Source organism: Ambystoma mexicanum, chromosome 11 (assembly GCF_040938575.1).
Source record: "Ambystoma mexicanum isolate Mex_15411 chromosome 11, UKY_AmexF1_1, whole genome shotgun sequence".
Lineage (NCBI taxonomy): Eukaryota > Metazoa > Chordata > Amphibia > Caudata > Ambystomatidae > Ambystoma > Ambystoma mexicanum.
The window spans coordinates 362,063,610-362,135,698 of record NC_090934.1 but is presented as its reverse complement, the minus strand read 5'-3'; positions in this window follow the sequence as shown (position 1 = coordinate 362,135,698).

Sequence of the window (72,089 nt, the reverse complement as noted above, 5' to 3'; positions counted from 1 at the left end):
AGATCCTCCCCGAACCCAGAACCATCTGACTTGGAGCTGGAGTATCTCTGATCTTTCTGTAATGGATCCCTGCTTCTGTCATTCATCTGTAGGCCTTCTCCTCCTATGAATGCCTGGTCTGCAGGTGCTCTAGCTCTCCTGGCCTCTCACTGAATGCGGCCACCAAATACAGGCCACATGGCCAGGTTGCTCTTTTCATCCTTGAGTGGGCTGACTTCTCCTCATCTCTCCTTGCCTCTACCTCTCAACTTCTCCTCCGAGACCTCAACATCCACCGGGATGCTTCTAATCCCTCCTCTGGGCTCTTCTGCAACCTCTGCGACACTCTCTCTCTTTCCATTCTACCCTCTGGTCTGACACACTCTGCCAGACACACCTTGGATGTTCTCATCTACTCAGACATCCCCCTCACTAACCCTCTCACTACTCCTCTCTCTTGGACTGACCACCTCTGCTGTCCTCTCACCTGAAACTGTCTGACCCTCATGCTAAGACCACCCCAACACTGCCACCCACCTTCTCGGTCATTCAGCCCATGAAGCGTGTGTCAGTGGATGCCTTCACCGCTACTTTCTCTGCTCCTCCCATGCCTGCGGCTGACTTACACTCTGACACAGCCCTCTCTAACCTGCATCTTTCTATCTCCAACACTCTGAACGTCGTTGCCCCAGTCATGAGAATCTGTCTGAAACCTACCTCCAAGTGCAACCCCTGGTATGACTCTGACCTCACCACCCTGAAATGCAAGTGCAGGGTGGCTAAGAGGAAGTGGAAGGCTTTGTGCGCATACTCTGACAAACTGAGCTGTCTCTGCCCCAGAGGCAATACAGACTCTCTGTCCTGTCCAAGAAGAGAGTCCATATCCAAGCCTGCATCTCTGTGTCTCTAACAGCACGGCCAAACTCTTTAAAATCTGCAAGGAGCTGGATAATCCTTCTGCAGCCTCCACCTCTCCTGTAACCTCCCAGGCCCTTTGTACAGCTCTGGCTTCTCACTTCACCACTTAACCTCAGGACATCCTATCCTCTCTCTCCTCTTCCTCTCCCTCTATCTCCCTCCACTTCCCTCTGGCTGCCTCTCCTTCTCCACTTTCCCTACAAGAACACCTTACGATGTTTCGAGACAAGTGCGATCTATGAAAGCGACATCCAAACAGGTGCTCCTCTGCTCCTCCAGAGCCATCAAGGACCACATTGACACCCATGCTCCAGCCTTGGCCGATATCTGCAATCACTCATTTGCCACTTGATCTTTTCCCTCTCTCCTCAAGCACTCCCTTGTGCACCCCCTCCTTAAAAAGCCTTCTGCTGATCCTACATGTCCTGCAAACTATCACCTGATCTCTATCACTTCTTTCATGGGCAAACTCCTGGAAAAGCTGGCCATCTCCCAGCTTACTCTCAATACTAAAGCTGTTGGTTGTCTCCATGAATATCAGTCTGCCCTCAGAGCAGCCAGAGCCATGGAAACTGCTCTCCTGAACACCAGTGAAGATCTGCTCTCTAATCTTGACTCCAGCCTTCCTTCTGTCCTCATTGTTCTTGACCTTTCCTCTGCTTTTGACACAGTCAATCACACCGTGAATGGAGAAGCCAGGTGGGCTGTTGACAGATAATTCTTGTGAGGATATGATGACCCCTATTACATGACAAGGAGAAACCAAGGTACAAAACGATAGAGAGTATTTCAGGGAGAACTTGGAGCCAAAACAGTGGTCTAACTTATCGGCGGTACAGCTGTTTCAGGTGAGATAAAAGAGTGACATGTCCAAGCACCCCTTTCAAGTACAGAAGAGTGCTCAGTCTCAGACACAGTTGATGCAGTTGTGAGTCAAATCATCCTGCTATACTACCCCTAACTCTCTGTTCCTCCACTGCAGCACCAATGTGTTCAATATGTAACTGGAAAGCAGAAAGCAATGAGTAATTGTTGACGTGATCTAAGTAACGTTGTGCTGCATGCCCCATTTGGAGCATAGCTCACCATATGAAAGATGTTGACTTGGTTGCTGATCTGAGTCACATGACCTGGTACTACTAATAAATTTCACAAGAGGCCATGTGTAGATGAGATATATAGTGAATATAAACAGAGTCACAAAGTATGCGTGCAGCACCAAAGGTCTTAAGAAATATACAAAAAGCATGTGCTTGAATTTGTGAAATGCAATGAAGGCAATAGCTAAATAGTTTTTCCACTAAATAAAGCTCACACAAACTTTAACCACACCAGTGTTAGGTAGAGTACCTCCACATCAAGCACCGCTTCCATGCTGCCTATATGTTGGGAACCAGAGTGTGAAATACGTGCAGTGCCAGTGAAGATACCAGTACCAAGGAGAATCCTGGAAGCAAGGTTCCCCTTGAGAAAACCATACCTGCATACACGACAATATGATGGCCATTTGAATGAAATCCCAGAAGAAGTGGGAAAAATTAGCAAAAGGGAAGATTAGTGATGTCACACGAAGCAGGGCTGACGCAGCCAGAAGAGCTGAAGAGGCAAGAGAACATAAACATTCTATAGGTGTTAAGAAAGTGTCGAAGATAAGCAACATTTCGAGACTGAGATGAAGATGTTTATGCTACAGAAACGGTGTAGCTTTCAAGTCCTTTTACACATGTACAGATGCAAGAAACTCAAGTAGACAAAGTATGCTTAAGGCTAGCTATGTAGTGAATAGATTGCGGCATGCACCAAATATATATATATATATTACATGGCCGTGGTAGCGTCCATGTAGTTATGGTTAAGTTGGTGTTTCCATAGGAAGAGCATTTTTTGGGTGGCTTATAACTTCGCTCCATCTGGACGAATCCTCACCAAACTTTGCAAAAAAAAGTATATGGCCCACTCTGAATTTTTCTGCAAAGTCTGGAGAGGTTTGGTCCGTGGGGGGCAAAGTTATAGGGGGGCCCCAAAACTTTTGTTTTTTCACATAGACATAATGGGAAAAAACTTTGCGCACGCCTACAGCCCAAACCGCTGCACGGATTTACAACAAATTTGCTGCAGGAGCAGCGGCTTAGTCCCGAAAGCGTATTTTTGAAAATTGTTGTAAAATCGTCCAGAAGTTTTTTTTTAAATGAACAAAATGTAAGGCAAAAAAATTAGTGATATCTCCGTTTGCTCCGCGGACAGACTTCCCGGTTCGCTCCGCGGACAGTGCCCTGATTGGCCGAGTGGCTTGCGCGATGTCCGCGGACATCTGACGTGTTCGCTGAGTGGATGGCGTGGGGCGTGGAGCGCGTCAGATTTTTGGTGGCGCCCGACATCTTGCATTCACGGACGACCGCGGACAGCGAGGTGAAACTTGGTTTAAAAATTGTATTTAGTGGAGTGTGTTGGTGTGTAAGAGTGTTTGGGGAGGGTGGGGGAGTATGAGATAGGTGCAATGTTGTATTTCTTTTATGTGCTAGACGCTTTTGTTGTGTTCAATTTGTCTGCGGACAACACGGCTGTTCTGAAATGTTCGTAAATAAACAGAATGGATTCGGTGTCAAGTTGAAAGTGTTCTAAGAACAATCGTGGGGTCCTGGAATGTACGCAGGGGGTGTCCTGAAGACGTTGTCTGTATTGTTCGTTGGCAAGCTGAAAGTGATCTAAGAACACTTGCGCTGTCCTGAAATGTTTGTATATAAAGAAAATGGGGGTGTCCTGAGAACGCTGTCCGTATCGTCCTCTGGCAAGTTGAATGTGTTCTAGGAACTTCCTTGTGTCCACTGACATTAAAATGTTTGCAATGCTTGAATCTATGGGTGTGATATGCGGCAGTGGTTGTGGCCAGAGTATAGAATGTTGGGTGCATGGCCATTTGGCCATGCACCCAAGACTCTATGCCCTGGCCACAACCACCCAGCATATCACACTCATATGCCATGCACCCAAGTGTCTATGCCCTGGCCACAAGCACCGCAGCATATCACACTCATAGTGGCTTATAACTTTGGGTCAAAAACAAATTTATAAAGAACAATGTTATAAGCCAGGATGGGTGTGATATGCTGCGATGGTTGTATTTATCATGTTATACTTACTATTTGGTTTAGTAACGGGAGTCCATGTTTTTCTTGTTCATTTCTGTGATAAAAGAAAATAGCATGTTAGTATTAGCATTTTATAAAGACTTATTACATTGTATAATCAACATTTTCTTCTTTTGTCTGACCCTCATATTTAGTAGATGACAAACCAGAGTACTGTGCAATTTGCTCAGTTTCTGTGTTTGTTGCTAAAATCATTGGGTCTGTGGGAGAAAAAAAATCCATGTTGGATTAAAAAAAAAACTTTTTCTGTTATGCTACAGTTTATTTTTTTGTTTGTTTTCAGTGTTTACTTGTTGTTTCTGGCTAATGCTTTATACATTGGATTGTTCCAGGTTTTGGGAGCAGTAAGATATTAGGTATTTGTTTGGATATTGTAAAATTTTGGAGCAGTTAGATACCAGGAGGCGTATTCTAACTATTTATTTTTTGATATAATTTCGTGGTATTGATTTATCTGTTTGGATATTTCTAAATTTTGGGACAGTTAGATACCAATTGGCGTATTCTAACTGTCTATTTTTTTCTCTATTTGAGTGGTATTATTTTATATGATTAGTTGTTGTAGCATCTTTGGGCAGTTAGATAGCTTTTGGAATATTGTGACAGTTTACATTTTTTTACTACAAGTGTACTTAAGGTTTAAGTACAGTTTAGTTATCACATTTTGGTTTTAAGAACATTAAATAAGCGTTTGCAAGATTTGCTGGTAATCTCTGCTTTAGAGTATTGGTACTATCATTACATTCAAACCATCCACATTTCTTTTTTATATATGCAGTGTAGTGCCCTGAATTGGTTGTGGCTCCTGCATGGTAGATTATACCTATTGTTGTGAAGGTTTTCCTACCAAGTGATATTTGACCATGTGTGAATCCAGTCAGCTTGCAGTTGTTTTTGGTACCATCTGCATTGTAACGTAGAAGCATTAGTATTACGTATTTACTATGTGTTTGTATTACTAACGTGGAGCGATTATCTGAATTGCAGGTCGAACATAATCTACCATGGTTTGCATTTTGTACAAGTTGCTGAAATGGAACAGATTCACAATTAGGTATTGATATATACACAAAGCGTTCATTGGGGATTTGTTCTTGTGTCACATTGTTGCAGAGAGTGCATGTATGTTTCCACATGTATGAAATCTGGAAGATTTCATTTATAGGTATGTTTTTGTTTTCCAGTACTAATAGTACGTACATTAGACATTTTTGTGGATCGTCCTGTGAGTTTATAGTGAATTTCATCATTCCAGCACAGTAGTGCAATTGTGGTCTTATTCCATGAACACTATACGGGTTGTCAGGATTGTTTGTTGTGTTTCTGTGAAGTACTAACATTTGCAAACACAATGGGTCTGTACTGTGTAAGTAAATGTTGTCAACAATTGGTGGTAATTGAAATAGAATATTAATTGCTACATTTGCGTAGCAACTTACACCAACTATATTTGAGAGTTTAAATGGACCAGGTAGTTCTGCATCTGACTGCTTTTTTTGGAGTTTGTCTTCCTTCTTTGAAGAAGTACCTGGTTTACTTTCCATAATTGATTCTTTTTTGCTTGTGGTACTTGATGAAATATTACTTTCTTTTACTCTCTTTGGAGGATTTGCAGTGACATCCTGTTGCATTTCTGTTTGATTTATTTTTCTTTTATAACGTTTTACTTTTTGTGGAACAGAATATGTGTTTAGATGGGGGTGTATAGTGAGCGAAGTCTATTGTATTCTAAAATGCAAGGAATATCAGCGTTTATTTTACTTGCATCACAGTTGATTAGAAACAGACCATCAAGTGTACATAAGCGTGATAGTGCTACGTAGCTCATGCCTTCTTTAAAGACTGTGTTACCAATGTCTATCATTGCTTTGTCTAGGGTAAGACCTTGTGATTTATGAATGGTGACTGCGTATGCAAGAGTTAGAGAAAATTGTTCTCTGCGTACATACATGTCTTTGAAGAGAAGGAATCGAGCTGTTGAGCGTCCTATTCTTTTTACTTCTGAAAGTTTGTCAAAGAGAATATTGACAAACTGAATTTTGTTGTCACATGGGTATATTTGAAAGCCAACAACTGTACCCAGTGCTCCATTAACTAGTCCTTGGTCCACGTCAAGGTTACGTTTCAGCATTACTCTGCAATTTAACGATAAATTTAATATCTTTTCCAAGCCTGCTGTGTTTGAGATTGATTTTTCTAAACTATTTAGTCTTGTTGTGGCTTGGTCACACATGGGTAGTGTCATTCCATGTACATCTAGTTTGTCTGTGGCGCTAATTTCCATTATTGGTTGCGTTTCTTTACTTAACATTAATTCATTGAATTTGAAACAGCTAGCAAGAGTTGGCATTAAGGCCATACAATTGATCTTTTTGTGGGCTAATTGTTCCATAACATCTGTAGCACATGGATTATCACCATAAAGTGCATGAATGTGCTGGGTTTTCAGTATTGCTTCTGCTTCTTTAGAAAGTATAGCAACTCTGATACTTTTTAAGATGTTGGCATAAGTGAGATATGCAGATTGGCGCATGTTTTATGTTAATTCTCTGTATTGGAAATGTTGCCAAAGGTTGACATTTCCAATGCTGCCAACAGTTTTACGGCAGAGTTTGTGTCCTAATGTTTTAAAAATAGGCTCACCTTTTACTGGTGTCAATTGAAGAAGATCTCCGAAAACAATAATGTGTATTCCTGCAAAGAGCTCTTCATAGTTTGTTTTGAGTACTTCTTGTAACCTGAGGTGAATCAAATCCAACATTAGGTTGGACACAATGCTCACTTCATCTATGAGTAGCATTTTCATTTGTTTCAATACTCTGCGTAGTTCCATTGCAGCTTCTGCAGAAAGTTTGTAATAATCTATTTGTTTTGGTGTTCTACTGGCAGGAGTAGTAATCAGTGTAAAGTGACACCACCTATGTTGTAGGCAGCTAAACCTGTGGGGGCAGTGACAACAGCTGACAGTTTGTTGTTTGTCAATTGTTGAAGGAACTTACTGATTATTTTGATTAGGAATGTTTTGCCAGAACCAGCTTCACCACTGACATACAATAGTATAGGTTTGTAATTTTGACAGGTGCATTCTTTGTTTTCATGTTGTACACCATGTGCAATTTCTTTTACTACTTCTTGAAAAATGCTACGTTGCTCATTGTTTAGCTTTGATTGTAGTATAGTTAAGTCTTCTTTATCTTCATACTGACACATGCTGTTTTCTACTTCTATCATAGCTAATTCTGCCTCATTTGTTATTAGTGGTTCTCGCAGTGGTTCTTGGCTTCCTATGACAGAAGGTTGACTACTGTCAGGAGTGTCCTTATCTAGTTGGGCCTGGAGTTCTTCTTTGTGTTGCTGTTCATTGTGCAACATTGTTGTGTACTGTGCAAAGTTTACATCAGTTATACTGCTTTCATTTGCTTTGAAAGCGTCTTCATATGAGTCATAGTTATCTAGTGTTTCTTTTTCTTTTCTCCATGGTTTAAAGAGTTGTAGCAGGGACATGTAATATACTTCTTTATGTTGAGGAGTCTTTAATAACAATTTGATATGATTAATTAAAATTGGTTTGGTGAGTTTTACTAAGCTGCCTTCACAGTTTGTCACTTTGTAGTTACGGTTTTGTTCATCAGGTTTTATATTATTTTTGTATGTGTAGTTTTGGGCTATGTGTTATAGACACATGGTTTCCAAAGTGGTACTCCTGTTTGGGTAGTATGTGTCCAATAAATTGTTTTTTAAAATGTCTTGGCTGTTGGGATCATGTTTGGCTATTGTTTCTATATCTTTGTATGATTTTAGAACTCTTTTTCCAGATTTAGCTGGACCAAGACTTAGCCATACTATATTTTCAGATTTACCATACAATGCAGTACCAGTTAATCGATCAGCTGCTTTATAGGATCCACATTCTCTATGGGACAGCATTTTTATCCCCAAGCTGTATAATTTCTGAGACACTGTTTTATCTGATGACAGGTCATTCCAGAGGTCTTGGAGCTCTGTCTTTTCTGATTTGGTTAAGTATGCTGTGACAAATCGTGCAACTGCAGTAGAATTGTCTGAAATGTACTGCACATCTATGTTTGCATTCCATAAGTGGGCAATAATTGCATTGTAATCATTGATATATTTTTCTTCTTCTTTTCTTTTCATGCAATATGTATTTTTAAGTGACTTACCTTTAACACTATGTCTAACTGAAGACATGAGGTTGTTCACTTGACCTGTATTTGTAACTGGTCTAGGCAAACCAAATCAACATTTAGTGTAGTATTCCCCTTTTTTTTTGTATTTGCAACAACAGTATTTGCCACATTTGTGTCTTTGGAATTGTAAAGTTTTTGCATGAAGATCACTATTTGTGGATTCTGATGGAATTTCACAAGTGACATATTTTTCAATAAACTGTAAAACAGTGGCATCACTGTCTTGACCAAATTTAGCAGCATCTTTAATCCATAAAAGCATGTGGACATGTGGTGCTCCTCTGGCTTGGTATTCTTTTCTCCAAAAGAAGTGTTGCACTTCTCCAAGGGGAGGAACAGTTTTATTACAAATAACATGTAGCATAGCAATAAAGCGATGGTGAAAATATCTTGAAACATTAACAGGCTCCTGAGAACAAAGTTCTCCATGTGTTAGTATATCTATGTTTGTTTTGTTTTTGTTTGATATGCGTAGGAAAGCATGTAAATCTTCCCATGCATATTCTGCACAACTTAATGTAACAAACCAAGTGAGTGGGCCAAGGTTTCTGATCATACAACATACATGTCCATGACGTCGAAACCAGTACTCTTTAGTACCACGCATATTTGCTAATAGATTTGTATGATTTGCTTGTAAAACCTCATCTTTTTGTTGAACTTTTTGTAATAATTGTGTAGCTTTTATATTTTGAAAGTGTGATCCTGATTTTAATATGTGTGCAACTCCGTAACATAAAGTTGCTAGTTCACTTTCAAAGAGTAGGTGGAATATGTATTCCACATTTTGTTGAAATCTGGGATCTTCAGAATGCATTCGTAATGAGCAATATTCTGATGCTGATATTTGAATAGGTCTATCATCGTATCTTCCTCCTTTGCCAGTAGGAAAGAGTAGAGGAAAAGCATGTGCTTCTATACTTTTTTCCCATATGCTGATTGGTGATCCTTTTGTTTGACGCATTTGGTACGTTTCCAGTGCATCTTCTATGGTGACATTAGAGTGCAATGGATGAATTGTATAATGGTCTAAAGTGTTTGATATTGTAGCAGGATCTAGGAGCTCAAATTGACCAGCTTCTTGTGTCTCTTGAATTATTTCAGTTGTATCTTTCACGTTTTCTTCAATATTAATTTCTTTGTAATATCCATTATTCCCTTTAAGATATTGCAGGGCTTCTCTAACTTTATGTAAATCTACCAGTTGTTGCCAATTTTTTTTTGTCTTTTGTAGGTACTCCATTTACCAAGATAATTAAAGATAGTTGCATTGGACGTTGCACTCCTAGAGTGTGCACATTTTGTTTTAGATCTAATGGTAAATACACTACTTTTCCACGAATACCTTTCACTAATTCAGAGGGAGGTAATTTTGCAGTTTTTGGTTGAAGGCGTATTATTGCTTGAAATGGGTGCACTGTTTGAATTATGATGCTCTCATATAAATTAAGTTGTTGAAGGGGTTTTGGTAGTGGATATCATTCCAAGTTATTTGTGATAGCACGTGAAGGAGTTTGGTTGTTGTCAGGTTTTGTAGTGCAGTAACTGCAAAGTATTATGGGGTCAGTTATTTTGTATTTGTTTTCTGCTTTAAGGTAGAAAGCTAATTCAAACCATTTAGAATCTTCATTGTCTTCTATTTTGTATGACAGGTCTACAGTTTTTGTGTTACTTTTATAGAAAGTTCTGCGGCAACATACACACATGTGGTTTGGTACTTCAGCTGAAGTACTTTCAAATTTTAGTATTTCTTTTTTGTATGTGTGTAGTGAAAGGGTGCCATGTGCAGAATTGTTATGAAGTTGGTTTACAGCTAATTCCTCTTGTAAGTGGGTTTCACTTCCAAAATATGTTGTCTGGATATAGTCGATTTCTTCTAGTAGGTCTTTTGCTGTACCATGTAGAAGAATGTTATTTAAATTGGCTAGTGCTAAAGCAGGACTTTTAGCATAGTACAGTTTATAAACTAGATGTCTTATACTTGCATGATGTGTTGATATCCTTTTGATATCATGGAAGGTTGTTTTGCAAGTAGGTCCTGTAATGCAGGCCAATGAATGTCCTTGTAGTCCTGTGTACTTGCGTACTGGACAAGTATCCATATTTTGCAGTAGTTTAATTTTGATTTTGTCTTTGCTTTTCACATATTGATTGAGGAATTGTCGTAAACACTTGAACATTTATTTGGGAATGTTACACATTGACGTGCATGGCCATTTGTACACTAGATGTTCTGATTCAGTTGAATGGAGGGGTAAACCTACGTTTTCAGGACATATTTTTGTAAGGAGTACTTCTTGTTCCATTATGGTATTATTAACTTTTTCATAACCTTGACCACTGCTATGTATGGCAATTGTATTTGTTTGCTTTAGTTTGTACGCTTCTTCATTAAAGTATGGTTCTGTGCTTGTAGTGTGACTCCATTCACCTCCACAGATATTTAAGAAGTTATTTCTGTTGACATTTTGTTAATTGAGAAGTCTTTTTTGTAATTTAGTTATTAGTTTTGTTAGTGGTTTCATTCTGTTTAACACTAAAATAAATACATTTCTTTTGAGAAGAATTGCACTGTCTATCAACGCTTCTAAAATTACTTTCCTACGATAGGTTTGAAGTGTTGAACCTGGTTTCTCTCCTGTTTTTATAAGATTTTGAAGGACTTTGTGACGGAACATTTTGTCTAAATACTTTTCTTGGTATGCTTACTTTGTACTATATCAAGATATATAGAAGTTTTATTTGTAGTGATAGTTGATTTTCTGTTAATTGTTTTTTGGGTTGTTTTACTTTTTGATAGAGGAGGCAACATGTTTGTACTAGAAACTTCTTCTGTTTCACTACATGACTGTATTAGCTGTTGTGTTTCAACTTTTTTTACAAATTCTGCTATAGATGGATGTTTATGTTGGAGACTTTTCTTTTCATTTGCTCTACTTCTACGTTCCTTTCTACAGAGTTGCTTTTTGGTAGGCATTCTTTAGGGTCTGTTGAAAAAAATACAGAAGGTATGGGTTGGGGTGTTCTGCAATGCATGTGTGTTGTGTGCATGAGTGTTTGAGTAAGATGATAAAGATGTATGTAATGGTGTGTGATTGTGCATTGGGAAGTACAACTACTACGGATGGGTATTCTTGAATTAATGTGTTACTAAACTGGGGTTCAGATGACAGAAAAAAGTAAACCAGTGGTGTGGAGAAGTATAAATAGTATATCTAAAGCTATGCAATTAAAACAGTTGTTTGTTCTACAACATCTAAATTCTAGCGGCTGAGTTGGGTAATTTGTGTGTCGAAAAATAGGAATTTGTGGGCCATTCTGCCAGTAAATCACTGTTTAAGACGGGGGGATTTTTGGTCAGAATGGTGCAGAATCTCTATTTTTAGGCACAGAAATAGCATGAATTAACCTTACAGTGTTTTTGAGTAATAATTCAAATATTATGGTAACATTCTACTTACTTTTTTTCTAAAATGAGCAGTTTGCTTCTTAGTTGTTCTTTGTACTTCAAATTCGGCTGCTTCTTTTCAGGAGAATGGTCTTCACTGCAATTGTAAAAGAAAGAAATTAGTAATTTGGTTTGTATATAGCACTGTTTTTAATTTAGACATAGATTGTTTTAATTGAAATGCTCAGCACTTTCCTCAAAACCATTAAAACTATCTTATGACTAGCTGTAGGAAAGAAATTATCTTTACTATGGCTTGTGAAATTCATAATGTACCACTGTATACCACTATTCCTGTAACTAAGCTTTTACACGTAATAGTGAGTCAATGTCATAGCCTGCTTTTCCATGTAATAGTGAGTCAATGTCATAGCCTGCTTGTCCTATATAAATGTAAGTAATTATATAAATTAAAAAAATTAAAACAAATTATGTGTTTGTACAAATATTATTGTTTGAGATTTGATCTTAGAGTGTGCATGTAATTTTGTTTGATTATATGTAGTCTATATATTTTATTTCAAAAATGTTAGTTTAACATTATTTGTGTGTGTGTGTGTGTGTATGAAGAAATTAAACGGTATAAAGGTTTGTAAGTCACAGTTCATTTTATGACAATGAAAAAATGATCGTAGCTTCATTTTACAGATTATACAAGGTAAAAGTCGGTTAGAAAATGTGTTCATGTACTGTATAGAAAATATGCATACCTGTAGTTTGTGTTCATGCATATGGATATGGACGAAGCTGCAAGTAGAAATCTTGGAGACTTGCATAGTATTTCTCATAGATCGTGCTTGCCAATGGTATGAGACTTGTACTCTGAGAGATTCACTGTACATTTGCAGTGCTGATCTATGATGATGTAGTTACATGTAGAGGTCTTGGATTTGATTGGTGGATGGTCATGTGATTTCTTAGCTACATCCAATGATGGAATGGCACAGAGAGTGAAGTGGAAATGGTAGAAGGACTGTCCATGTTACGATATGTTTGCGGACATGGCGGTAGTTCTAAGACACCGCGTATTACATCCGGGGAATTGGGGTGGGGAGGCATGCAAATGAGATTGAATGTAGCAAGGGATTGGTCAGTAAAGTTTAGTGAGTGTGTTGTGCTTGGAGAGGTTTTCTCAGATATTCTTTTTGCTGAGAGAAGAACAGATAGCTATGGCTGAGTGTTTCAAATAACAGATAGTGTGGATTTTGGGAGACTCGTGGATACATTGGTTGAAGGTGCATGCAGAAAGCTGTGGAGTATCTATAGATCTTGGATTTGCACATGTGGAAGTGCACTGGTATGGAGTGCGTGGAATGAAGTGGTTGGACTTGCTACCTCTCCGTGCAACTTTGAAGATAGAGGAACATCCAGACATAATTGTAATTCATTGTGGAGGGAACAGTTTAGGACATGTGTCTGGAATTACTTTGCAATTTGCAATGAAAGAAGGACTTCAGAAGATCATGGACATGTTTCCAAACTCCAAAGTAATTTTTTCACGGATTGCGCAGAGACAAATGTGGCTTCGTTCTTTCTCATGTGGTCCACAAATGGAGAAAGCAAGGTGTAATGTTAATAAGGATGTTTGTGCCTTCCTAAGAGATTTTGGCATGTCCTCTTTTCACAATGAAAATATTATGTTTCGTAGTACATACATTTCTCGCAGAGATGGAGTCCATCTAACTTATGCTGGCAATCAGATTTTTCTGAGAAATGTACAAAATGCATTGCAACCTTTTTTAGAAATACAGCATCCATTTTGAAGTAGGTGTTAAGTATTTATAATTTTTGACATACAAACACCTCCCAAAGGCTCTTTTCAGAGCCACCACTTCCTCCAAGAGAAAAATGCAATGGTTACAATAGGGTAGCATCCCAATTTTTTTTATGTTCCCGACTGTCCACGGACTTTCAAGAAATACAAAGGGCCCTGCTTTATTTATCTTCACTTCTATTTTTTAACTGTGAAAGGCGGCTCTGAAAAGTATTTTTTTTGGTTTTTTATACACGACACACTAGGAGAGGAGGGGAAAGGAAGGTAAAGAGGGGGACACACACCACAGGGATAAGAAAGGGCGAGCTGAGAGAGGAAGATGTAGAGTGGATTTTATTTGGGTAGTGAGCAGGTCTTCTCGTGCTGTGAGACGATAGTCTCAAAAGCACTCTGAAGTCGCTCCCCCCTGCAGAGTACTGTGTCACAGTACATGCATACAACTGTGACCCTCGAAAGGTAAGGGTCATCAGAATTCTGTATGGCCTGTGAGGCAGCTTGAGGAAGACGCTGTCCCACAGAGGTGTTCCTTGTGGTGACAGGATCAGAAACGGAGGATGAAGTAGAGGCAATCAACCTACTACGCTCTTCACAAGGTACAACCTGGCGAATGGCCCCAGTGTGGAATGAGTTGAGGTGTCGCTTCATGGTAGTGGTCCCAAAGCTATACGAACCATGCCTCCCGCGACTGAGTACCATTTTGCACTCATTGCAGGTGACACGGTTCGCACAAGCCTTAGGACCATTCCCATGAATGGTAAACAACCGCCACACCCAAGAATCACGCCGAGGGCGGGTAGTAGGGATTTCCTCTACCTCATTCTCGTTATCCTCTTCTTCCTCCTCTGTATCCTCACTCCTGTTCCCCTCTTCAGGCCTTTGGAGAGGTGGTGGTGGTGGCGGGGGTGGTGGCGGTGCTGAGGCAGATATAGCACCAGTTGGCAATAGTGGAGACATGGATGTCATCGGCTTGGAGATGGAAATCTCAAAATCTGCAAAGTGTGCAGCAAAATACAGTGTGCTCTGTGGAATAACCAGAAACACAATAAGAATGAGCTATAGGGAGTGGTCTTTTGTAGGGGTGCTTGTACGCGGTTCACGGACACATGCATCGTCTGCAAGACAGATCGAACACCAAAAAAGGTTCAAAAAGTCACAAAAACTATGTGGAAACTTAGGATTAGTATGTGGGATTTGTGGTATGGTGAGTTTTTAATGAGACATATTGTGGATTACTTGTAAATGTACTTTTATACTGTTCGGGGACACGAACAGTGTCCGCATTCAGAACACGCGATCAGCGTGGGCGCGGTCACATGATTGCTCGTGCGCATGTTCGCCAAGGAAGCAGCCGTCCACAGGACATCCAATGTACGGACATTGTTTTGCGTATGCACGTTGATGTTCTACGGACAGTGTTCGGGTCCTGAACTAATTAAAAGTGCGTCACACGTAAAACGAACAGTTATGGACAGCCGTTTGTTCTTAGCACAGTTTAACTTACTTGCGAACAATACAGACAGACATAGCGTCCCCAGCACACCTCCATTTTCGTTTATTTACGAACAATTCAGGACACCACGAGTGTTCTTAGAACAGTTTCAACTTGCTAGCGAACACTACGAACAGGCATAGTGTTCTTAAGGACACCTCCACTTTCGTTTATTTACGAACATTTCAGGACACTACGAGTGTTCTTAGAACAGTTTCAACTTGCATGAGAACATTACGGACAGATATAGTGTCTTCAGGACACTTACATTTTCGTCTATTTACGAACATTTCCGAACAATCGCGCTGTCCGTGGACACCTAAATTGGTTTTAACAAAAAGAACTGAAACTAATTACAACACAATATAAAAAAGTAACTTTATTTGACATATATTAACAATTTATGACTGAGAAGGTGGGGCAGAAACGGAAACAAAAACAGGAGAATTAGGGATTTCAACATAATTGGGATCAGGTGAAGAAGGGATGGAAATGTCATCAAAACATTTTGGTCCATGGAGAGGATTTGGGGTTAAATGAGTGGGATATGGTGAGGGGGGACAAGTACAGGTGGGACAATGGTATCTTGTTGTTAGTTTGGAGTGATCTTCCATAAAGTTTTTTAAATTGGTAACATTTGCCATAAATTGGTCCATTTTTTCGTTTATGTGTTCCAGAGTGTTATCCACCGCTTCTTTTTCTGTAGTAGTTTCAATTTTTGTATGTTCTGTACAAAATAAAATGTATATGTTAAACCCCTGGATATACATGTAACATTGGTCTTTACGTATGTTGGCATGTAGAAACACCAGGTTCTGCTCGTGATGCTCCTTGCCGTCTTGCTTCCAAGGCGAACACGTTGCCCCTGAGCTATCCTCCGAGGCTGTCTTAACCCTGTAGGGGCAGGTGCATAGATTTAACACGTGTGGCTCTGCCCAAGACCATAATCAAGTTACTGCTTCCTTAAATATTGTGCATCTATGCGCAGGCCCTGCTGCAGAGGCTTTGCTAGGGGGGGCTTACGGGGCTATAGCCCAGGGTCATTTGGTTGTAGCCCCTGATAGAATCTCAGGGTCTACAACCAAAAGGCTAGCTAGCCCCGAGTCCCGACAGTCCCGACATTAGTGTAGCTCTGGATCTTTTCCAGACCTAGCAACACCCCTGCCCTGCTCAATTACAAATTAGAAGATTCTTGTTTCTCGAGAATTTCCGTTGTGGCAAGGTATTTCTTTCAGTCAATTTGGGGGTTTATTTTTCAAGCTATCAAATATTTAAGGATACATGTAACATTGCACCTCTTAGATTCAGTCGCCTCTGGCAATGGCTGGATGAGTGTCAAAGCAATGTACGCCTAAAATTAACACATCTGTACTAGTGCAGACAGAGCGGCAACACATGAGATCAGATGTGTATGCGCTGACAAACTTCCCATATGCCACAGCTGGGATAGACAGCGCACACAGACTCATCTGTGTAACAGTTGACACTCAATATGTGTGGTGGATTCGGGAGAAAAACACTCTGTAAATGTGCAGCTCATATCTGATGTCAAAAAATCACATTGGACAGAGTGGCATGTTACCCTGGCAGTGGCCATGGCGCATTCCTCTTCCAACACAATGGCATGCAATACATGACAGGCCGGCGAATGGTGACATGGATGATGTATATCTGTGGTTACTCCTTTAGTCACTCAACACATTGCTCATCTCCACACAATGTTAACTATGTGCATCCCACACTTTTGATAACACAAATGGCACTGGATATTGACACCTTTTGCACATGCCAGAATGCATCTACTGCAACAGTATAACACGTCAGTGATCTCAAGGATTAAGGTTACAGCAATGAAGCCATGCAACAGGTATTCTGGAAAAAGGGCCCAGGATAAATTGTGTGGAAATGGCCGCACAGTGCTCTCCCTGACCGTTCTGTCGTCTTCCAGATGATCAAACAGAGGAAGGTTTTTTTCATCTTCATAAAGTGCATTCTGGGCTCACTAAGAATTTAAGTAAAAACAAAGAGGGTCCATGCACATACGGCTCACATCCTTTGTCAGGATGCCACATCTTCAATGATGTTGGCGAATCAAACGCAGGCATTTCAGATGCAAGCTTTGAGGCGTAAAAGCATTGTAACATTATTTTACAATGGGTAATTGTGACTGTCATATATGTAGGAATGTCTATATGGACTAATTTTAATTAAGTATTAAAATAAATTATCCAAATGTCTCAGCCGTGTGCACATCAAAGTTTGCATCTCAACTGATTCTTGTTTATGATAAAACGCACAATAGAGTTATTTAAATATAGAACACATTGGGCCTCATTACGACCCAGGCGCTAAGTGGTTAACGGCGCTGTAAAAGGCTGCGGCGCCGTTAAACACTTAGCGCCTTACTACGAGGTGCCTTTGCGGGACTCGATCTGAACGGCTGGTCTAGACCAGCCGTTAAAGTAGGGACCCGCAAAGAGACCTCGCAGGCAATTACGGTACCGCAATTTGCGCTACCGTAATTGCCGCCTTCCCCATTCCCATTGAGCCCTATCGGGCAAAAATGGGAATGGGGAAGGGCCATGGTGAAATGGGGAAATACCGCCCCGCCAACCTTGGAATGGGGTGGTATTTCCCCATTTCACCATGGCGGACTTGTTACAACACCGGCACCAACCATGGTGCTAATAGCGCCATGGTTTAGCGCTGGTTCAAATAAAGGGATAGAATTACTATGACACTAACAATTAAGGCACCTGTAAATGTGTTTACTACAATGAAACAAACAAGGGGAAAAGAGGCACATGAGAAGATTTATAGAAACCTAACTTTCTATGAATTTGTTTAAACCATTCAGAACCATAGTTCTCAAGCAATAAATCCACTGGCCTACACACTGATGAATAGAACGAGTAATTCCCCCACCCCTAAACTGCAGAGTTAATATTATAAAATCAAAACTAAATGCGTGTTATGGACCTGTGTCAAGGAAATCATCAAATTAATAGGTACTGAAAAGGAAAGATCCATATAGTGACCGGTACATTGATTATACATGCATAGCATACGTATAGTTGGGCCAATGTGTCTTATACGACTGGAATATGTCAAAACGACAACAGCATGTGCGGACACACAGTTTATCCTTTACCTTGTGTGATTACTGGATAAATGACTACTTTATCCTACGTTGCAATGTTATATTATTGTTTATTTATTGTTTGATTCAGTGTACAAGCTGTGGCTTAACGTAAGCGCTCTGCCATTGCTGGATTGTTGAAATGGGCGGAGCCTCTAAATTGCGACCCACAGTGAGCTTAATACAGATAAAGTTCCTATTCAGCCGTAGATCTTTATGTATAAAGTTGCCCTATTGGTTACATTATTTCAACTAGCAAGCCCGAAGCGTTGGACACATTTTATAAACTCATAAAAGTGCAACAATTGTGACTTTAAAAACATGTCTCATCTGTGTTTCATTACATGGGTCAGCATAGACAAATCCATAACATTCTCACGGGTCATTGTAAGATATTCAAAGCAGATCCTTACACAGAGTAACCATCCTTTGATTTAATACAGAAAAGTGCCGAAAACTGTGAGTATGGGCTGTCTTTGTTTTTCACCTGACTCATATGCCAGTCACAAAGCTTTCACCTGGCTTACAGAAAGAGCTGATGGTTCCCATAAATGTGCCTATTACTTGGCATTTGGCTATGCTGACCCACAAAAATTATTGTTCAGTATAAACATGCAAAATACAATATTTCTATGTGGTATACATATATACATTTTAGGCAATATGTGGTTATGGTTAATCTTGGCAACCAAATGTGTAGACATTTGGCCTCATTAAGCTACCGGCATTGTTGTTACCAGACTGGCAAACTACGAGGTCTGCGAGCGGGTGCCTTTTTGCCCGCCAGGTCTGACCTGGCGGGCGGAACGGCGCCTGTTCGCAGGCCATGTCGGATGCACTGGCACCATTCACGAATGGTGCCAGTGCACCCGACCTCCCCATTCCCATTGAGACATTGGGACTCAATGGGAATGGGCAGTAATATTTTCCGGCACCCAGGAATGGGCAATTACCGGGTCCGCCAGGGCTGTAATGCCCCAGTAATTGGCCATTCCCAGGCAGCAGAAAAAGATGACTCCGGAGGGAGCTGTGCCGTTTTTACCGGCACAGCTACCGCCGGACTCATAATGAGGCCCATTGACTAGGTCAACAGATGAGAACTACAGAATACAGGTATAGATGCATGTGTTCATTTTTTTCATCATGAAAAATAGGTTTTATTGAGTGAAGTCAAATTCCTTACAATGTCAGATGATTATAAAAACACAATCATCATTTTAAAAACATAATAATAATATCAAATTATACAGCAAATGTTCCTATTTTCAAAAGTGTTTATTGAAAACTCTAGAGTTCTGCACCACTGGCAATGCACCTTCAGGACAAATGACATTTTTAAAGAGAATGTTAAAATCTACACACACATACTCAGTAAATTCATTCCATAAAGAAATTCCCAAAAGTACAGTATAGAAAATAAAACCTTACACATCATTGCAAAACTAAAACTGAACATAATTAATTCTACCATGGTTACTGATATCCAACCTACCTCAAATGAAAACTGTTCCATCCTAAGAAGAACAACTTTAGTGTCCTGCACAAAGTGGCAGCCTCAACAAAATAATCAACATATACTGATCTATGATAAAATGTTTATGTGACCTTGGTTCCTTCCACCAGCAAATGGCTCCTGATGCCACTCTTTTTTTTGTCCTGCCCACTCCCTTCTAAGTTTAACTCTGCACTACTGAAAAGGGAAAATCGAGATCAAACTCCTGCCCCCTAACCACCAGGCACATCAACAGACAGAACAGCAGGAAGAATAAGGAAGAGTAAGGAGAGCACTCATCATTTGCACCAGGATCCAGTACGCCCATGGGTGACAAATATGCTGAAAGACACCCACTTCACCAACACTGCAACCTACATGCTACATTAGCCTCAATGCAGCAATACCAGAATCTACAAAACACAAGAATTCCTATTTAAAGGCTTGCAGATGCTTAAATGAATTAACCTAATCTAATGGCACAGTGTAAAGCCATGTTTTAGGAAAATTACAGCCACGTACACTTGTCTCACTGAACACCAGCCGCAGTGGGGATTCGTGCTGACTTCAGCAATGCGCCTCGCAAACCCAGCAGCAGCCCAAGGTCTTACAGTAAGATAAGATTCCTTTCCTTGAACGACAGTGAACTCTGGCAGACAAGCATTTTTAATTCTTCACAAATACGAGTAAGTCAGAGCAGAACATCCAGGGCCCAGTGTTTTTTCTCTGGGAACGAAAGACATTTTCACAAAGACCCACACTTCATTTTAAACATAATTGTAATAAGAATGGCTCAGTTCTGGCCAATGAACGCCGAGGGACCAGGGGCAAAAAGCCTGTTCAAGCTAAAACTAATGGGAACAAATTCACAATGCAACAATTTTAGAATTAGGTAATGGTGGAGGCACAGTTAAACCAGCCCACTGACACCAAAGTCCAGAGGTCCAATGACCAGGCGTCCTATAAGGGCACTATGGGCTACCTATCAGCTTAGCAGACAATCTCAGGATGAGAATGGTTTCTGGGAGCTGGTCCAATTCTGTGATGTCAGCCTGCAGTGTGTTACAATGCCGGCTTGCAAGCCAGCCCCGGGGGAGACGGTGCCTGGATTTTCGCTGTGCACAAAGCCCTCTGTGTGTTTTTTTGCTGCCCAGAAATAAACTCAGTCTGGAACATGTTGCTGCCTGCTTGGAACTCTGCTGCATTTCTTTGGGCAAAATGGAGGTGTTGAGGCCTCCAACAGCTGGGACCCCCAGAAGCCCTGGTGGAGATCCAACTTCTCCCAACACTCCCACAGCATTTCTTGATAGGGTGTCCAAAGTTAAGGACAAATGAAGACAAAGGATTCTTGTGTTCGACTGTAGTAGAGCATGGAAAGGCCAAGGACTAGAATTCCTGCACGTCTCACCTTAGCAAATTCAGTACCATGTGCATCGCACTGAATTTATCTTGGCCAATCCCAACCCTTAACACCAAACAAGATGTCCATTCCACACTCACCACCCATGCTCTTCAAACTCAAACAAACTCATCCACTTCTCTCTCATCACCACAGCCCACTCAACATCCATGGCAGTCCCTTTTGATTGTTCATCTATTGTATACTTGATAAGCCTAAGAAAGCTTAGGTATTGCATATGGATCTTCCCTTAAGTTCCAACTATGGACTCCCAAAACACAGATTGAACTATAAATTTTGTTTTGAAATGACAATTGGGTGTACGTTTCCTAGTCCCTTTTATCGCTTATGGGGCCATGCAAAAATTGCATTTGTGTACGTCCCTGAAGAGGCAGATTATTAATTAATTAATTGAACGATATTAGTAAAAGTCTGTATTCCATTTTCAAACCAACTAATAATGTGAAATTCATCCTTTTAAGACATGCTTCTCTAATGTTTGCTGTTGCAAAAGGCTCTTGTTAGGCAGAATTATAGGCAGTACCCTTTGGGAACACCACACACAATTAGGACTATAAGTGACAGTACAAATTCACATTTGGTACAAGCCTATACTGCACAGTAAAGTGGTAGTAAAGTGGTAGAGATGGCTGAGCAGCCAGACTTATCTCAAGAGTAAAGTGAGAAGTATCAATAGTTACACAAAGGACAGCAATTACTATGATTCAAACAAACACTGACTCAAGGTTTCTGAGTAAAAGAATATACATTTATTTATGAATCCACGTGATTTGACCGAAGCATAAATTATCGCGGCTGAAATGACCGAAACCAAAGTGTTTGAATAACCAAAAGTTCGAACACTTTGTTTTCGGACATTACAGCCGCAATAATTTGCGAAAACACATACATTCTCTCTCTCACACACACACACACACACCCATAACACCCCCCACCAACCCCCTCAGCACACCCCCAGCATAAACTAAACCCACTTACCTTCATCTTCACGATGGTTCCCTGCAGCGCCGGTTCCCTTTCACTTCTGTGAAAGGGAACCGGCGCTGCAGGGTCCTTTTCTTCTTTTTTTTTTTAACGGAAGGCTGCGGGGCATCCCATGCAGCCCCCCTCACTATACCATAAAGTATAGTGAGCGGAGCGATGCGGGGGACACCCCGGCAGCCCCCGTTTTGTTTTTTCTTTTTTTTACATGGACGGCTGCGGGGATGTCCCCCCGCAGCCCCTGCTCACTATACCATAAAGTAGAGTGAGCGGGGCGACCCGGGGGACACCCCCGCAGCCCCTGTTTTTTTTTAATGCTACCACCAAAGGTTCAAACTTTTGGTGTTTGATCCTTTGGTGGTAGCATTTTTAGAACATTTGGTCATTTCGACCTTTTGTTTTCGGTCATTTCTACCTAAACCTTTATTTACACATCAGTTATTAAACATTTCACTATTATCAAGCAGTTAAAAAATCACGACACTAATACACTACACCGCACCCAATAGAATCTGGACAAGTTAGGCTCAAAATGAAGTGTGAGCAAAATGGCACGCCAGTAATTCAAAAGGGGGGAAGACAAAGTTAGACAGAAGTTTAGCAGAACCAACAAGTAAGCAGGGCAATCTAGAAAAAGGAACTACAGTGAGGAAATCAAATCAAGAGGCCAGGGCCAAAGTCAATGGAAAAAAGTATTTGCAGAGGAGCACACAGTTCAGGGTAGTTCGCGGTTAAGTCTTTGCCAAGAGTTCAGAACGAAGTTGGTCAGATGAAATGTTACTTTAAACAATAGAGAAGGACAAGCTCCCGGTTTGGCAAAAGATTTCACAAACTTTCACCGCGGCTGGAGGAAACGAACAACTGGGTTAGCACAGTACCTTAAGAGCAGAAGAATGCTGTAGCTGAGGCAGACATTCCTGGCAGGTCCTGCAGGCTCATGGTTCGTGAAGCGACTTTCGGACTGACAAGAAGGAGGAAGACTGGATGGTCCTGCACTGACCAGGGAAAAACCAGCAGCAGAGCAAAGCGATGAATAAAAGGTGCGCTCATTAAAACCCAAGCAGGGTCTGACATTCCTGGCTATCCGGTTCACTGTAGCTCTGTAGAGCAAATTCGACCAGAGGAGGGAGGACTGGCTTGCAGTTTGGCAAACTGGTTGTTCCTTGCAGATCTTCCCTGTCATTGAAGTTTGGAGATTCGGACCCGCAGCAGGGCTTCACCGGGAGGTTCAGTCATGGTAGAGGTCCTATTCTGTTAGCTTCTCTTCGGTTCTCTGGATCCAGTGGCGACTCTGCCTTCTCAGTCAATTGACCTGCTTTTTATGCCATTTTCCCCCATTTACCCAGCCTGTCTGTCAATCACACAGCAGGGTGGCTGTCCCACGGGGACAGTCACCACAGCCAATCATACCAGAATGCGACATGGGTCTCCAAGGAGACCCTGTGCAGGGAGTCGGAAACCCCTGCCTCACATCCTGTCCCCCTCAGACATACAGGCACCTAAGGAGGGCTTCTGTGCAGAAGCCCGCAAAAGGCCGGTGAAAAAAGGAACCAAACCTGGTTTGGCACGCAGAGTAAAACACGAGAAAGACTTTTACAAAAAGAAATGGCAAATAAAACCAGCCGGAACCGTATAAAAGTAAATATGGTCCAGCGGGTTTAAATTCGAGGCTACCAAGATAGCCTAAAACAATACCAAGGCTATATAAAATAACCGCGGTAGGAAAAATAGGGTAGTTACCACTGCCACCAGCCAAATCTTAATGAAAAGGGAATGAAACAATGTTCCTTGAGAAACAGACAAAAAGGGATAACTAGTAGCCCTTTCCAGTTCTCTATGTAAGATAGTTTGTACTGGGTCTGTGGATTTAAAAAGCCGAATAAAGTCAATTGCAACTTTACATGTTCTGGGAGACAGTAGTCAGTCTCAGAAAATGGAGTCTGAGTTGGGAAGTCAAAAAGACAACCCTGTGTCCCTGTGTCACTGCAATTAATCCTAGAAATCCAGCAAATCTGCTGAGGGACTCAGTAGGTAAGGGAAATGAGCCATTTCCGAGAATTCTCCCTAACACGTGCCCCCCGTGACTAAGGGACAGGAGGATTTAATCTACTGCTGGATGAATCTCTTCACTCTAGTCAGTTAAAAACATCCTAGAGAGACCATCAGCATTTTGATGGTGACATCCTGCTCTGTGCTCAATGGTGAAATCAAACCCTTGAAGGCAGATTGACCATCTTAGAAGTTTTGGGTTCTCCCTTTTCATTTGGATTAACCATCTCAAGGGTTGGTGGTCAGTTTGAATCACAAAAGTAGATCCATACAAGTATGGTCTAAACTTCTTCAAAGACCTCACAATGGCAAAACATTCACGTTCTATAGTTGCCCACCTTGTTTCTGGTTCCTTCAATTTCCTACTGATGAAGCAAATGGGGTGCTCCCTACCTTTCTCATCCAGTTGACTAAGGACTTCACCTATACCTGTATTCGAGGCATCTGTCTGCACAATGAAGGGTTGGTGATAATCTGGAGCTCTTAGGACTGGAGCTTGACAAAGGGCTTTCTTCAGGCTTTCAAAGGCTTGAGTGCACTCCTCATTCCATCTAACCTTTTTAGGGAATTTTGGAAAGGAGATCACATTCAAGGGAGAAGTTATGGTCCCATAGTTCTCTATGAAAATCCTGTAGCATCCAATGAGACCTAGGAAGGCTCTCACTTGGGTTTGAGTAGTAGGGGTGGCCCAGTTTTGTACAGCTTGTACTTTGCTAGGCAATGGCCTTATTTCACCTCCTCCTACCTCATGACCAAGGTAGACCACTTTTCTCTGACCAGTTTGACATTTGCTTGCCTCTATTGTCAGATGGGCCTGCTCAAGAGCCTGCAAAACATATCCCAAGTGATCAATATGTTCTTTCCCAGTAGGGCTGACACTGCAATGTCATCCAAGTATGCCATGCAGAAGTGCTCCATCCCATTCAGAACTTGATTGAACATCCTTTGGAATGTAGCAGGTGCATTCTTTAATCCAAAAGGCATAACCTTAAACTGGTAGAGGCCTGCTGGGGTTGAGAATGCAGTTTTCTCCTAGGCATGGTCTGTCAGGGCTATTTGCCAATGGTCTGACGTCAGATCAAATGTACTGAGGTACTTGGCTGAGCCAAGTCTATCCACCAGTTCATCTATTCTTGGCAAAAGATGGGCATCAGTCTTAGTGACTGCATTTAGAGCTCTATAGTCCACACAGAATCTCAACTCCTTGGATCCTGCCTTTGGTACTAGAACAACTGGACTAGACCATGGACTTGTTGAGGGCTCTATAACCCCGAGATCAAGTATCTTGTTGACCTCTCCTTTGATGTGGGATCTCACATGTTCTGACATTCTGTAACCTCTGATTTTTACAGGTAGACAGTCACCAGTGAGAATATCATGCTGGTCCCAATGGGTCAAGCCTGGTGAAAGTGAAAAAAGGGAGGCAAACTGATTTAACAGAACTTCGCACTACTCCTGTTGTTCAGATGCCAGTTGAGAAGATAGATTGACTCCTTCATGTTCTCATCCAAAGGTTGGCCTCTGAGTTGGTCAGGTAGAGGTTCACTCTCCTCCTCTTGAGCTGAAACTAGAAGCAAAGCTCCCACTTCTGGTCTGGAGACATATGCCTTCAAACGGTTGGTGTGAAAGACTCTGGGAGCCTCCTTAGGTCTGCCTAAGTCCACCAAATAGTTCACCTCTCCATGTTTGCCCACAACCTTGAAGGGTCCTATCCATTTGTCCTGCAAGGCCCTCTGTCTTGTTGTCACCATAGCTAATACAAGCTGGTTTTGAGTAAACTCAACCATGCTGGCCTTTTGGTCATGCCAATGTTTGATCAGAGCCTGACCTACTTTTAATTTATCACTAGCTTCTGCCATCATGTGTGACATTCTCCTCCGGAGACCTATCACATAGTCAGTCACTCTGACTGGCTTGGGGAAAGGAGCACTCTCCAACCCCTCCTTAATTGGGGCCAAGGGGCCTCTGACTGGATGGCCATAGAAAAATTCAAAGGGACTGTAACCAACTCCCTCCTGAGGGACTTCTCTATAAGCAAAGAGAAGGCTTGGCAGTAGAAGGTCCGACTTTCTTTGAAGGGGTTCCTCTAAAGCATCTATCATGCTCTTCATAGCACGATTAAACCTCTCTACCAGTCCATTTGTCTGTGGAAGGTAGGCTGTAGAGAACTTGTAAGTGACACCACAGTGTTTCCACATGACTGGCATGTAGTGGGACATAAAATGGATCCCCTGTCGGATATCACTTCCTTAGGAAACCCTACTCTGGTAAAAATACCAGGTAGAGCCTTAGCCACAGCCTGAGCCATAACAGTCCTCATGGGTATTGCTTCTGGGTATCTAGTAGCATGGTCTACTACAACCAGGATAAACCTGTTCCCTGAAGATGTGGGAGGGTCAAGGGGACCAACAATGTTGATGCCCATGCTCTCAAAGGAACTCCCACCACTGGGAGAGGCACCAGGAGTGCCACATTCTTGGCTCCAGTCTTGCCAGAGGTTTGGCAAGTGTGACAGCTCCTACAGAATTTGTCAACCTCTGAACCCATCTTAGGCCAGTAGAAGTATAAGGAGAGCCTTTCCTTGATCTTTTTGAAACTCAAATGACCAGCCAAAGGTATCTCATGGGCCAACTGTAGGAACTGGAGTCTGTTTGCTAGGCGCACTACAATTTGTTTGCAGACCCCAAGGATAGACTCGGTCGGTTCACTGTAGAAGAGGCCATCTTTCCAGCTCAACCTATGCTTTCCAACTTCTTGTCCATCAAGTTGAGAAGCAGCCTGTTGTCGAAGACACTCTCTCTGTCCTCTGCTGAAGTCTGCCCTGTTGGGTCCACCTTCTGCCAGTAACGACTGCAGCTCAGGATGGTCAACGGGGTCAATATCTTCAACAAAAACAGTGTCTTCCTCCAGATCTGACTATTCAGAAATTGGATCAACCAAACATGTTTGTACTTCAAACTCTATCTCAGCAGGTGGAGGAGTCACATGTGTGATTTTTGACAATCTTCGGGATGTCCTTGTTGGTAGCACAGGCGTGCTGTCTGTCTTTTTCCTTGAGGTCTTGTGTTTCCCCTTTGCCTCTTTCTTTCCAGAAATAGCACTGAGCAACTCCTGTGGAGTTGGAGTGATAGTTTCCTCTATCAACTCTGCTGGAGAGCCTCTTAAGGTCCTCTCCCTTGCAGGCCTAGTGAGCTCCTGTCTCCTTTTACTGGGAGGCCTGGAGTTACTGGACAGAACTCCAAGAGTTTTCAGGTCATTACCCAACAGGACTCTCCCAGGCACTTCATTCTGCACACTAACAAGTAGTTTGACAATCATATTATTACACTGGATGAGAGCTGGTAACTGGGGAAGCATTTTCACAGGGCCTCCAGCTAACTTGTTCAGGCGTCTGGGTGCCTTAGCAACATCCTCCACCTTGAAAAATGATTCATCCACCACAGTTATACTGGCTCCAGTGTCTCTGATGGCAGGAGTCTTCTGCCCATTCACAAGAACACTATCTTTATAATACTCTTTAGTATTATCTGGGATGAATTATAGACATCTAAATTCTGTTGTTCCCACATGCCCAGGGACAGTAAAGAAACACTAGCTGAGACTCTCATGGGTTCATCAGCCAGTAGGTGAAAGTTTCCACCTGCCATAGGTACTTCTTCCACTGGGGAGAAGGCTAAGGAGACATTGTGGACCCCTGAAGGTTTACCCTTTACATCTGGGATCCCCTTCTTTCACATGGTCAGTTGACCCACAAACATAACATTTCCCAAATGTCTTGATGAATGGGGGTTTGTTCTGACCTCCATCTGGTTTGGTCCAGATGGTACACTAGCCTGATTCGGTCTCCCTGGTGGTTTACCCTAATCTCGTTGTTTGTGGCCCTCTTTTGGATTGGAGGTATTTGAATTCTCCTTGTTATCTTTCTTTGGCTGCTGTCCCTCATCCTTCTTGAGTGGCCCCAGAATCATTGAGAGTGGCCCTGTTGGCAACCCACAAGTCAGCAGCTTTAGCTAACTTCTTGGGATCTACCGCCTTAGAATCAGCCAAGTGCTGTCTGAGCTCAGGAGAGCAGGCATCACACATTGACTCCAACATAACAAGATTTCTCATACCTTCATAAGTGTTCAGTCTGTAACCTTTAACCCAAACATCTAAGTTTTCCAAACATTCACATACCAAGGAAGCCCAAGGGGTACCATCATGCTTTTTGAGGGTCCTAAACCTCTTAAGGTACTGGGAAGGGGTCTTCCCAAATCTAGCAATGAAAGCTAGCTTCACACACTCATAATCCATCCTATCCACCTCCTCTAACTCCATCACAACATCAGATGCAACGTGGGTAGCCTAGAGAAGAACCAAGGAAGCAAGTGATTCCCTGTAATGTCTTGAATCCCATGGTTATATTCGAACATTGCCAACCAATCCAAAATATCAAGCTTAGCCTCATACATACCCACAATTTCTTTAGGCATATGGGGTCTCAAATGACTGGAAGACCTAGAAGACTCTAGGAGAGAAGCATTTTCAATAGACAACTTTTTCATTTCTAATGCATGGTTCATCTCCATTTCTCTGAGTTTCAGTTCTTGATGCTTTTGTTCAGTTTGAGCATTTAAACGTTTAAATTCCAATTCAAGCCTCATCTTTTCTAGAGCAATGAATTCAGGACTGAGTGTAGGACCTGTAGGGGTCCCAGTGGACAAAGGTTGCGGTTGCTGAGCAGGTAAAGGAGCTTTGAGGCCTACATTGTGGGACCCACCTGTGTCATCTAACTCATCAATGATAGACACATTATCATCCTCATCATTTCCCACATTTGCTGAGGGGTCAGGTATTTCAGACCCGCCCCCCAGACTTTGTTTCTCTACCAACCTTTCAATCAATTCAGACTTTTTGCCTTTAAAAGAGAGATTCCTTTCGCTACACAGATTTTTTAGATAATCCACAGTGTAACTAAGGAGGGTCTCCTGACTGTAGTATTCCATTTCAGACATGATTAATATTGCTTTTTAGTGATGTTTATCCTTGTGGTTAGTTGACGCAAGGTAATAGCAGCACTCTAAGTGTAATCACTATACTTGATCCCACCACTGCCACCAGTGTTAGGCAGAATTATATGCAGTAACCTTTGGGAACACCACACACAATTAGGACTACAAGTGACAGTACAAATTCATCTTTGGTACAAGCCTTTACTACATAGTTTCTTTGTTTGTTTATTCATTTGTTATGCACACCAGACCCGTGGGTAAGAGGGCGCAGCAGTATGAAGATGCGATTCTTCCATGGTTACAGATATACAGTGAATGTACACAAATATACGCAAACATTACATAGGTACAGAGTATACAGAATGTACAGATATATACAGCGATAATGTGGCCTTTGTGGTTGCACGAATGACCATGGGCAGTGTGCAGAAATGCACCATGCTTAGTCAAAGCATCTGTGTATTACTAGGGCATGGGGGTGAACAGGGACAACGGGCGAGATCTATCAGGTCAGAAGCTAAGGGTCTGTGGCAACGATGTGTTCTATCACATTTCTTCTGAAGCGTGTGTAGGGTTGGTCAACTCTCAAATCTTGAGGCAGAGCAATCCAGCATTTAGCGGCCTTTACAGGGAAGCAGTTGCCACCAATAGTGGTCAGCTTGTGCATAGGGATAGTCAGACAATTAGCATTTCCGGCTCTAGTTAGTCTGTGGGTGGTTTTTCTCTGAAACTTAGCTGTGAGATAGGTAAGGCAGAGTTATTAAGGGCTTTGTGGTTCAATGAAAGTGTCTTCAATTGTATTTTGTTGGCCGTGGTTAACCATTTGTGATGGCGTCTAATAGGGGAAATGTGGGTTCTTTTGTTTATGCCTAAGGCTCCTCTAAAAGTGTTATTTTGTAGTGTTTGGAGTTTGTGGATAGTTGTTTTATTAGCACCACTGTAAAGAGCATTGCAATAATCGATTCTGGAAAGTATTAGCGCTCTAGCCAGGATCAAGCAACTGTCGTCAGAGAGGAAGGGCTTGCCAGCTCTGAGTAGCTTGCACGTATAGGCTGTGGTGGAAGTCAAGGATTTGATTTGTTTTTCAAATGACAATGTGGAGTCCAAGTAGAAGCCGAGGGTTTTTAACTCCTTGTATACTTTGATAAAATTCCCATCAATGTTGAAAGCGGAGAATTCCTGACCTAGTTTTTTGATGTTGGCCTGAGAGCCCAAGATTATCAACTCTGTCTTAACATCGTTTAAGTATAGGCCATGAGTGGCCATCCATGCTTGGATAATAAGATATACTTTGTTCACCAGCCCCATGTCCTTGTTGTGATCCCCAGAAACCGGGAAGAGAATCTGGGTATCATCTGCGTAGTTGGTATAGGTAATACCCAGAAGGTCCAGATCATCAAACAAAGGTTTAGTGAAGATATTGTATAGAGTTGTATTGTATAGAGTTGGAGAAATGCAAGAGACTTGACGGACACCTCACAGGATGGGGGTGGGGTCTGCTACTGCCGAGGGAGAGAAAACTCTCATAGTTCTCTCGCTCAAGAAATATTTAATCCAGTTAATAGCTTCTGGGGAGAAGTGAGCAGTAGAGTCAAGGTGTCTGCAGAGGACTTTATGGTCGACCAGATTGAACGCGGCTGAGAGATCAAGGAGGAGTAGAAGTACTGACTGCCCTTTGTCTCTCAGCTCATCTATTTGGGTCTTTAAGTCAATTAAGGCTGTTTCTGTCCCGTGTAGTGGGCGGAAGCCAGATTGTCTGTTACCAAGGAGTTTGTTCTGTTCAAGGTGCTTTTGAATTTGGTTGTAGGCAGCTTTATCCAGTATTTTGAGTAAGAAAGGGGCCGTGGTAATAGGGCGGTTGTTGGTAGGGATGAGAGGATCTAGGGTCTGTGTCTTCAGGAGAGGGAACACCCAAGATTGTTTAAGGTTAACAGGGATAGGGCCTGTGGCAAAAGAGGCGTTAATCAGTTTGGTGATGAATGGGGATAGATCTCTGGCGGCATCTTTAATTAACTGTGCTGGGCAGATGTCACCTTTGCAATTGGAAGGTTTTAGAGAGAGGGTAATTTTTTCTACCTCTAGTGTAGACATTTTGGAAAAATTGAAGAGGTTATTGTGAACCAGTGGTGAAACATTAGGTAAAGGAGTGTTAGGTGAGTACTGTAGGTTCAGCCCTTCTTTTTTCTGCTGAATTTTATTTAGGAACGTAACAATTTTATTGGCCAGTGCATGTTGGATATCTGTACACCAAGATTTGTCTTTGGTACAGATGTCAGGTGTAACTATTGGGGACTCAAGTTCTTTCAGTATGGAGAAGAGTTATTTCATACTAGAATTGGAATTAGCAATGCGCTCATCATAGTAGTTGCGTTTTGCCAGGCAGATTTCCTTCTTATAATGAGAGGAAAGTGAGGTTAGTTTGGTTTTGTTCTCGCTAGTGGGGCAAAGTCTCCAATTGGTTTCACTTTTTCTTTTTAGGTTACGAAGGTCTTTAAGTTGTGGCGTGAACCATTTGTTTAAATGTGCCTTTGGTTTGGTGGAGCTAAGTTTGAGAGGGGCAATTTTATCCTTTGTGGTGAGCATAATATTGTTAAATTCTTAGACTAAGATACTAGGATCAAGATTTTCGGATAATGAGTTAAGTGTGGGAAGAATAGCAGGGATATTTTCTGTACCGTCATACTTTATTTCTAGTTAAACATGGTGGCGCTACCTGGCGAGCCGTTGTGGTGGATCGTGTAGTAAATAGGTGGAAGGATACCAATTAGTGGTCTGTCCAGGAGAGCGGCAGGATGGATAAAATGGTAGCTGTACAGTTGTAGGTCGCTATCCAATCCAATATTCTCCTTTTTTGGAGGGTGGGTTTGTTGACTTTTTGGGATAGACCTAGTGCTTTAATGAGTTGGATAAGTCTGTGGCATTTTTGTCCATTGGGTCCATAAAGCCTAGGTTGAAATCCCCTAGTAACAGTATTTGCGAGAAAGGTTTAAGTGGTAGCGATGGCTGAACAACCAGACTTATCTCAAGAGTAAAGTGAGCAGTCTCAATAGTTACACAAAGGACAGCAATTTCTATGATTCAAACAAACACTTACTCAAGGTTTCTGAGTAAAAGCATATAAATGTATTTTACACATCAGTTATTAAACATTTCACTATTATCAAGCAGTTGAAAAATCACGATTCTAATACACTACACCGCACCCAATAGACTCTGGACAAGTTTGGCTCAAAATGAAGTGTGGGCAAAACGGCACTCCAGTAATTCAAAAGGGGGGGGACAAAGTTAGACAGAAGTTTAGCAGCACCAACAAGTGAGTAAGCAGGGCAATCTAGAAAAATAAATTGCAGTGAGGAAATCAAATCAAGAGGCCAGGGACAAAGTCAATGGACCAAAGTCTTTGCAGAGGATCACACAGTTCAGGGTAGTTCGCGGTTAAGTCTTTGCCAAGAGTTCAGAACGAAGTTGGTCAGACGAAAAGCTACTTTACAGAATAGAGAAGGACAAGCCATCGGTTTGGTGCAAGATTTCACACACTTTCACCGCGGCTGGACCAAACGGACAACCGGGTTAGCACAGTACCTTTTGAGCAGAACAATGCTGTAGCTGAGTCAAACATTACTGGCAGGTCCTGCAGGCTCACGGTTCCTGAATCGACTGTCGGACTAATAAGAAGGAGGAAGACTGGAGGGTCCTGCACTGCCCAGGGAAGAAAACAGCAGCGGAGCAAAGCGACAAATAAAAGGTGCGCTCTTTAAAACCCAATCAGGGTCCGACCTTCCTGGCTATCCGGTTCACTGTAGCTCTGTACAGAAAATTCGACCAGAGGAGGGAGGACTGGCTTGCAGTTTAGCGAACTGGTTGTTCCTACCAGATCAAGGGGAGAAGATTCCTTGAAGATCGTCCCTGTCGTCGAAGTTTTGAGATTCGGACCCGCAGCAGGGCTTCACCGGGAGGTTCAGTCGTGGTAGAGGTCCTCTTCTGTTAGCTTCTCTTCGGTTCTCTCGATCCAGTGGCGATTCTGCCTTCTCAGTCCAGAGACCTGCTTTTTATGCAGTTTTCCCCCATTCACCCACCCTGGTTGTAAATCACACAGCACGGTGGATGTCCCTCCGGGATAGTCACCAAAGCCAATCATACCAAAGTGCAACATGGATCTCGATGGAGACCCTGTGCAGGGAGTCTCAAACCCCTCCCTCACATCCTGTCCCCCTCAGACATACAGCGCCTAAGGAGGGTTTCTGTGCAGAAGCCCACAAAAGGCCGGTGAACAAAGGAACCAAACCTGGTTTGGCGCGTAGAGTACAACACGAGAAAGACTTTTACAAAAAGAAATGCCGAATAATCCCAGCCTGAACTGTATAAAAGACTTTTACAAAAAGAAATGGCAAATAAAACCAGCCGGAACCGTATAAAAGTAAATATGGTCCAGCGGGTTTAAGTTTGAGACTACCAAGATAGCCTAAAACAATACCAAGGCTATTTAAAATAACCACGGTAGGAAAAATAGGGTAGTTACCACTGCCACCAGTCAAATCTTAATGAAAAGAGAACTAAACAATGTTCCATGAGAAACAGACAAAAAGGGATAACTGGTAACCCTTTCCAGTACTCTATGTAAGATAGTTTGTACTAAATCTGGGTATTTAGAAAGACTAATAAAGTCAATGGCAACTTTACATGTTCTGGGAGACAGGAGTCAGTCCCAGAAAATGGAGTGTGAGTTGGGAAGTCAAAAAGACAACTCTGTGTCACTGCACTGAAGGTGCTATGTAACACACAGTAAAAAGATGATGCCTATTGAGTAGGTAAGGCTCCAAAGTCTATGAACACAAAAATGTTAAACACGCACATCAAAACACATGTAAGAGTGGGAAAAAACGCTCATATTCTTACCAGGTGAACAAACAGCTCTCTCCCTAACAGCTCTTGAAGCCGAAAGCATACATAAACTCAATCAATTGATTCATCATTCATTATGCTTACTAATGCATATTCAACAGTCCATTATACTGAATACATTGCTGATTCCATCGTCACACAGCCATGATGCTATCTTCATCTCATATACCTGGTTCCCCCCTCCAATATGCACTTCCATGACATTATCATCCCTCCAGTATACTGCATATATCAGGCCACCCATTCACTAGACCTGTTGGATCAGTGACCTCCAGGAACGCTCATCATTTAACTCCTTTGAAGTTCTCCCTTGCTACTTCCCATGCTCACAGAAAGAGACAGCTCACCTTCCATGCAGACTACAACAGAGAAACAAAGCACTCCTCAACGATGTCATGTACCTCATTAAAACATCAGCCACCGCCCATTCCAAAACATCTTCCTATGGGAACTACATTTTCTGTGAATTAATGCAACCACAAACCTCACCTTCCCCTTAAACATCCCTGAAACACTGTACATCAAACAACCGCAAGAGAACTGTACCAGACCTGGTTTCCACTGCACATACAGCCATCAAGTATTTCCTTCAAGGCCTACTCCTGCTATTGCCAAACTCTGGAATAACACACCTATACCCATCTAAATGACCCATCTCTTCGATACTGCAAGAAGAAGCAGAATTCCCTGTTCTTCAAGGAACACTACATCGCTTGTTCAACCCTGATACTTCATCCTCCTCCCTCCCACTCCCCTGGTCCTGCCTGTGCTTCTTTCTCTTTATCCTCTCATTTGTTTGTACAACACGCGGTTGCTAGCTTCATAGGCTCATAGTATGTAAATACACACAAAGGTGAAAGTGTTTGTTTTCCGCTGCCACCGAGGAGTCCTATAGAGGCTGAGCTCACTGAGGGAGGAGCATATTTACTCTTTGTCACACACAAAGTGTGCGCAAAATGCTGCGACAAGTGCAGTTGTTGGCAGTTATTGGTGACTGGTGAAGACCCATCCGCTTTACTCAAGATGAGACACTTATGTAGCAGGGGATTGTACCACACACTTTATAGGGAGACTGATGGTGTTGGGCACACACTATACTTCTATACTTTAATGAATACTTGATCTCCCTCTTACCTGTCTCCAACCCCACCTACCTGGTTCCAGGATACCCCCCAGTGAACTCGGCTGTGATGTGGGAAAGGGAGGAAAATATTAGGGAAATATTTCCCCCAAATATGTCTAAGGAAAAAAAGACACTGGGTTAAAGTAACTGCTGCATGTGATGCTGGAAATGCATTGGAGGGACAAGGCCTCCATGTCCTTGTCCTGTACTCCTTTAAGATGTGTGTTCTGTGTTATCTCCTGCATAGGAGTCCATGTGGGACTCCTGGCAGCACAGCTCTTCTTCTTTTTGGTTTAGTGAACAGACCCATGCGATACCCTTATGGCACACATGGGTGGGGGTTTAACCCTGTACCGTTAGTGTATGTTTCTGGGCACCTGCATGTGGCCCACAGAGCAGGTTATGGGCTGGTGGCAGCTCCATGCTGCATTTGACAGGTGCTCTGAGTATCCTCCATGTTGGGATACCCAGGCCCTGCCATTGGAATCAGCTGATTCCTTATAGGAGACAAGATGGCCCGAGTGGCCTCTTGTTTTCTAAAGACTGTTACCTTGTTTTCCCAAAGTCATAGGAAGCCCTGGCTCCGTCCCCTCTCCTGACTGGCTGTTGGGTGGAAGTTCCATATATTGCATTGTGGGGAAGTCGAGGCCAGACTAGCTGGAGCATCCCCAATGACTGTATGTTGCGGGTACCCCCTCGGGGTGGGACCTGGGTGAATGGGATGTGTGACCAATATACATTTCCTGTTATGGGTGTCTGGTTTCTGGGATGTGACACAACGACTGAGACAGCCCTGTCCGAAACTGGTATGAATGCAGTGTGGAGTGCTGACTAGCCGGGTACTTGTCCGAATCCACATCCTTGTTGTGGGTGTCGGGATGGAGAAGAATGGCCTGAATGCACTGTGAGCCAGTTTGGCTGCTTGCCTGCCTGCCTGAATCCCCTTCTGACTGGTTGGTTGCCTGAGTGTGACCCATCAGAGTGAATGAAAGACCAAACAGTATATCTGGGGACCTCTCACTGATGGAAATCGTTCAGAAGCTGAAGTCGAAACTTGATGCTTGATCTCAAACCTGAGACGGAAGAAGAAGGTTTACTGCTGTTTCCCTTTGATGCAATCTGAGAGACGCTGTACCTTCAAGAAACTGATCCAAGAGAGGACCTGCCTAGGAGACCTCTTTCCGAGCTATGAGGGACCATAGTGCACCAGCTAACCTTCACCAAGGCTCCCTGGAAGTCAGCCTTTGAAAGACTGTCGACTGGAGACAGGGACCATAGAGGAATCCAAAGAGAAGTGCCCAGACATTCCGTCCACCGTCGTCGACCAGGGTTCGGAGGATTGCTGTAACCCTTGGAGGCCCGCCAAAGCCATGTTGCCAAGAAGCCGGGACAGCTTGACGCTCTGCCGCCGTCGACCAGAGCGGCAACGCTCCATTGCCTAAGAACACTTTGAAGCAAGGACTCCCTTGCTCATCATCGACAACTGCTTTGTCCCGCCGGAGAAAGTCAAGTCCCTTGCTGGGCCAAAGTTCTTCATAGACTCTTTGCGGCAACAAACTTTCATCGTCGAGGTGCACCGCATGCCTCATCTTCGCAGGACGTCCACGACCGATTGGCAACGAGCACCACCAGGACCGAAGCTGCTGCCTCGATGCCTTTGTTCACCTTTTCTTCGAGGGATCTCGACAATCTGAGGCTCCTCCCTAAAAGGGCGTTCACTCAAGAAGTATCCGTCGACTGGGCTGGGCTTGTGTTATATCTTTATTTTACAGGTTATCCAGGTGGAGGGATCCTCATACAGAACTGTGCCTAGTGGTAGGGGCCCAGTATTCTGCCAATTGTTTAAGCAACTTGTTTTCCTCCTAAATCTATCACTGATACTTCTTGCTATTGATTTGTATGCCATTTGAAACTGTCTGCAGTGATGCATTTTAATGGAATCAAAGATTAATTGTGGTACCACATAAAAACTGTATATATTTATCATTTTAGAATTACCTGAGCAGAAAGTGTGTTATTGTATGTGTACATATTCAAAGCCTTATTTATATAAAGAACTGTGTTTTCACCATCATAGTGTGTGGACATTCTTTTGTGGGTGCTTGGGGACTACACTGTACTTAAGAACCAGCCTGCATCACCTCCCGAGAGCTTAAGCCTTGATTGCTCGCCCAGTTTACCAAATAAAGAATCTTGGCTGGGGTGCTCTGTGCTCCTACTCTGCCATATAGAGGGCAGGAGTACAGACACCCCCTCCAGTACTTACACTGCACAAAAAGAAAAACAGACAAAGGAATGCTGGTGTATCGTTCTTTTAGTTACTATATACTCATATATACTTTTCCCTTCCTGTACACCAGTGTTTTTTTAGAGTTTGGTCAAAAAAAGGGGAATTCACAAGACAATATATACAGCAACTTAACCTAAGCAGCTGGGTTTCTAAACCTTAAAAAACAAAAATATGAAAGAGTCCTTTTATATTTTAAAAACTGTAAAAAGTCTTTAAAAAATGTATACAAAGTCCATATCGTCCACTATAAAAAATAAACTATATATAAAAACACCTTACTTTGGAGACAGTTTGGCAGGGCTCTCTCAACACCCTTGCTGCTGCTCTTGGTTCTGGCAAGAAGTTCAGATCTACAGGCATTAGGTAGGAGCAGTAACAGTGTGTGTGTGGGGGGGGGGGCAAAGTCTTTTATATGGCTGGGCTGCTTATGCTAAGGAGCCCAGCAGCTAGCAACAGCAAAGGGGAGTACCTTATTTTAAGTTGCCCGTGCTGAGAATGTCAGATGCAGCCCAGCAGCATCTGCAGCAGTATGGAGGGCCCCACAACACTACTCAACCCGGGCCATGTCTTCTAGGTATGCCCCAGGGCATCCAGGTCCTGGGCCATGTCTGCCTGTTGTGTCCCAGGGAGTCCAGATGGGCTGCTAATAAGGGGGGCAGCCCCTTTTTTAAAACTTTCACAGCCAGGAAGGGCTGCTGAAACATTGGGCGCCCCCACTGTGGGGAGCAATGGAAAATGATGTGCCAGGTCAGGCAGTGTCAGCAGTTTTAGAATGGAGAAAGCTGTGTTTTTGGGCAATCCCTTGTCTATCAGGGGAGTGCCAGAATGAAAGAGCAGGCAGCAGGGGTGAGATGGGACATAGCACCCTTTCAACCTTCCTTGGGATGTTGGAATACTGTATTTTCCATGCACTCAGCTCGCACCTGTAATGTTTTTTTTCCCTTTCAAGAGTAAAGAATACCTCATGTGGCCATGCTCAAAGGTCATTTACTCTGATTTTTTTACATCGGATCTCTGTGCAGCTTCTCGTGTTAAGGATTCATCCCTTTATTTCTTTATTTGTATTCCCTGGAGTGGTTTGCATGCCCTCTCGCACGTCAACTATCCTTAGCCCGGAGGAGAGCCTTGGCCTGCACTTTGAATTCTTCAGGCCACCGGTTACCAGGTTGCCATCCAGTACCCGGAATCTCAGTCACATTTCACAGTACACCCTTGAACTACCAGGATCCTGCTCCAAAGAAGGAGGAACAGAAAACTGACAGGAACGGGCAATGGGAACTTCACACTGAACCCTTGGTGAATCATAATTTAATTTCATAACATGCCTGCTCTACCTGGTGGGATGATGGAGAGCAGCCAGGGCCTTTTTGAGGGATTCCCACTGACTCAGGGGAGTACTCTGCACCATGTGGGGGTCCATATCTTCCGGTGGAGGAATGGGTAAGGGTTCCTCTGCCAAGTCCACAGTAGGAGGGCCATTGGACCAGAATCTGGATTGGACTCAATAGGAACACTCTTAGAATGGGGGTCAGGTTCCCTAGAAGTGGTATCTGGATCACTAATGTCTGAATTAACCATTGGTCTGGGTAGACGTCCAACTGATTGCCCTCAGCATCGGCATCTTCACTGGCTTCTGGCTGGCCTTTTGATGGTCTTGCCAACTTGGTAGCTTGAGGAGCTTCTAGGGATTGAGAATTCAATGGATCTTCTTCAGGCCTTTCAGATCGGAGTTGCTGCTGTCTTGTTACCGGCCGCTTGGCTTGTTCTTTATTAGTCTCTTCTGGTGACAGCTCAACCTCACCCTCAACTGGAGCAGGTGGTTTTGGTGCAAGGTCTTGATATTCTTTGCTGTCTTTCCTCTCGCAGTCGGTAGACAGAGAGCTCTCCTAGCTGATGCTCTATGATAATATGTTGAGACTCCCACTTGTCATTTAGCTTGTTGCGTACTCGTTTAATCAGGCTGCGGATCAACACACAATCGCCAGGTTAGAGAGCATGACACCTGACCTTGGCCTTGTGGCAGCGTTTGTTCCCTTCTGCTGTTCTCTCTGCTGCATCCTGGGTGCAATGATGTGCCTACTTTAGTTGATGCTTGAGTCATTTCACATAGCTGGTGGCATTCTTGATGCCTATTCCATCTGTGGACACAGCAAAACACTGCTCTACAGGAAGCCGGGCATCTCTTCACAACATCAAGAAATATGGTGTAAACCCTGTGCCATTGTACAGTTGCCAGCATGTCTCAGGGCGGACACATGCTGACTCCATCTGTTCTTCTCCTTTGGCCTCATGGTGCCCAGCATTGCCAAGAGGGTTTGGTTAAACATCTCCATTTGGAAAGCCCCTGAGGGTGATATGTAGTTGTATGGGTCTTCTTCATTCCAATCAGCTCCAGCATCTGCTTTATGAACGTTGATTCAAAATCTGGTCCCTGGTTGGGGTGACATTAATCCTGGCTAGCCAGCCATACTGCTCGAAGTAGTTTTCCCACATCCTTGATCCTTGATGGGAAATGCCTCTGTCGACCGAGTGAAGTGGTCGGTCATCACCAGTTTGTTCTGTAAACCTGGCCGTCCACCTCCAAATTGAGGAAGTTGTTGCAGATTGCAGATAGGTCCATGGGCCCAGGGCTCTGCAGATGATGAAGATAGGCTGCAGGACGAGCCGCGGTCCTCCTGGAGACACACATTGTGCAGTGCAGGCAATAATTCTCAACATCTGCCACTAGTCGGGGACAGAAAAAGCTTGAGCAGACCAACTCGAAGCTTCTATTATGCCAAGATGTCCATGGTGGTCGTGGAGTGCATCCAATACAGCTCGGCAGAATCCATGTGGCAACACTATGTGATGTACTAGCCAGTCTACAACTTTAATTTCCTAGTACCCTAATTCTTACCTTCTGCACAAGCTTCTTCTGCTTGTTCAGCTTTGCAGCTTGCTCAGATTCATGAGAGAAGTCTCTGGACACATTCACTCCCACAGTTTTGGCTTTCAGGAACTGTCATGGCTACCCAATCAAGGGCACACATGCCCTTTCACCCCCATACAAGGGGCTCTTTGAAAGGATCCAGGATCCCTGCTGGAGCCTGGTGGGTGCTGTCCTAGCGCCACTGGGGCGCCAGGCTCATGAGAAGGGTCCAACCATGTGGAGCAGCAAGTATGGCCTGTTACCAGACCAGACCTGCACGTGCCTTGTACATTAGGTGTGGCAGGACCTGCCAGCACCTTCTATCAGGTGTGGCAGGGTGTGTTGTTGGGTGTCCTAACCCACGTTTGAGCTATCATGCTGCAACATTTGGTGCTGTGGGCTTAGAAAATCCAAGATGGCCAAAAAGCCCACATTTATGCCAGAATAGGAAAACTGTGCAGTACTGGCATGGAAAACATCATGATGGCCAGAACTTCCCAGAAAATGCACAGAGAAATGCATGAAGAATAGGCTACCACCCATTTTTGCCTATGTTGTGAGCACAGGAGGGCACTGCCTAAAATCACCATTGGGCTACCCACACAGTAGCCTGAAACCATTGGGAATGGCAATGCTGATTGCCAAAAGCAACCCACAACTATTGGGAATTCATTCCTTCAACGGGCACAACATTATTTTACTGCAGAACCACACCAGTGCCATGTGCTGGACCTGGATAATATACTTCCATGTAAAATCTCTTGTTTGGAATGCATTCATTCAAGACTGATCCAAAAAATGGACGCAGTACCGATAAATACCTCAAGGCGGCGCTACCGGTCTAAACTCTGACAGGGAAACTGCATGTCAGGAGTTGCAGGAGAGGCCTTTACATCAAAGGATGGGAGTTAATTGAAACCTAACCACAGGCTGTTCCCAGAAGACAATCTGATTTAATTAACAGGCCAAAAGGCTGGGAAACCTCTCACCTCCAGAAATTCACACGAGGAGTTAGAATCTGACATGACCTCTTGATTTATAGAAGGCAGACTGGCTGGCAGCCTCCTGGAGACCACACAATAGGCTCTTGCACTTGAATAGAATATGCTGATGTTGACTGTTGACTGTACACAAAGAGCTCCCAGCAGAAGAGACATGTGATCACTGACCCACCCAAGTCTTGGAGGCGGACTCCAACACTCTGAGAACTGAATTGAAAGCAAAATATATATTTTACAGAAACACTGATAACTCTTGGTAACCGGATGACAGAAATGTGAAATGTGGGGAACCTTAAAATGGAAACTTTGCCTACAATTCAAGCCCAAACTCCAATTTGTGTGATGTTCTGGGGCAAAACCCCGCCATTTATTGACACCACAGACACTGTATTTAAGCTAGACAAATGGAAAGTTACTGAGATATGTGTAGTAGGGGGGTGTATATGTGTATCAATTTTAATGAAAAACCAATGTTGCATAACCCACTAAAAAGCGCAAAATATTGCCATTTCTGGATGCAAGCTCTTAGAAACATCAGAGTTTGAACAGAGTATACCTCATGTGATACGTGATGGGTGCATGCAATTTCAAACCACTGTGTATCTATGAAATATGTCTTTAGGTCAAATATAGATTTGTGTGTAATTTGACAGGGGAGTGTCCTTTCTGCAGGCCATAAAACAGCATCACCATGACTCACATTTCCTTTCCCCTATCAAGGAAGATAGAAAAGCTTGACCAATGATCAGTTGAGAGAGGGGCTGGCTTAGTGATGCTGCGCACACACCCACTTTCAAAACATATAAAAGGAACATTGAAACCCAGGTGGAGACATTGAAATCCATTTGCTGCAACGCGCTTTGCCGGACCACACAACATCCAGAAGATACCAGTTCCAGACTGACTCCAGCTACATACTCCAGAACCTAGAACTTATACTTTAGAACCTAAATCAGAGGCCTAGAACCACAAGCTGAGTTCTCTGCCGCAGGCCTCAAATCATTGCAAGCTACTCACAGCCGGGCAAGCTGCTTGAATCCGTTGCCAAGAACTTTTGCCAGGACCAGTGCAGAGATCCAGGAGCCGTGCAGAGACCGCTGTATCGGACAGACCAGACCAGAGATCCAGAGTGACCCAGACCATTGTGAGCAGAACCAGAGAGCTGACCCAGATCACTGTGAAGTGCCGAGACCAGAACCGGAGTCCAGTCGAAACCTGACCAGATCCGTGGCGAGGCCTATTTCAAAAATATAGCAGAACTGTGCAGAACCAATCTCTTAGTTAAAATAATCTAACCCAAACTATTTTAATCTAACCAGAACTGCATCCTAGAAGTTGTCACTTGTTATTGTGTAAAGCTGAACCACTGTCATTTGTCAATTCTGCAGCTGCAAAGCTGTCACCTGTCATTTTGAGTTTACTTAAAATCCGAAAAACTACCTTTATTTAATCATCCGTATCTCTGGAACCGTTTGGGCTACGAACTTGGTTTAACTTTCCTCTGAAAGCTTAAAATCTAAGCTCTCCAAAAAGCCTAGAAACGACTTGCTACTCCTTATACTTTTTCCGCAATCACGATTCACGCACTCGCGAATTTTACCGCGATTTGCGATTTGGTTAAAAATCCAGCCACGTGTAACCATCAGCAGTCATTTCTTTCCTTGCTAAAAATTCGTTTGCATCTTAAGAACCATCCCTGAATCATTGCTAAAGTGAGCCTGAACTCATCCCAAGTAGATACCACTCCCCCTGAACCTCCTAAAGGGAATTAAAACCATTTTCAGCATATTTCTCACTTCATTGCCATCACTTTTTTAAAAGCATTTTGGGCCTGTGTTTCAAACTTCTATCTGTGGCCTAAGCTTGCTGGGCTGAACTGAATTATATTTGATTGCATTCCTAAGAACTGTGTGTGTTACTTCCATTTCCTTCCATTTCTTACATTGCATAGGGGAGGGGGGTGAATCGCCAGAGAAAAAGTGATTATATTATCTTTTGCTAAAATCATATCAAGTATTTCTGTACTGCATTTTATTCCTCATTGCTTTTCCCTTGAAATCATGAAAGTATTTTTGGTACTTTATCCATCCTATACTAACTCCTCATTGATTATAAAGAAGTGTGCTAGTGCCAGATTACCCATTGTTGATCAACATCATATGTCTAAGTGTACTATCAGATATTAATTTATTATAAAGTGTGATATATATATATTGTTTAAATTCTCAAATAAACCTTTTAACTTGCAAAACAGAACTACTTCTTGGCTCAGTGAGGTCAGGGGGATTCTAAGAGAGGGGGTTATATAGGGGTAGTCATCCAGAACTCATGAACTGGACATAAAGATATATCAATAAGGGTTTCCATTCAGTATCCCAGACTAGGCATTGACTTAGCTGTAGTGTTGAATTGAATCCTCTTACAAAGTGGGGGCTCGAGACGGACGTCTGGGTTAGATCTATCACTTGTGCAGCTTAATCCAGTGTGCTAACTGACGGGATACATACATCCGGTCGGATCACCATGCTGTTTTACGCTGTAAAGCACTCTTCAAAGGGACACTCTAAGGAAAAGGTCTGTTTTGCAAAAATAAAATACTAATATCTGTAAGTCAGGACAGAGATCAATCTCTAGAATGACGACCTTGGTAGACATGAAAATAGCGAGGGAGCACCTCTTACATAAGATATTTGTGAGAGGTGAGTGGACTCACCAGGACCAAACAGTCTGGTTGCAGGCCATCGCGCAACAGGTCACTGAAACAGGGTCAGACACGTGGAGAGATCAGGGTCCATTACATGTGGCCCTGAGTGAACTATACATAGCTCCTAAAGCCAAAGATGAACACAATAAGATTGCCAGGATAGCGGCATACCTGTACCTATATATGGGAGACATGCAGGATAAATGTACTGAAAGACAAGATCTGGTGAATAAGCAACAGATGGCATTAGAGAAGGTCCAATCTGACCTGGTCTCTTCTGAGCAGAGGCTGCAGGGGAGCCAGGAGTCAGAAAATGATAGTAGGCAGTATATCATTAAAATAAAAGAGGACATGGATAGACTGCAACAGGAGAAGGCTGATCAGGATACCAGGATGGCCTTGCAGAATGAGTACCAAGAAGGTTTGGACTCCCTACTGCAGAGCCAGAAAAAGCTGGAGCAACAGTTAGACTTCAATAGGGCATGTGCTGAGCAGGTAGTCACCCTGCAAAGCCACCTAGATAGGGAGAAGGCAGAAAGCAATAAACTGATTTTGAAAGACCTGGATACCCAGGCAGAGTTTGACCAGGAGTGCCAGAAAGCTGGTGCCTTCCAAAGGCAAAGGGACGACCTGGCGGCACAGATGCAGGCTCTTAGTCAGGAAAGGGATACCTTAGGCCAGGAATTCTGCCACTTAAAAAGGAAAATGGAAGAAAGTCACCTGGCCCTCCAGGGACTGGGTGACCTCCAAAAAGAACACCAGAACTTGTTAGAGCACACCAGGAGGGTGGAGGATGCTCTGGCAAGAAAGGAGCAGGCCAGTAGGGATGGGACTGAGGAGGTAACCCTCCTGCAGCAGAGACTGGCCCAGTACTCCAGGACCAATCAGGAGGCACAGAGAGAAAATGAGGCTCTCTGTCAGCACAATGATAGGCTCCAGCAACAGGTAGCCACGCAGGAGAGACTGATAGAGTCTAGTAAGGCCTTAACTGAGGAACTGAAAGCGCAGGCTCTTGCATTGCAACAGGAAGCAGGGGCGGATAGAGATGAGGTTCGCTGGGAAAGAGAAACTCCTGAGCTTAACCTCAGGAGCCCTAGTACCAGAGGCCTTCATCTCTCCCAGTCCCTGGACTCTGCCACCCCCATGTCCCCTTGCGCACATGAGCCCAGGGCCACGGGAATGGCAGATTACTATCCAGCTAGAAGTATGGGGCTCATAGGCCAGTACCTCCCAGGAATGGATGGGCGGGCATCTGGGTATGGGCACCCAAGCACAGTGCAATTTAGTGGGGAACCCCAGGAGAGTAGGCCCATTAAGGGCATCCTGAAAACTTCTGCCCAGTTAGGTCAGTGGGGGGGTGCCCATCAAATCCTGGCAGCAAGGAGGAATCTGAAGACTCCTCTGAACGGCGCAGGACACAGGAGACCAGGTCCCCACATTCTGCCAGCCATTCCCAGGCTCGCAGAATCTGGGAAAACCTGGAAGATCAGACAGGATCCTCTGGGAGCAGTGCTTCTGAGTCAGAGGATGAATGGACCAGGGTTACCGGAACCAAAAAGGCCAATAAGGCAAAAAGGGCCTTGCTTAAGGACCCATTGAAGCAAATAAAGGCAATAAGGAGTGTCATCACGCCTTATCATAAGAACGCCAAGTATTCTGTTTGGGAACACTTGGAGCTCTATGAGCAAATGATGGAGACTTTCCATTTGAAGGACAGCAGTAGCTGCATCCAGTACGTCAAATGGACATTCTCCCCAGAATACTCCAGTTTCTTTGCGGGGCTGGAGGACCAAAATCATTTAAGGCGGCCATCTTGAAACATTTTTCTGTTCACAGAAATCCTCAAGAGGCTCGCAAGGCAGCCTACAATTTGCAATGTGGGGAGGATCAGGCTCCACAAGAGTTTGTGCAAGAATTAAAACGTGCTTTTGCGCAGACCACCAGAAGGGTGCGCATGGATAGCAGAGAATTTATCAATACGTTTTTCCATGCCTTACCCAAATACATAATGACCCAGCTCGTGAGAGATTTTCATGAGAAAAGATCTTTAGACTGGGTCATTGAACAGGCTACCCGGATCTATGAGGTGCATAAGCCTATCGAAAATAAAAATAACGCGCCGAAAAACCCCAAAACCAACAGCACCCCTGCTGCTGCCAAGGTGGCAGAGGTAAAGGTTGCCCCCATTTTAGATTTGGAGATGGGGGGGCCTCAAAACCTGCCTGCACCAAATAATTCACAGCCCAGAAGGCCCTCGGGCCAGTCACCGACAGGGAGTCGAGGAGGTAGTCCCACAAATGGGGTCCCCTGCTCCCCTGACTATGTAAGTCCCCGCTACAAGGGAAACCGACCAATCCTGGGTTATGTGTGGACTCCTCCAGCCCAAGGGGGGGATCCAGCCAAGCACCTGACCCAGGGAACTTCCCTCCCAACTTCCCAGCGGAGGGCAGAAATTCTCCAAATCCTGGGCAGAACTTTTTCCCCAGATAGCCACCCAATTTCCAGCCCCAAAATCATCCATCCTTCTTTCCCCAATTACCTGAGCCCAGACAACCTAATCCGGGAGAGGGGAGGCCAAGGGTGGAGCGGTACCAAAATCTTCCCAACCAGGGGTACTACCAGAGAAGGGATAGCTACCCTTCCCGGGATCAGCCCAGGGGAGAAAATAGAGCCCCGTATCAGCCTGAGCGGGTTTCACAACTTGAGCGCCAGGTCCAAAATATGGCACGAGATCTGAGTAACATACTGAGGGCTCAACAGAACCCTCAGATGAGCATGCCACTGCCGAATGCCCCAAACTCTGGACCTGGTGCTCCAGAACAATGATGGGGGCAGCACCCCGATAACACACCGGTTCCCAGGGAGGAGGCACAAGGGGAAGGGGGTGTAAAGCCTTGGAGGAAGCTTCCTTCCCAACTTGTAAACAGCCCCTGGAAAACCAGGAATCGGAAACAAAATCTCCTACCCCTGAAAGCCTGCCTCCCAAGGAGCAGAGGGGGTGTAGAAGAAACAAAGGACCCAAACAGACCCACTTTGTGGAGGAGGTACAGATCTTCCAATTTGAGGGAGAGGGATCCTCAGAGGATCCTGGGGAAAGGATCTTCTCCTTTAGAGATGGGGGAACTCCTCCCAAGGAAAAATGGGTCCCAAGGGATGCCAATTCAGACTGGGGAGATATGGAGACTGAGCTACCGCCGCCCATCATCTCATCCCAGAACCCACAATACCGAAATCCCCTGGTTCAAACCCATCCTGATGACTGCCTCCAAAAAGGGCGGGGCGGCCCAGAACCGGAACCAGGGGAACCCACAATGGCTCTGATCTCCAGTTGCCAACTTTTTCTTTCAGATTCCCAAGGCTCTCCACAGAATTCTGCCCAAATCTCTTCGCTAGCAATGTCCAAAACCAGAAAATTAGCCCACCAGTTGTCCAAAAATGTGCATTATCTGTGCCCCCTTGAGGAGAAGGAGGGAAGATACTATGCCCCGGTACAAGTACAGGGGCAGGGTACAATTTTGGCACTGGTGGACACTGGATCCCAAGCTACCCTTCTGTCCAAAAGGGCCTTTGAGGAACTAAATGCAGGAAGGGGGGAGAATTACCATATTCCTCTCACCTCTCTTGCTGGACAACGGCAGAACTTTGACGGGAAGGAGATTCCCGTTGAGGAGACTGCAGACTTGGACATTAAAATTGTGCGACACAAGGTGAAACACCCGGTCATAGTAGTGACTCCAGAGGGCACCCCTTGTTTACTAGGGAATGACCTCCTGAGAAGGTTGTCACCCCTAATAGATTGTGTAAACAAAGTCCTCTGGACCCAGACTAGCCGACCAATAAAATTAAAACAGAGTGTCAACCATGTTAGTTTGAATGGCACCTGCCACATGGTTGAACAAAAATCTGACCAAGTAGAATTTCACTTCCAGAACAACCAAATTCCAGACGTGACAGTAATAGCAGTAGGACAACAGACTGGTGATGGGGGGTCCTCTCTATTTCTGAAAATCAACCTTCCTTCCAGTTTAAGGTGGTATTCCACACTGGAAGGAAACACCCTGAAATTTTTCACCAATCCACAATCAGAAACTCCCACTCCCATAGTCCAGAAAGATGTGAAATCAGCTCAGAGCCTGGCTGATATTCAGCAAATTGGAGAGCAGTTGTTCATCCCTGTTCAGTTAAATGATGGGAAGGACTCTGTTCTCGCTCGAGTGTGTGTGAACAACGGTAAGAGCTTCATCAGCGAAGCCATGTTCCGCCAACTCCCAAAAGATCCAGCCATTCCCACATTCAAACTGATAGACAAATGGGAAATGGACCTGGAAGCACCTAATTCCAAACAGCTCCTGCCAAGCAGGTGTATGCTCAAAATCTCCATTGGCAACAAGAGCATAGTCCATAATTGTTGGGTCGTGCGAGACGTCCTGCCGCCTTTTACTTAGGCAGTGACATTCTCAATCGCTTTGCCATTAGTTTGGACCTAACAAACTTCAAAGCTTGGTCCCGATTAGCGGATAATCCCATGGGCTTTGATGATCCAGAAAAAGCATTTAGGTCAGCTCAATTGCTACCTTATGCAGTTGAAATTCAGATTAAAGAGGAAGTCACCATCCCAGAAAGGACCCGACAATTCTCCCTGGAAGTGAAAGTTAAAAGAGGACAACATTTGAAAAACCCTGATGCTTACATACATCTAAACGCTTCTCTCCAACAGCAAGGGTTGGGGGTAAACCCAACTCCATTAGCCAATATAGAACATGACACCATTCTAATAGAGGTGGATAACAGCGACTTAAAGAGTATTACTCTAGCCGCAGGCACCATTATTGGAATGGCGGTTGATGACCGACATTTTTCCATCGACTTAGGAAATGAACTGTTAGGACCAATCCCCAAGGACTGTTTTGACAGTGACAGTGATGACAACACAACACCAGACAGGATTTTCACCCGGCATGGGGGGAACTTCCTGGTGTACACTTCTTGCCCTTATGGTAAGGAAGATGTGACTTGTGACTTCAGGAGGGATGAGGTGATTTTCCAGGTCCATGAGGGCTGCCTTTCCCACCTGAAGCCTCCAGTCCAAATCAGCACTCTGACCAGGGACTTCTCCACCCAGCTGGAGGAGGCCGCTGAGATAGCCAAACCAGAAGTCTTTCCAGGCTTCAGGCAGATGGTGGAAGAGAGAGTCAACCTAGCTGATGCCTGTGTGACTCTGGAACAAAAGCAAAAGTTGAAACAGGTTTTCTTGGATTTCCAAGATCTCTTTGCGGTAGACTCATATGACTGTGGCCGCACCGACATCCACACAACAACAATTCCCACGGACCCTGGAATGACTCCAGTGTTTGTGAAGCAATATCGTTTGCCTCTCGCCTCCATGGAGTCCCTTACTGAAATAATTAAGAACCTTGAGTCCCGGGGAATAATCCGTCCAGTTCACAGCACCTTCAATAACCTGGTGCTGGGAATATTGAAGCCAAATGGCCAGTGGAGACTCTGCGCCGACCTCAGGGAGCTCAACAAACGGGTCCATACTTCCCGATGGCCTCTGCCCTACATTGACCAAGGGCTGGCCCAGATCCAGGGGTCACAGGTATTCACTGCAATCGACCTGACCAATGGATACTGGACTGTGCCTGTCAGTAGGGAGGACCAATACAAACTGGCTTTTACCTTTGGGGGCCAGCAGTACACATGGACCCGGACTCCCTTCGGATACCTCAACTCCGGCAATGAATTCAACATTTTCCTACACAAGGCCATGCCCGACCTGGGTGCGAGGGGTAACCTGGTTTATGTAGATGATGTCCTCATCAAAAGTTCAGCTGTGGAGGAACACATAGCGGAGATCTGTTATGTTCTGACCCAGTTGAGGGCCGCCGGAGCAAAACTTTCCTTTCAGAAAGCACAGTGGTGTAGAACCCGTGTTAATTTCTTGGGGCATGAGATTACTCCTCAGGGTCTCTGTCCCCAAGAAAAGTAAGTGGAAGCACTCCAGAAACTGAAAGACCCCACAACTCTGCGGGAACTAAGGAGCCGCCTTGGACTGACTAATTACAGCAGAAAGTTCATTGAAGGCTACGCAGAGATCACTAGACCCCTGATTCATCTCTTGAAGGGTGGGGTCAAGTGGGAATGGGGTCCAGAACAAGCCGAGGCAGTAAGACAACTCAAAAGAAGCCTCTCACAAGCGCCTTGCCTAGCTTACCCTGTCAGAAACAAGGAGATCTTCCTGGAGACGGGGTTCTCTAATACGTGCTTGACGGCAGTATTATACCAAAAGCATGACAAGGTCAATAAAGTAATCTCCTATGCGAGCAAAACTTTATCCTCTGTGGAGGAAAAATTCAACGATTGTGAGAAGGCTCTCCTGGCAACGGTGTGGGCATTGAAGAATTACCGCCCATTTATGCAGGGGGAACACATCATAGTGGAGACTCCACACCAGCCTCTGCAATATCTCCAAAGTGACAGAATCCGGGCCGGAAATGTGAGTAATTCCCGAATTACTTCCTGGATTCTGTCAATGCAAGGCTTTCCTGTGGAGGTCAGATATGGCCAAAACAAGAAGAGTCCCCTCGCGCAAGGTCTGGCTGACTTGCATGATTGTGCCAGAGAAAACTGTCTCGAGGACGAAAGTCTAAAAATCAAGGACAACATGGAGGCATACCTTAATTCCCCACACAAAGTCTTTGAAGAAGACAAGTGTGAGGGAATGCCCACTGTCTATGTGGATGGATGCTCTTACCATGTTGACAACGACGGGGAGAAAGAACTGGTGGCTGGCGTAGGGAATGCATGGGTGAAGGAGTTCCCAGAACCCTCCGCTGGATACAAAATTGGTCCCCGAAGTAGTCAGGTGGCAGAATTGATGGCTGTGCATCAGGCCATCCTCATGCTGTCCAGCATCAACTCCAAAAACTGGTCATAATCACAGATTCGGATTATGTACGCAACAGGTCCGTGGAGCACCTGGTTGATTGGAAAACCAGAGGCATGTTATGTGCTAATAACAAACCCTTGAAACATGGGAAGTTAATCCAAAACATTGATGATCTGGTCACATCGAATGGGATGACCATCTACTGGAAAAAGATCAAGGGTCATTCCAAAGTAGAGGGACCAGTCAAAACTGGAAATGACTTAGCTGATCAGCTGGCCAAAACCGGGGCCATCCAAGGGGATCTAATCGAAATAGAGTCCCTGTTGGGGGAAATCCAGGTCACTGCTATCACTAGGTCCCAGACAAATGCTCACAATGATCTTTCAACTGCACAATGGAGTAAGGAGACCCCTGATGCTGATTTAATTACAGCTCAGAAGGGGGATCCAATTATTGGTAAGTTTTACCAACACCTTGAGGACCCTGAGAACTTTCCCCTGACGGATACCGATTACATTGGGAAAGAGGACCTAAGAGTGTTGATGAAATGTCCAAAAATGTTCTGAATCCAAGACGGTTTGCTGGTAAGGAAATCCAAAGCTGGCCACGATCAGTGGGTGGTTCCTACCTCATTCCGAAGCCTGATGTTAAGTCACGCCCATGATGCGGCCACCGCCGGTCATAGGGGGTTTCACACAACACTGGAAATCTTAAGAGAGGTTGCATACTGGCCACACATGGGGCAGGACCTCGACCAATACTTGAAGGGGTGTCTTGTGTGTGCACAATTTCAGCCATCATCCCTCACACACCTTGCGCCTCTCCAAAAGAGGGGGATGACACTGCCATGGTCAGATTTGCAAATCGACTTTGTAGGCCCTGTGATTCGCTCGTCTAGAGGAAACAAGTACATGTTGACCGTTACATGCTTGTTTACCAAGTGGGTGGAATGTCTCCCAGCCCCAAATTGCAAGGCAGAAACTGCAGCTGCCCTGATGATTAACCACATCTTTTCCCGTTTTGGTCTACCTCAAAGGATTGAGTCAGACAGAGGTAGCCACTTCACCAGTGAAGTGATGACAAAGATGTGGGAGATACTGGAGGTTAAAAGGAAGCTACACATTGCTTACAGGCCAGCTTCTTCTGGAGCAGTGGAGAGATACAACCGAACCATTGTGAGCATATTAAAGAAGTTTGTGCCATATTCTGGGCCAAGTTGGGATATCCGATTACCTCTGGTCCTAATGGCCATCAGATCTACCCCTTCATCTGCAACCAAAATGTCACCATTTGAGTTGATGACTGGACGCAAGATGGTGGTTCCCCAGCATTTGCTCTACAGAACTCAAGAGCAAACATCGATAAATGCCTCCAAAAAACATGAGTATGTGGAGAATTTAAGGAAACACCTTCAACATGCTTTTGCCTATGCTCAGCGGAATCTAGAAAGATCAGCTGAGAGTATGAAGACCCACTATGACTTGAAAACTTCCAGGAAGGAATATCAGGTGGGGGACCGGGTCTATTTATACAACTTCCAAAGAAACCAAGCAAGACAGCGCAAATTTTTGCCTACATGGAAGGGACCCTTTGAGATTATAGACAAGATCTCCCCTGTGGCCGACAAGATCTGCATCCCCAAAGGCGGTTTGGCAGAGGGGGAAGACAAGTGGGTCCACATAAATCAGTTGAAGTGTTGCCATCCCAGGCACACTTTGCAGCAACTGGAGGAGTCCTCTGCAATCCCAGAGGGTACCACTCCAGAGTAATTCAATTCCAACCATAAAAGATCCTGCATATAGCCTATCAAATTCTGTGTTTCTCAAGTTTATGTTTTCCTGTCTCTTAATTTAAAAAAAATGTGCATGTTCATATCTGTTGAGTTCTAAAATATATATGCCACCCCACTATATCAATGGTGGGGGAGAAATGTCCATGAATAGGTATTGCCGCTTTTACTTTGTCGTCCTAGGAGAAAGAAAACCTGGAGACTGGCCAAGGAGGACGATCCGGAGACCGGGAGCCGAGACCCAAGGGGCCCGGGGTACCGCCCAATCTTCCCATCAGGACCGGCGAGGAGAACCGATCGATCTGACCGGATGGAGGAAAAGATGCTGAACTGTGCCATTTGCAGAATTGGAAGAAGATTATGCGGACATACCGGTGCGTGGGTCAAAACCTTCTGTGCACCCGACTCCCCATCGACTCAAATTCAAAGTGCAGTTGTGTGGGGGGGCTTTGTTGGGTGTCCTGACCCACGTTTGAGCTATCATGCTGCAACATTTGGTGCTGTGGGCTTAGAAAATCCAAGATGGCCAAAAAGCCTGCATGTACGCCAGAATAGGAAAACTGTGCAGTACTGGCATGGAAAACATCATGATGGCCAGAACTTCCCAGAAAATGCACAGGGAAATGCATGAAGAATAGGCTGCCACCCATATTAGCCTATGTTGTGAGCACAGGAGGGCACTGCCTAAAACCACCATTGGGCTACTCACACAGTAGCCTGAAACCATTGGGAATGGCAATGCTGATTGCCAAAAGCAACCCACGACTATTGGGAATTCATTCCTTCAACGGGCACAACATTATTTTACTGCAGAACCACACCAGTACCATGTGCTGAACCTGGATAATATACTTCCATGTAAAATCTCTTGTTTGGAATGCATTCATTCAAGACTGATCCAAAAAATGGACACAGTACCGATAAATACCTCAAGGCGGCGCTAGCGGTCTAAACTCTGACAGGGAAACTGCATGTCAGGAGTTGCAGGAGAGGCCTTTACATCAAAGGCTGGGAGTTAATTAAAATCTTAACCACATGCTGTTCCCAGAAGACAATCTGATTTAATTAACAGGCCAAAAGGCTGGGAAACCTCTCACCTCCAGAGATTCACACCAGGAGTTAGAATCTCACATGACCTCTTGATTGATACAAGGCAGACTGGCTGGCAGCCTCCTGGAGACCACACAATAGGCTCTTGCACTTGAATAGAATATGCTGATGTTGACTGTTGACTGTACACAAAGAGCTCCCAGCAGAAGAGACATGTGATCACTGACCCACCCAAGTCTTGGAGGCGGACTCCAACACTCTGAGAACTGAATTGAAAGCAAAATATATATTTTACAGAAACACTGATAACTCTTGGTAACCGGATGACAGAAATGTGAAATGTGGGGAACCTTAAAATGGAAACTTTGCCTACAATTCAAGCCCAAACTCCAATTTGTGTGATGTTCTGGGGCAAAATCCCGCCATTTATTGACACCACAGACACTGTATTTAAGCTAGACAAATGGAAAGTTACTGAGATAAGTGTAGTAGGGGGGTGTATATGTGTATCAATTTTAATGAAAAACCAATGTTGCATAACCCACTAAAAAGCACAAAATATTGCCATTTCTGGATGCAAGCTCTTAAAAACATCAGAGTTTGAACAGAGTATACCTCATGTGATACGTGATGGGTGCATGTAATTTCAAACCACTGTGTATCTATGAAATATGTCTTTAGGTCAAATATAGATTTGTGTGTAATTTGACAGGGGAGTGTCCTTTCTGCAGGCCATAAAACAGCATCACCATGACTCACATTTCCTTTCCCCTATCAAGGAAGATAGAAAAGCTTGACCAATGATCAGTTGAGAGAGGGGCTGGCTTAGTGATGCTGCGCACACACCCACTTTCAAAACATATAAAAGGATCATTGAAACCCAGGTGGAGACATTGAAATCCATTTGCTGCAACACGCTTTGCCGGACCACACAACATCCAGAAGATACCAGTTCCAGACTGACTCCAGCTACATACTCCAGAACCTAGAACTTATACTTTAGAACCTAAATCAGAGGACTAAAACCACAAGCTGAGTTCTCTGCCGCAGGCCTCAAATCATTGCAAGCTACTCACAGCCGGGCGAGCTGCTTGAATCCCTTGCCAAGAACTTTTGCCAGGACCAGTGCAGAGATCCAGGAGCCGTGCAGAGACCGCTGTATCCGGACAGACCAGACCAGAGATCCAGAGTGACCCAGACTGTTGTGAGCAGAACCAGAGAGCTGACCCAGAACAATGTGAAGTGCCGAGACCAGAACCGGAGTCCAGTCCTAACCTGACCAGATCCGTGGCGAGACCTATTTCAAAAATATATTGTGAGTACCTACCATTACTGTGCAGAACCAATCTCTTAGTTAAAATAATCTAATCCAAACTATTTTAATCTAACCAGAACTGCCTCCTAGAAGTTGTCACTTGTTATTGTGTGAAGCTGCACCACTGTCATTTGTCAATTCTGCAGCTGAAAAGCTGTCACCTGTCATTTTGAGTTTACTTAAAATCCGAAAAATGACCTTTATTTAATCGTCCGTATCTCTGGAACCGTTTGGGCTATGAACTTTCCTCTGTAAGCTTAGAATCTAAGCTCTCCAAAAAGCCTAGAACCGACCTGCTACTCCTTATACTTTTTCCGCAATCACGATTCATGCACTCGCGAATTTTACAGCGATTTGCGATTTGGTTAAAAATCCAGCCACGTGTAACCATCAGCCGTCATTTCTTTCCTTGCTAAAAATTCGTTTGCATCTTAAGAACCATCCCTGAATCATTGCTAAAGTGAGCCTGAACTCATCCCAAGTAGCTACCACTCCCCCTGAACCTCCTAAAGGGAATTAAAACCATTTTCAGCATATTTCTCACTTCATTGCCATCACTTTTTAAAAGCATTTTGGGCCTGTGTTTCAAACTTCTATCTGTGGTCTAAGCTTGCTGGGGTGAACTGAATTATATTTGATTGCATTCCTAAGAACTGTGTGTGTTACTTCCATTTCCTTCCATTTCTTACATTGCATAGGGGAGGGGATGATTCGCCAGAGAAAAAGTGATTATATTATCTTTTGCTAAAATCATATCAAGTATTTCTGTACTGAATTTTATTCCTCATTGCTTTTCCCTTGAAATCATAAAAGTATTTTTGCTACTTTATCCATCCTATACTAACTCCTCATTGATTATAAAGAAGTGTGCTAGTGCCAGATTACCCATTGTTGATCAACATCATATGTCTAAGTGTACTATCAGATATTAATTTATTATAAAGTGTGATATATATATTGTTTAAATTCTCAAATAAACCTTTTAACTTGCAAAACAGAAATACTTCTTGGCTCAGTGGGGTCAGGGGGAGTCTAAGAGAGGGGTGTTATATAGGGGTAGTCATCCAGAACTCATGAACTGGACATAAAGATGTATCAATAAGGGTTTCCATTCAGTATCCCAGACTAGGCATTGACTTAGCTGTAGTTTTAAATTGAATCCTCTTACAGTGTCCTATGGGCGGGGCTAAACAGCCCAAAGCTATTTAAACCCCGCCCATATTTGGATCCGGTTTTCGCGTTACTTTGCTTTACAGCAAAGTGACGCTCACCGTGATCCTCACCCACTAGAGAACCTGATGAGAAGCAGATTACCTTCTGACACAGACCCAACCTCTGCTGCAAGAATGAAGAACCTGGAAACCAGCAAATACTCAGCATCAGATCTGACAACTCTCCGCAACGGCTACGCTGCAAAGAGAGAAAAGGAGAAAGGTTAGCATATTGAGACACACGCAGCGCCCAAACCACCTGCGCTGCAAACAAATACTCACCCTTGGAATAGACGTCTCGCCGCGACCGCCTCGCTGCAAAAGAAGAAGGGAGACATGCTAGCACATCGAAGACATGCACAGCACTCAAACCACTTGCGCACTCGCGTGCAGCTCTATATAGCTGTACTTGTGTCTTCTGCATACCGCGACACCATCATCTGCCTACTGCGGTGTCACTACTCCTCATCACGGCGACCCCCTGCAAACTGCACAGCAATCTCAAAGTCGCAGCAACACCTGGGGAAGGAAAGAAAGACAATATTACCACACAGGCAATAGCCAATCACAACAAACAACACGAAAGAAGACTATGAGAATAAAAGTACAAGGAAAATCAACAAAACTGCTAAGGAAAAGAAGCCGAAACCGACAGGACTAAGCCACAGCTGGCCTGGACAGTCATCAACGACCAGTGAGGTAACTGGTCCAACAAAGAATTGTGCCCCTGCATGAACAGCAGGACAGATAGTTCATCTTTACGAAATATCAGGTGAGCCATCCGGCCCAACCATCCATAAAGGGGTACGAACTGGGGGGGGGCAGGAGAGGGTGTCACAACCCTAGATTTGCCCACAACTCATCATCCTTTCCCTATTTCCTAGGAACAGTTCCCAGGGAGGTTATCCAGAGCTACCAGGGCAGGGAAGGGAATCTGGAGAAGACTGTCCATCTGAGCGAAGAGGCCCCGCGCCCAACACCCGGCAGAGACAAGGTGAGTGTAACAGAACGCGAAGCCACCTATGAACCTCTGCCTGGGCGTTGTGGTTATGGAAACATCGGACATGGATCAGTTAGCCCAGTTGCTGTGGGAACTCCAGGCCGAGGTGCACCCCGCCTGACAGGAAACTAACGCACTACGGAGAGAGTTAATTGTGAACAAGGAACGCACTGATGATCTGGCAAAACAAGTACTTCAGAGTCAAGCTGCCCAGGCCCCGCTATTCGGAACGGTTACACCTGCTGTCCCCTCACAAACCACACCGTTACATGTGGTTCTTCTAGGAGCCGTTCCATTGGCACCACTCGAACGTTATACAGGGGATCCCAACAAATATGCTATATTCATGAACCAGTGCCGCTTGCACTTTCTGTGCAGACCAGGAGCCTTCCCCAATGATCAGTCCAGGGTAGCATTTATACTCTCCTATCTGGGTGGCAGTGCAGCTGATTGGTCTATACTGCTGGTCAATAGGGATGATCCACTGCTTTGGGACTTTGGGGGATTCCAACAGGAATTAGAGAAGTTATTCGCTCATCACACTCGAGGGCAGGCCCTAGATAACGAACTACTATACCTCCGGCATGGTAACCAAGATCTCCTAACATCGATAGCCACCTTCAACAGATTGGTGGGCGAGACGAATTGGCCTGAAGAAAAAAGAACAACATTGTTCTACCAGGGTCTCAGAGGTGAATTAAAGGATATACTAGCCCAGGTAGTGAACCCACCAGAAGGATGCGCAGAGTGCATCAATCTGGCCGTGCAGCTAGGTCACAGGCTGCAAGACAGAAAGACTGACCGAGCACGGTCTGAGGGGTGACCGGTTTACATACGTCCCAGGGAAATGGCATCAACCAAACAATCTGAACCCCCCAAACCCATGCAGATAGGGTGGGTGCGAAGTCCACTCACCAAGGCGGAGAGAGAAAAGAGAAGGCAACAGCAACTCTGTCTGTATTGTGGCAAGGCAGGCCATTTCCCCCGCGATTGTCCGGTGAAACCACCTAAGAAAATTGTAGGAGCCACAGACAGGGAAGTGGCAAGACCTGAGTCGGAAAACTCCAAAGCCTGGCAAGTTTAGGGGTCCACGTGCCAAGCAATGAGAAGGAACCATTACAGACCTCGCACCTAGTCATTCCAGGGATTTTGATCAGCCACAAACAACCGTCTAAGCTGCATTCCCTAGAAGCATACATAGACAGTGGAGCAGTTGGCAACTATATTGATCAAGACCTGGATAAAAGGATAGGCCTCCCCCTTCGCCAGAAGCGATCTTCAGAGAACATCACGAGAATGGATGGCTCTCAGTTAGCCCCGGGTTCGGTAACGCATACACCAAACAGGTTACGCTTCTATGCCAAGATGGCCACCAGGAAGATATTACCTTCGACCTCATTGGAGCGCCTCAGTTCCAGATGATCTTGGGAATGCCCTGGCTGGAGATCCACAATCCTAGAATCGACTGATCCACAATCCTAGAAGTTCTAACCTTCTCTAAGGATTGCACTGACACCTGCTACAACGTGGGGTCTCTCTTGGCAGGATTAGGGAGATCAATACAGAAAGAAAGGGTCATGTTAGGCTTAACCGGCTCTCTGCTATCAGAATACATGGACTACATGGACGTCTTCTAGAAGGAAAAGGCTAATACGCTGCTTCCACACAGGCCATATGACTGCCAGATAGATCTAGTGCGTGGAGCCCAAGTCCCTCGTGTCGGATCTATGCCTTGACCGAGCAAGAAAACCACCACTTACAAATTTATCTTGACCAATATCTGGCAAATGGCTTTATTTGTCCATCCAAGTCACCTGTGACCTCGCCCCTCTTCTTCCTCCCTAAGAAGGAGGGGGTCCTGAGGACTTGCATCGATTACCGCTCACTCATCCAAATAACAGGAAAAAACTGGTACCCTCTACCACTCATCCCGGAATTCCCAGACCAAGTTAAGGACACACAGATTCATACGAAACTGGACCTGAGAGGAGCCTATCACCTAGTAAGAGTAAAAAAAGGGGACAAGTGGAAGACTGCTTTTCGCACGAATTATGGTCTCTTCGAGTACCAGGTCATGCCCTTTGGACTTTGTAACACTCCTGCAGAGTTTCAGTTTTTTATGAACAACGTACTTCGGGAACTGCTAGATGTCTGTACCCTAGTGTATATTGACGACATCTTAATATACTCGGCCTACGAAAAAGACCATGTTACTCATGTTTGTGCCGTTTTGGACAAACTACGGCAACACAGATTATATGTCAAAATAGAAAAAAGAATGTCCACGTGACAGAGGTGGAATTCCTAGGTTTTATCCTTACACCGCGGGGAGTTCAAATGGACACGCGCAAAGTGGAAGCCATCCTTAACTGGCCCTCACCAACATCCATAAAATGAGTCCAGAGTGTGTTAGGATTCACTAACTTCTATCACCGATTCATCCCAGGATTCTCCCAGATCGTGCACCCAATAACATCTTTACTACGAAAAAACAAGAAGTTTAACTGGTCTACAGAAGCTGAAGCAGCTTTTCAGAAATGAAAGAAAGAATTCACCATGGTGCCAATTCTACAATACCCGAGGCCAGACCTCCCATATGTGGTTGAAACTGATGCCTCCAACATTGCGATGGGAGCGGTCTTATCTCAACGGAACCCAGATACAGGACAATTGCACCCAGTGGCGTTCTGGTCACGTAACTTCACTCCACCAGAATTAAATTATGCAGTCACTGACAAAGAGATGTCAGCAATCAAAGCAGCGTTTAAGGCCTGGAGACATTATCTACTAGGAGCTCGACATACGGTCACCGTAAAACCATATCATCGTAACCTACAATACCTGAAAACAGCCAAGGCTCAATCATCCCGCCAGCTCAGGAGGGCACTCTATTTTGCCTTGTATGATTACGTGGTCACATACAGACCTGGGGTGCGTAATGGCAAGGCTGATGCTCTATCTCATATGGGTGAGGGAGAAGAAGTGTATGCTACACAGGACCCTGTAGCTATCATCCCAGAGGAGAAAATCTTGGCAACCCTCATGGCACCTTCCGCCTTGGACAACCTGAAGACCGAACTTCAAGATTTTATGAGCAAAGGGACACAACAAGAATGGATAACAAAAGGAAAGGATCACACTGTATTTGATGGACTACCTTATTATCAACAGTGCCTCTATGTCCCAAATAGACATCTACAAACTCAGATAATTACCAGCTACCACGACTCTCTGGTAGAAGGGCATCCTGGCATATCTAAGACCTTGGCAAGGATAAAAAAGGGGTATTGGTGGCCGACCTGGCGAAGAGACATCATCCAGTTTATCTCAACTTGTGGATTCTGTGCGCAAAACAAATCTCAAAAACAAAAGCCGGCAGGTCTTCTATACCCACTAGCTGTGCCTCCCACTCCATGGCACACTCTATCGTTAGACTTTATCACAGATCTTCCCCCCTGTAACGGATACAATACTATCTTGGTGGTGGTGGTCTTGTTCCCAAAGATGGCCCATTTTATTCCCCCGAAAGGCCTACCAACTGCCTCCACCTTGGCTAAAGTATTTTTGGAACAAATCATCAGGTTACATGGATTCACATCGCCCTAATATCGGATAGAGGGAGTCAGTTTGTCTCCAAATTCTAGAAAATAAGTTGTGAACTCGCAAAGATCGACCTACGATTATCCACAAGTCACCATCCACAAACTGACAGACAAACTGAACGAACGAACCAAACACTGGAGCAATACTTGCGGTGCATGCTAAACCAAACCGAAAACACCTGGAAAGATGTGCTGTGGTTAGCTGAATACGCTTATAACAATTCCACCCATACCAGCACCAGGCAAAGTCCTTTCTATGTAATGTACCGACAACACTCACACACATCTGTTTTTGATCCAGTGGAAGCACTGGAAATGCCAGCAGTAGCTAATTTACACACCACCATCACTCAGGTTCTTAAAGAAGCCACTGAACACCTCAATAAAGCTAAAGACAGACAAAAGAAATTTGCAGACCAACATCGAAAAGAGGCACCTATCTACAAAACGGGGATACAGTTTGGTTGGCATCCAGATACATTCCTATAAAAGGACCAAGAACATTCTGTCCAAGGTATTAAGGTCCATACACCATCAAGGCCGTGATTAACCCAGTCACCATGAAATTAGATCTACCATCCAATGTGCGGATCCACCCAGTATTCCATGTCTCTCTTCTGAAACCAGTTCGGCCTGGCACGCAAATGGTAACACCACCAAACTCAGTGATCATAAACAACAAGCCAGAATTTGAAGTTAAAGACATTCTGAATTCTAAGATCGTCCGGTCTAAACTATTTTACTTTGTGGATTGGAAGGGATATGGACCTCAATATATGATATGATATGATATGGCATATGTAACACGCCTATACACAAGTGTTTCAAGGCGCGACGAGGCAAGGGAGGGGGAACAAAGGGAAGACAGAACAACGATCCTACTAGGCCAGGTGTCATTCAGATCGCGCAAGTGCAGGGGGAGGGGTAAAGGGAAAAGTGTGAGGGGGAGGGGAGAGGGGAAAGTGCAGTACATGGAAATAGTAGAATAAATAAGATCATAAACGGCCATGGGCAATATAGAACCTGGGAACCCAGCAATTATATTCATGCCCTGCGGTTAGTCAGAAGGTTAAATCTCAACCATCCATCCAAGCTGGGACCGGAGAAAGGACCGCCCTTGAGAGGTCGCTTGAGGGGATTGCTAACATGGCTACCCAATCAAGGGCACACATGCCCATTCACTCCCATACAAGGTGTTCTTTGAAGGGATCCAGGACCCCTCATGGAGCCAGGTGGGTGCTGTCCTGGTGCCTCTGGGACACCAGGCTCATGAGAAGGGTCCAACCATGTGGAGTAGCAAGTCTGGCCTGTTACCAGGCCATACCTGCACGTGCCTTGTACATTAGTTGTGGCAGGACCTGCCCAGCACCTTCTATCAGGTGTGGGAGGGCGTATCCTATGGGTGGGGCTAAACAGCCCAAAGCTATTTAAACCCCACCCATACACGGATCGGGGCTTCGTGTTGGTTTGCTTTACAGCAATGTGATGTTCACCGTGATCCTCGCCCACTAGAATATCTGATGAGCAGCAGCTTACCTTCTGACACAGAGCCAATCTCTTCTGCAAGAACGAAGAACCTGGAAACCAGCAAATACTCACCATCGGATCTGACAACTCGCAGCTACGCTACTCTGCAAAGAGAGAAAAGGAGAAAGGTTAGCATATTGAGACACACGGAGTGCCCAAACCACCCACGCTGCCAGCAAATACTCACCATTGGAATAGACGTCTCACTGCGACCGCTACACTGCAAAAGAAGAAGGGAGACAGGTTAGCACATTGAAGACACGCGCAGCGCTCAAACCACTTGCGCACATGCGTGCAGCTCTACATACCTGTACTCGTGTCTTCTGCATACCACAACTCCATCATCTGCCTACTGCGGTGTCACTCCTCTTCATCGCAATGACCTCCTGCATACTGCACAGCGATCTCAAAGTCGCAGCAACACCTAGGGAAGGAAAGAAAGACAATATTAACACACGAACAATAGCCAATCACAACAAACAACACGAAAGAAGACTAGGAGAATAAAAGTACAAGGGCAATCAACAAAACTGCTAAAGAAAAGAAGCAGAAACCGACAGGACTAAGCCACAGCTGGCCAGGGCAGTCATCATCAACGACGAGTGAGATAACTGGTCCAACGAAGAATAGCGCCCCTGCATGAACAGCAGGAAAGAGAGTTCATCTTTACGACATATCAGGTGAGCCATCCGTCCCAACCATCCATAAAGGGGTATGAACTTGTGGGGGCTGGAGAGGGTGTCACAACCCTAGATTTGCCCACAACTCATCATCCTTTCCCTATTTCCTAGGAACAGTTCCCAGGGAGGTTATCCAGAGCTACCAGGGCAGGGAAGGGAATCCAGAGAAGACGGTCCATCTGAGCGAAGAGGCCCAGTGCCCAACGCCCCTGCAGAGACAAGGTGAGCATAACAGGAGCAGAGCAATGCCAGGATCCGCTAGCTGTGACATATGGATCTCATCTCAGGTCAGACTCCAGACTGGGGATGTTGCAGTAGATGGGGGTGCCGCCTCAGCTGAGGATCCCAAACAATCAATGCTCCTGCCTCTGTATAGCTCCTGCTAACTTGCAGCCTGGCAGATAGCTATAATGCCTGCTGAAGACAACTCCTTCCATGAGGTGGATCTAGCTGTATCATCCAACAAGCATGAGGCCTCTGAGAGAGGGCATCAGCATCGATGTTAGTGTGCCCATGTCTGCATTGTAAACCAAAATTGTATGTGGACCGTGCAGTGAGCCATCCATGTCAAATAGCATCCAACTTTGCTAACTTCAACGCATACATAAGGGGGTTGAATTCCATCTTCACTATAACCATGAAGGTTGCACCATAGAGGTAAGACTGGGACTTCTCTGTAATGGCCCACTTCAATCACAGAAATTCCAAATTGTGGACTGGGTAGTACTTCTTCACCACGTGTAGTCCTCAGCTGGTGAAAGTGACCAGTCTCATCTCACTGTTGGTCTCCTGTTAGAGAACAGCTCTGAATCCCTTTAGACTTGCATCCGCATGCAGGATGTAAGGCAACTGCGGATCCGCATAGCCGAGGACTGGTGCTGTGGTGAGGGTCCGCTTGAGCTCCTCAAAGGATGGTTTTGGTCAGTTCATTGTCTGAGAAGGATAGCTCTGGGGCAACGTGCTCACCTTGGAAGCAAGACGACATGCAGCAACACAGGTTCGATCCCCGGGTCGGCGCTTAGAAACCTCTGGATATTAATCATGTTATAAATAACCTATCATATCATATCAAAGGGCTCCTGTGGATGGAATAAAATGTCCGCAGATTTAACGTTATTCCTCTGGTTCCTCTGGTTCCTCTCGGTAGGTGGGTATCTTTTGGCGAGGTCTACAAGTGGTCAGGCGATTTTGGCATATCCCACGATGAACTTCTTGTATGAGTTACAGAATTCCAGGAAACTCTGAGGGTGAAGAGGGTGTCCATCTTTGCCAGATACACGGCAAGGCTGTCTGCGGATAATATGTGTACCATGTACTTGATGCTCATCAGGCAAAACTGGCACTTGTCCACACTGACCTTTAGCTCTTGTTCCCGCAGGCGATGCAGCACCTTCATGAGCCTCCTGTTGTGTTCTTCAATGGTCCTCCCAAGCACAATGATGTCATCCAGATACACAAGTACTCTTGGGAGGTTCATGTCTCTGTCAGTCTTTTTTAGGGAGGTGCTGCAAAGTCTCTGACACACCAGAGATCTTCTGAGTCATCCTGACAAACTTGTAAAATCCTAACAGACAGATGAAAGCCAACTGTTAATGATCCGCCAGATGTATCAGGTTCTGTTAAAAGCCACTCTGCAAGTACAGCACCGAAACACACTTACTCCCAGTCAGGCAGTCCAACCTGTGGTGTGGTGTACTGGTCCAGAATAGTGCGGCTGTTAAGTTGACAGTAGCCAATGCACATCCAACACCCTCATTCTTCTTCTGAGTGACGACAATGGAAGAAGCGTAGGGGCTCCTGTACTCCTGGATAATCCCTGCTAGCAGAAGATCATCCAGATAACTGCATACATCCTCTATGTCTCCTGGGGCCAGATGTTGCGCCTGCCCCTGAAGGGAGTGTCATCAGACACACAGATCTGGTTTTCACATCAATGACCTTGCCGATGTCCATAGGGCTTGTGACTACTGCCTCGGCACACAGGACAAGTTGCTAACTCAAGTGGTTCTTGTTCCTCTCTGAGATCGGGGAGTCTTCAAAGTCCAAGGTCTTCCGATCCAATGCTGTCTCGGATGGGCCAGTGGCAACACTCCCTGGGGCTACAGAAGTGATCAGGCGGAACTGTGTCATGATGGTGCATCCTGGTAAGCGGACGGTCATATTGGTCACATTAATGACCGGTACCTTCATGATCTTCAGCTGTGTTCCACCTGTTGTAACCAGGGTCTGCAGTACAAGTAAACCCCCTGGGAGCTCCCGACTTTCTAGTGCTTGCATCACCAAATGTCTTGGCCGTTGCTACCCACTGAGTCACACTCTGCCAAGAACCATCACTGTGGTTTGTGACGGGATTGTGATCTGTCCAAACCAGGTAGTGCCAACATCTCCAATGGGTCCATTAAATGGAGCTTTGGACTGGATCTCTGTTATGGCAAAGGCCCTAGAACACAAAAACCACACCATCTAGTGATGGGGCAATGGGTCACTTGACTCACTTATTTCCCTGTGGGACCCATAAACACAGGGGCCCTGGATGGACTCAGTCCTGATGCCTTTAGCGCCAGGCTCATATAGAGATGTGAGCAGGAACACTTTATTTCAGTGCAGGAGTACTTTTACTTTATTTCAGTGCAGGAGCGCTTTTATTTTACAAGAACTTTCCAGGAGCTGAAAGCCTTTATTCCAGGGAACATCCTCATGTGCTGACTCATCCGGTGTGGCTCCCTAGTCCTGGTCTTCATGTACTGACTCATCGGGTGTGGCAGGGTGTGGCAGGAGGGTTGAACCTGGTGGGCGTGGCTTCAGAAGCTCAGCTATATAAGCTGCTCCATCCGTAAGGCCGGTGCTTCGCGATACTGTGCACTGGCATGCAACGTGATGCTCACCGTCACTTTAACCAGTTTACTTACCTTTGAAACCAGTCATTTTCCTGCATACTCACCTCCAGGAAACCAGTGCTTCATCGCTTCATCTGCAGACTCATCTCCTGACATCCAGTGATCTTGATCCTGATGCCGCAGCACTGCACTCCGCATCCACGAACTTGGAACCTGTGAAGAAGAAGAAAGAAAAGGTTAGACCGTCCATCCTAGAGCTGCACCGTATTTGAACCCTGCACGCCCCCTAGTTAACAATTTACCAGCTACTGTACCGCTGCAGCTTTGTTCCTCATTCCCTCCGGCTGCTGCCTCAAGCTCCACAGCTTCTTCAGGGCCGGCAACATTCCCTACAAGGGAAGAAAGACAAAAGAGAAAACATCAAAAGTGGAACGGACAGCAATACAAGGCAAGGAACTTTACAATACAACAAAAACAGATGAGGAAAGACAAAGGCAAACAGGAAGACTTACCTGAAGTATAGTGGCTTAGTCGCAGCAGGACTGGACTACCACATGCAGGGGACCAGTGAAGGAACTCAGTCCAGATCATACAAGCTTCCCTGCTAGAAGCAGCAGGATGGCGTGCTCGCCAAAACTAATCAACAGGTGAGCTTTCCAGGGACAGCGCATCCCACGGGTACCACGGTTTGGGAAAAGGGGTCTGGAAGGGGATAAGGCGCACAAGCTGGCATACTCACGCCCCTATTCTCCACGCAGGAGCAGTCCCAAGCAACATCACCTATTACCACCAGTCACCACATAAGCGCAGAGGGCGAAGTCAGACCCGAGCTACCTCACCCCGGGAAGGCTGCAACCGTGCCCCAACGCCTCTGCAGAGACCAGGTGAGCATAACAATATCTCTCTGCAAGTATTACTGATGGCACACGGGTGCAGGGATAATATACTGGCATATCGTGGTCCAGCCATCTCCCTCCAGCGCGTCAAACATAATGAATTAGTTCCAAATTCCACCAATGTTGCAGGATCTTCACTCTGACTTCTGCAGACCAGAGCCAGGTGTCATGCCTGCGCCACAGGTGCATCCATTTACGCTCAATATGGACTATTTGTTTATCATTTATTTACAACAGACTCTTGGATCCATCTATATTTTCTTTGGGAACTTTATTTCCCATTTGCGAGACTTTGGTGCTTTATTATTTTTTCCAACAAACTACGTATACCACAATGCACCTGGCTACAAGCATCGATTCCTGGCTGTTCCTATTGGTTATCAAAGGAACTACACCCCCCAGAAGCCCTAGGGACTTGCCCTGCTTCCACAGGCCCAGGAACAGAAAGGGAGGTGGCCGATTGCCTGCAGGTGTGCTTAGCCAGGTGGAACCAATTAGCCTGCCTCTGTGCTGGGCTAGGCAGTATAAAGGCTGCTGCCTGCAGTGGCTCAGCCTCTTGCATCTGAGAGTCCTTCCTCCACCTTTTGCGTCTTCCTACGGATCTTGTATGCTGTTTACCTTCACTCCTGCTGGGACCCTGCCTTGTTGCTTGCTCCACCCTGCTGCCTCCAGCCATAGCCTTCCAGGCTCCCTGCCTCACAGCCCTGCTCCTCTGGGCTCTCCACACTGCAGCTGATCACGCTCTGCGGCCTTCCAGCCTCCGCCCTTGCCCTGCCGGGCTCTCCACATTGCAGCCGATCACGCTCTGCTGCCTTCCAGCCTCCGCCCTTGCTCTGCCAGGCTCTCCACATTGCAGCCGATCACGCTCTGCTGCCTTCCAGCCTCCGCCCTTGCCCTGCCGGGCTCTCCACATTGCAGCCGATCACGCTCTGCTGCCTTCCAGCCTCCGCCCTTGCCACGCGGGCTCTCTACATTGCAGCTGATCACGCTCTGCTGCTTTCCAGCCTCAGCCCTTGTCCTCTGGGCTCCCTGCTCTGCAGCCTGCCTCACTCCGGCTGCCTTAGCCCTTGTCCTCTGGGCTCCCTGCTCTGCAGCCTACCTCACTCTGGCTACCTACAGCCCTTGTCCTCTGGGCCTTCCTACGTTGCAGCTTATCACGCTCCGCTGCCTACTACCTACCTTTTCCGCTGGGTTCTCGGCCTAGCAGCCCTCTACAGTCCTCTGCTACCTTCTACGTTCAGCGGCCCTGTCCCTCAGGGTTCACTCCTTGCTGCCCGGCCCTTATGGGATCCTTGCCGTGCAGCCTGCTTTACTCTGCTGCCCTAAGCCCTTTTTCTCTGGGCTTTCTACCTTACAGTCCTACTCCTGTGGGCTTACTCATTGCTTTCCTGCTCCTCTGAGCTCTCAACCTTGTTCCTTACTGTCCTCTGCTATCCTATCCTGTTACACGACTTTCCCTTCCTTTCCTTCTGCTAGTTGGCTATCACCTCCTTTCCTGGATTTGTCTGTAGTATCTTCTCTTGTACTGTTTGTAGACCCTTTTGTACAGAGCTTGTCTGTCGGTTCCCATCAGTCAACCTCTGCCACTTCCCTTGTCTCGTTTCTACATTACAGACACCCATAGCTGTTGTTCCAAGTCATGAGCAAACAGCGTGGGCCTCTGTTATAGCAAACTGAGCAGAAGGCTAGAGTATTTCCAAGGTTCGTGGAATACTCTTTTCCTATATCTGCATACACCCCAAGAGGGTATTCAATCTGTATCTTTTCCCTTGCTACTCTTGCCTACTCTTCGTTCTCTTTTCTTTCGCTGTGTGTGTTCTTATCTGTCCACTTTATTTGGCACAACCACCCAAACCCTTTCTGGGTGTCCTGTGCCACTCTTAATAGAGTGCCATCCCTGACAGAATGCAAGAGCAAAAAATTTCTTGTTCCATAGGCCGGAAAGGCACACACAGAACAAAGATGCTTTCCTTTCGGGTTAAGAAACCTTTGCATAAACCTATGGTTTCCCTAAAGACAGCAAACAAGAACCTTAGTCTAAAGGACAGTCTCGCCTTAGTAAACAAAGATTTACAAGCACGGTACAATACTCACTGGCTTGCTGACCCTTCTTCCATGTACAATTATTATGACATTTGCGACTATGACCCGCAGTCCTCATCTGTTGCAGAGTTACAGCAAGATAATGAATTCTTACAGATCTTGTTAAACCAAACAGTGAAAAACACTCCTGTGTCTTCTGACAAGCCTTCTAACACCGCAACAGACAAGGATATAGCACTCATTGTGGGAGACTCTAAACCAGAATACGCTGTTGCCAGAGTGATATGCGCAAGATCAGCTTGGCAAGCTCCCCAGAATGCTGGAAACCCTTATTTGACCGGACAAGGCAGTCATTATCCTGAGGTTTGTGCATCTGGTCCTGGGTACAAAAGACCTATACTAACCATTGGTTGTCTTAATGCTTCCACAGTATCTACTAACCACAATAACCCTAAGGTCAGTCTTCCCATTGCTACAACCGAATTTTCTGCCACACCAGCTTCTGAAGCTTTAGATCAAACTAATGATACTTACCTGCTACACGAACAACTCCTACGCCTTAAAAAAAAGACCGAAGACCTCTATGATGACTTTGTTTATTTGCATTATAACAATCTTATGAAGGGACACAAGTCACCAGACCATCTGACACTATGTCCAACACCTGACATCTTATCTTTAGAGATCGACATGATAAGGCCTGGAATTGCCACGCAGAAAGGTATACAGACTTATACCAAGCAGATGGAAGACCTAAATATAGCATATGTATCCCTTCTAAAGACTGACACAGCTCTTTCACCTTCCAGCCACAGAAACTCAGGTTGTTGTACTGACAGAAAAGAATTAACTCCTCCGGTGGGTCAAATCACTCACACAGCCATTACACCACAAAACAAGGGTGGTCTTCTGATTGGAAATCCCTCTGAGTCAAAGGATGGTTCCGCCCTCACCCTTGCCTATTGTCCAGTACTCACACTTACAACCGCTTCTGAAATGACAACGTCAGCTGAGGAGACTGGCGCAGTTCACACTGAGCATGCTGAGTTGGCAAGCGGGGCTTGCCAAAGTGTGGCTGTGCTATCAGACAACACTCTTGAGCAATCAACATCTTCAGTTTCTTCGATACCCCCTGAATCGCCAGTGGTTGTGGTACCCGATCTACCAGTAGTTGCAACACCTGAACTGTCTGTAGCTGCTACAGCACCCGAACTTCCAACTGCAATTCATGATCTTCCTGCTGCTGTGGTTCCTAAACTCCCTGCCACATTTGAGACTCCTCAAGTCCCTGCTGCAAATCTTGAGGTTGCGATAGCTACTGTGATTCCTGAAGCTACTGCTAATTCTGATGCTCCCGATGCCCAGATTTCTACTTCCTTCGCAGCTGTGCTCGCTGCAGCAGAATCCTCTGCTACACAACCTGATCCCTCAGCACCTTCTCTTCCGGATCCTACATCTGCCATGCTAACTGTTGCAAAGTCAGCGAAGGGTTTCCCTGTTAAGACTACTGTTCCAGTTGTTCCTGCTGGTGTATCTATAGCACTAAGACTGCCAGACTCTACTCTACCAGTCTCAGGTGCGTTCCAGCCCGCTGGTTCTCTCATGACACCCACACACCCCCAGCCTTGATACTCTCTACAGCCATTCAAGATCTCACTGCTGCTGTAACCTCTGAACTGTCTACTAATCATGGGAAAACCGCCGCTGTGACTCCTGAACTTTCTGCGGCTAACCCTAACGTTGTCATTGCTGCTCCGGATGTCTTGGAAAACCTTCCTAAAGCTACCAACTCTGCTGTATCTATGGCTCCACTTTCCAGCACCATACTGTTGCCCGTCAATGCAAAATCTATCATGGAGCCTGCAGAAGTTTTTCGCAGTTTCTCTCTTCATGCACACACAGTTGGGGTCTGTGTTCCAAAGACTTCGTCTATTCTGATTTCTACATCAAAAGTTCAAAACATTGGTACTGTCTCCGTCATTCAAGACTCTCACCTTGCAACCCGTTTCTGGTGCTTCATGATGTGCCTTTTTGGATTAAGACTCTTGTACGGTGTGACAGACATTCTTCCTGTAGGTCGGTCTTCGGGGAGCCTGGAGAGGGGCCTGGAGAGGGGTCTGGAGAGGGGCATACTGTCATGCCTGCGCCACGGGCGCATCCATTTACGCTCAATATGGACTATTTGTTTATCATTTATTTACAACAGACTCTTGGATCCATCTATATTTACTTTGGGAACTTTATTTCCCATTTGCGAGACTTTGGTGCTTTATTATTTTTTCCAACAAACTACGTATACCACAATGCACCTGGCTACAAGCATCGATTCCTGGCTGTTCCTATTGGTTATCAAAGGAACTACACCCCCCAGAAGCCCTAGGGACTTGCCCTGCTTCCACCAGCCCAGGAACAGAAAGGGAGGGGGCCGATTGCCTGCAGGTGTGCTTAGCCAGGTGCAACCAATTAGCCTGCCTCTGTGCTGGGCTAGGCAGTATGAAGGCTGCTGCCTGCAGTGGCTCAGCCTCTTGCATCTGAGAGTCCTTCCTCCACCTTTTGCGTCTTCCTACGGATCTTGTATGCTGTTTACCTTCACTCCTGCTGGGACCCTGCCTTGTTGCTTGCTCCACCCTGCTGCCTCCAGCCATAGCCTTCCAGGCTCCCTGCCTCACAGCCCTGCTCCTCTGGGCTCTCCACACTGCAGCTGATCACGCTCTGCTGCCTTCCAGCCTCCGCCCTTGCCCTGCCGGGCTCTCCACATTGCAGCCGATCACGCTCTGCTGCCTTCCAGCCTCCGCCCTTGCTCTGCCAGGCTCTCCACATTGCAGCCGATCACGCTCTGCTGCCTTCCAGCCTCCGCCCTTGCCCTGCCGGGCTCTCCACATTGCAGCCGATCAGGCTCTGCTGCCTTCCAGCCTCCGCCCTTGCCACGCGGGCTCTCTACATTGCAGCTGATCACGCTCTGCTGCTTTCCAGCCTCAGCCCTTGTCCTCTGGGCTCCCTGCTCTGCAGCCTGCCTCACTCCGGCTGCCTTAGCCCTTGTCCTCTGGGCTCCCTGCTCTGCAGCCTACCTCACTCTGGCTACCTACAGCCCTTGTCCTCTGGGCCTTCCTACTTTGCAGCTTATCACGCTCCGCTGCCTACTACCTACCTTTTCCGCTGGGTTCTCGGCCTAGCAGCCCTCTACAGTCCTCTGCTACCTTCTACGTTCGGCGGCCGTGTCCCTCAGAGTTCACACCTTGCTGCCCGTCCCTTATGGGATCCTTGCCGTGCAGCCTTCTTTACTCT